Source organism: Sceloporus undulatus, chromosome 5 (genome assembly GCF_019175285.1).
Source record: "Sceloporus undulatus isolate JIND9_A2432 ecotype Alabama chromosome 5, SceUnd_v1.1, whole genome shotgun sequence".
Classification (NCBI taxonomy): Eukaryota; Metazoa; Chordata; class Lepidosauria; order Squamata; family Phrynosomatidae; genus Sceloporus; species Sceloporus undulatus.
In genome coordinates this window covers 169,909,323-169,981,411 of record NC_056526.1, presented here as the reverse complement: position 1 = coordinate 169,981,411, position 72,089 = coordinate 169,909,323, and positions in this window count along the sequence as shown.

Sequence of the window (72,089 nt, the reverse complement as noted above, 5' to 3'; positions counted from 1 at the left end):
AGGAGGCTATGGGGACGGAGGGGGAAGCCTTTTGAAGCCGTGTGGTTGTGGGAAACGGCGGCTTTCGGGGCTCCCTGTCCCCGGTGGGGAGAGCCCACGGGACCGCAGCGCCAGGAGGAGGAGGAGGAGGAGAGCGGCGGGGGGGGGGCCTCCTTTTTGAGGCGTCGCAGCGAGGCGAGTCCCCCGCAAAATGCTGCCCCTGGCGCCCTTTTGGGAAGATTCGCCTCAAGCGGGGGAAGAAGGCCTGCGAAGGATAAGTCGGACTGCGTCCCACACTGGAGAAATAACCCGGTTTGGCCCCGCTTTAACTCTTTTCCTGGCTCAAGGCTATGGAATTGTAGGAGTCGGAGTTTGTTGTGGGGACCTACAGCAAACTCCAACTACCAAAATTTCCGTCGCCTTGAGCCAGGAAAAGAGTTAAAGCGGGGCCAAACTGGGTTATTTCTCCAGTGTGGGACGCAGCCCTTGGAAACGACTCGAAGACACGCAGCAGCAGCATCATTATGACCAGAGGTCTTCGCCTCTGCAAAGGAGGACAAGGCATCGCAAAATGCAGGAGATTGCTTCTGCGGAGGACGTTTTTGGGACTCCTCCCGGACAGGAGGGGAAATGTAGGACGTGTCCGGGAGAAAGGAGGACGTCCGGTCCCCCTGCCCCCCCCCGCAACCTTCCTTCCTCCTCCCTCTCAGTTCTAGGGCTGAGCTGGGAAGGAGTTAAGAGCGCAGTTGCGAAGCGGGGGCGGCCCGGGTTTGCCAGCCACCCAGGAGCCAAGGTTTTGCTAGAGAAGGAGCGCAGAGGGAGGGAAGGAGGAGCCCTGCGCCTGCGCCTCCCTTCTCTTGCAGCACCAGCCCCTGCTCTCTGGGCACGTCTCTCCCCTCCTTGCAGGCGGAGGCAGAAGGGAGGTTGGAGGCAATGGCCAGGTTTCCTTTGGGACAGGAAGGTTCATGCAGGCGGAGCCCGTGTTGGCCATATATCCAACCCAAACATCCAAAATCCACCAAACAGCGATACCTTTATGGGACCAAACAAAAGGCACAATGTAATTTCAAGTTTTCGAAAGTCCGCTGGACTGTTCATCCAACAACATCCAGAATCCACCCAATAGTGATACCTTTATGGGGGAAAGAAACAATATAAATGTTGCAAGCTTTTGGAGTTCCACTCGCTTCCTCATCCTATAACATTCAAAATCCACCCAACAGTGATACCTTTAAGGGGCCAAACAAAAGGCACAATACGCATGTTGCAAGCTTTTGAAGGTCCACTGGCTTCTTTATCAGGCAAGGCGCTAAAAGCTAGACGGGGGGAGGGGGAGACTGAAGATGTAAGCCATAAGCCTGCATGTTGCTGTTTTTGTTCTTAGTTCAGATGACATGGAGGGTATCTCTTGCAGGTGACACCTCCTCCCTCTGGCTTGTGGCAACTGGCAGATTCTCAAAGTTCAGGAGATTTAACATACAATCCTAGCGTTGAAAAGACCACAAGGGCCATCCAGTCCAACCCCATTTTGCCATGCAGGAACTCACAATCAAAGCATCCCCGACAGATGGCCATCCAGCCTCTGTTTAAACACCTCCAAGGAAGGAGACTCCACTGCACTCTGAGGGAGTGTGTTCCACTGTCGAACAGCCCTTACTCTCAGGACGTTTCTCCTAATGTTGAGGTGGAATCTCTTTTGCTGTAGCTTGCAGCCATTGTTCCAGGTCCTAGTCTCTGGAGCAGCAGAAAAGAAGCTTGCTTCATCCTCAATATGACATCCCTTCAAATACTTAAACCGGGCTATTATATCACCTCTTAATCCTTTCTTCTCCCAACTAAACATACCCAGCTCCCTAAGTCTCTCCTCATAAGGCACGGTTTCCAGACCCTTCACCATTTTGGTTGCCCTCCTCTGGACATGCTCCATGTTGTCAACATCCTTTTAGAATTGTGGTGCCCAAAACTAAACACAGTTTACTTCTTCCACGCACACAAACATGCACACAATGCCCTCCCACAATGCAATAGCTTGTCCTTTTCTCATGCCCAAACACTACAGCTTTGTTGGAAAATTTGAAATTTTTACATTACTGCAATTCTAGAAATTGAGAGACTGAAGGATAAAATTATGGAGGGCAGAATTATCTTGAGGGGCACAATGTCCTCCTTTTGGGGGCCTTGATGAGAGTAGAATTATTTGACAACCATTGAACTGCCACAGCTCCATGCTATGAAATTCTGGGGATGGTAGTTTGTTGTGGCACCAGAGCTCTGCTTCATTTTGCAGTGCCTTGTGCTCCTTTGCGATGAAAACATCTGGGAAGAAGGCCCTGCGGCAACTCTTTGTTGTTGTTGTTTCTTCAGAGGTGTTTTTGGGTTTTTTGGCCACAGTCCTCTGAGGCTGAGATGGTGTGACTTGGCTTTACATGGCCAATGCAGGGATTCAAACCCTGGTCTCCAGAATCCTAGTCCGAGGTTCAAACCACAGTTATTGTGCCCCTTCAAGTCATTTCCAACTTATGGCGACCCTATCGCAGGGTTTTCATTATTATTATTATTATTATTATTATTATTATTTGTATTCCCCCTTTTCACAAAGGAATTCAAGCGGATTCCAACAGTATAAATAAAACATAAAACAATTAAAAATTACAATTAAAAAACAAGCAAAGAAGCAAACGTAGTATTAATACCGAAAGAAAACCATGACCACTTACAACCCAAAAACTACAGACCCATCTCTCTATTAAACTGTGATAGCAAATATTTTACTGGAAAACTGGCAGAAAGATTTTTAAAAGTACCAGCATCAATATAAAATATAACATAGTAAAATAAAATAATACACATAAAAAGATTGCTTGGGATAAAAATCTGCCAACTAGAAATGAAAATAATTCTTTTCTGTTACATTTAAGACAGCTTCAATTAAAATAAAAATAGACCTTTATGGGCTCCCGCCCTTAAAATAGAAATAATAAAAGTAGATTAGCGATATCAGATTTTTACCAGACATGACACAAAGTTATGTACTTAACTTTGATCAGTTGTTCTTTAGAAATGTAATAAACATAATTGAACACCATGAAAAGAATATAGATAAAAAACTAGCACTACCTTTTACGCAGAAAGCCTTCGATAAAATAAATTGGAATTTTATGAAAAAAGTTTTAGCTTAAATTGGCTTAAATTATAAGAAATGGATAGACAACATTTACAAATACCAAGAAGCAGCTTTGATTGTGAATAGTGAAACAACAAAAAATTACAAAGTTCAAAAAGGGGTGAGACAGAGATGTCCACTATCGCCATTGTTATTTATAATAACATTAGAAATTCTAAACAATGCTATAAGAACAAACAAAAAAAAATTGAAGAAATTAAAATTCAAAAGATGGAATACAAATTGCGTGCTTTTGCAGACGACCTTATGATCTCCCTGGCAAACCCGATTGAAAATATGAACAAACTGCAAAAAGCATTAAAAGAATACAGCAAAACATTGGGGTTCCAAATTAATGAAGAAAAATCCAAAATGTTGTTAATGAACATATATGAGGAGGAAAGACAAAAGAAAAAAAATTCAACAAAATTTCAAATCAGTAAGGAAGTAAGATATTTAGGAATCAATATTACAACAAAAAATTCAGACCTTTTCAAGAGCAATTATTAGACCAAATGGCAAGAAATTAAAAAAGATCTTGAGAGAAGGGACAAAATAGGTAAACATGGATAGGAAGAATATTAACTATCAAGATGAATATACTGCCCAAAATGATATTCTTATTTCAAAACATACCAAGAATAATAAACGATGCACCATTTAAAATTTGGCACAGAGATATATCAACATTTTTATGGGCAGGGAAAAGAACAGAATTAAATTCAAATACATGCAAGATGAAAAAAACAGAGGAGGATTAGTGTTACCAAAATTAAAGATATATTATTATACAAACTGTATGGATTGGATCACAGATTGGATTAAATTAAAAAAAGAAAGAATGCTACAATTGGAAAGTTCAGGAATAAGATATGGGTGGCATGGTTATGATAAACTAAAAGTAAACAAGGACTTTAACAACCATTTTATTAGACATGTTTTGTTAAGAGTCTGGCTAAAAACAAAACCAAGATGATGCCAAAAAATCCCTAAGTGGGCTTCTTCAAATGAAGCTTTCTTCAAAAGAGTGAGATTAAGTGATAAAAAATTGGTAGCATATGAAGATATAACGGAAAACAACCAAGGTGTGATTAAACTAAAAACACAGGAACAACTATTGGCAATGGGTTACAATTGTACTTGGTTTACTTGTAGACAAATCAGAGAAAGATTTATTATAGACCTAAAAGATATTGGTATTGGAGATGTAGTTTCGGGTTTGGAGAATATTGTTAAATCAGAAGATAATCACAAAATAAGTAAATACTACAAAGTATTATGAAAACTAGAAATGGAAGAAGAACTGATAAAAACTCTAATGGTAAAATGGGCCCAGAACATTGGAAAGAATATATATTTGGAAGAATGGGAAAAGAATTGGACAAAAAGAATAAAATATACTTTGAGTTACAATGTGAGAGAGAACGTTTACAAAATGCAATACAGATGGTACCTAACACCATACAAATTAGCAAAAATGAACAAAAATATAAATAATATATGTTGGAAATGCGAAAAAGAAGTGGGTACATTTTACCATCTATGGTGGGAATGTTGAAATGCAAAAAAAGTTGGAGTAAAATTCATGAAACAATAAAAGAAATACTGAATATAAAACTAGAAAAAGATCCAAAGAGATATTTGTTATGTATAAATGAGGAAGAAGAAATAGAGAGAAGGTATGGAAGATTAATGTTTTGTACGACAACAGCTGCTAGATTACTATATGCCTCTAAATGGAAAGAAAAAACAATTTCTGATCTAAAAAAGATTGGATATCAAAAATGATCGATTTTATGGAAATAAACTAACACAAATACTGCAAAAGAACTCAATAGAGAAATTCAAAAAAGACTGGAATCCTTTTATTTGTTTCCTAGAAAACAAATGGAGACAAAACTGGAAAAATGGTCTGGACTAAAAAAAAATTGTACAATATAGATAGATATAGGTTTGGGAAAAACCAAAATACAACTATGTAAATTTGGCTTAAATTACATAGAAAAAATGTATTCTAAATATGTCAATTTATAGGGAGAAAAGATTATATAAAGTTAATCAAGTAAACTTGGAAAGTAAAGGAAGTTGTGTGTTTGTAAGATGTAACTTTTTAGGGTTTAGATTAGGAATTTATGTTTAGTTAGGTTGTATGTACTGTTTTTTGTATTATGTGTGATATGAATGTTAGAATTTTATGTTTTATAAATAAAAACAATTATTTAAAATTTTTTAAAAATTACAATTAAAAAACCCCAAAACCCCAACCTTCCCCCATCATAAAAACAGTGAACAACTCATAAAAAGAGATTAAACATCAAAAAAAAAATTAAAACTGTCCAATAGGAATACATTGAAATTTTGGGTAGATTAGTGCAAGAAATAAGTCTTCCTCTAGAGGAGGGGGGACGGGGCAATGCTATCAATCAATTTTGGTATCGGTATCAATAGAGGGGGGAGGCAGGTCAAATGGATCTAACCTAGTCTAGAAAGGCCTGCTGGAAATTATCCATCTTAATAGCATTTTAAAAGGCTTCCAAGGTGGTAATATGGTGGATCTCGTCCGGCAGGTCGTTCCAGAGCCTTGGAGCGGATGATGAGAAGGTCCTCTGGGTCACCGCTAAAAGTCTGGTCTTAGGTTGTAGCCGATTCTTCCCAGAGGACCAAAGTGTGTGGGGAGGATTGTATGGAAGTAGGTGTTCCCACAAGTAGTCAGGACCCAAGCCATGTAGCACTTTAAAGGTTAGAACCAACAAGATTTGTTGGCAAGATTTGTTCAGAGGAGGTCTGCCATTGCCTTCCTCTGAGGCTAAGAGCATGTGACTTGCCCAAGGTGATGAGAGCTCAGTGATTTTCACTGCTCTGCTCTGGTGCTACAACAAACTACAATTCCCGGAATTCCAGAGCAGGGAGCTGTGGCATTCAAGGAGGTGTGAAGCTGGATTAATTCTGCCATGTGGATGCAGCCCAAGTGGTGTCCTGTGAGGAATATAAAAGAAACATCAGTATGCAAAGAAGACCACTTCCATTCCACAGTGCCATTATTATTTGGCAGAGAGCTGGACCGGGTGGCCCTTGTGGCCTCTCCATGTTTATTTTTCTCTGGTGCCACAACAAATGAAGGTTGACCAAGTGTTCTCCTTTCCTACATTTCAGCCCCCAGTCCATGAGGAATTCCAAAACACCCTCCATGCTGAGCATGACTAAGAAGCCTGAATCTATATTTCTAAGAGTGTTTTCTAGCTTTTGTTTTTGGGATGCCCTCCATTTTTCCAGTGCCTGGTCCTCCTCTGTGGTTAGGGGGACATCAGGTCACCCTGAAGAAACTACCATTTCCAGGATTCCATAGCATGGAGCCCTGGCAGTTCAAGGGGTGCCAAACCAGATTAGTTCTGCAGTGAGGCTGCAGCCCAAGGAGAATGAATAAGGAGGAGCAGTTTTGTTTGAGGAAAGAAAGAGGGAGGAGGTCTTTTGTTTTGGGTTTTGTTTTCTCCTTCCCTGTTTTTCATTCTTTCTTTTCAATAGCTGTGAAGCGTGAGAGATGAGTGTTCCCTCAGAAAAGCTCCTCTTTTTTTTGGGAAAAAACGTCACATCCCACGTGGTCAACAAGTGACGCCAACAAGGCTGTTTAAGCCAGGATTTTATCCTTTGCCAATCACTCTAAGGCTAAGTGGAGATCTGGTGCCACAACAAATGACCATTCCCTGAATTCCATAGCATGGAGCCATGGCAGTTAAAGTGGCATCAAACCAGATTATTTCTGCAGTGAGGATGCACCCTCAGAAGGAAGAAAAAGCAAAGGAGATGCCTCACCTTCTAGCTGCTTTGTTGTGGATAGAACTGGGCTTGTAGAAAATGTAAATCACATCTATAAACACTACACACACACACACACACACACACACACACACACCTTGTACAGCTGGCCCTCCACATTCATGGGGCCAGTCACACTTACATTTTTTGCACAGAGAGATTTGTATCTGTCAATTGATTCAAAATTGACTTACTACCCCCACTACGTTTTAAGGCAGTGAATCTCTCTGTGGCATTTAAATCTGGTCTGAAGTTCCTATTGGTCACTGTTCTGGTTCAAAACGGAGGTGCCTCCATTTCTTGAATGGTAGCTGTGCGATTCAAATCAGTCCAACAGCTTACTCACACTATCGGAGATGCAGATTGTTGAGGTTCTCAAAAATAGAACCACTAAAGGATTTGATGCCAAATGCGCCAGTTTAAATGGGCTTTTTGGTTGCCCTCCCCTCCCCCCCAAAAAAACTGCAGAGTACAATCAGTGCAGGCCTGAACAACAGGGAAATTTCATGGGTAATTTTATAGTGTGAATGGGGCCCATGTTCTTTATCTTTATCCACAGATTCAAGTATCCAGGGCTTGAAAATATTTTTGAATAGTATAAATTCCAAATCACAAGCCTTAATTTTGTCATTTTGTACAAAGAGCATCATTTCCTTATGCCACTGTATTTAATGGACTTGAGTATCCATACATATTAGTATCCTGGAACCAAACATCAGCGGATACCAATAGCCCACTGCAATTCTTAATAACAACAGATGAGACTGTAATTAAGCCCGCCCCCCATAGAAAAGTACATACAGTGCTTTGGGTCGGCATTTCAGAGTTTAAACTAGGAGTTGGTATTGTTTGACCCTCTTTCAGTGGTCCCCAATCTTTGGTCCCCCAGATGTTTTGGACTTCAGCTCCCAGAATTCCTGATTGTTGGCCAAACAGGATAGAGCTTCTGGGAGCTCAAGTCCAAAACATTTGGAGGATAAAAGTTGGGGAAACACTACTCTAGATGTTGCTGAACTGGAATAGCTGGGAGTTGCAATTGTTTTGTCTACATGGGCCAGTTAAACCAGTCTCCACCTGCCCTCACTGTAACCTATCTACACATTGTTGTTTGTCGTTATTAACTGTCCTCCAGGTGAGCTCAGTTCATGGTGACCCTTTGGATGAGACATCTCCAAGCCCCCCATCCTCCATTGCTCTCCTCAGGTCTTGTAGTGCAGTCTTTAGAAATTATCACACGGGGACGGGGTAAGATTGGGATTACTCCCCCATCCTTATCCCATCTTTGACTGCAATCCTGCAAAAACTTTCAGACTGCAGCACTATTGTCCCGTCACTCAAGTGGCATTGCATTAATGCAAACGTCCATAAATGCAAAATGCTGAGCAACAGTATTTGTGTGATGTCATTTGAAAGTCTTTTGCACAATTGCAGTCAATTGCACTTTCTGGATGGGATAATGTCTGTATAAGCATGAATACGTATGAAAATCTTTTCATGATTGTGCTATGAAAATGGGAAAAGGAAGGGACAAGGACATTTCGTCCCCTGTCTGATAATCTCTTTTGTCTCTTTCTTCTACCTTCAACATTTCCAAGCATTATTACCTGTTCTAATGAATTGTGCCTTCCCACGATGTGTCCAAAGTATGACTGCCTCAATTTGATTATCTTGGCTTCTAGATGTGTTTCAAGTTGGATCTGTTCAAGACCCATTTGTCTTTTTGACTATCCATGGTATCCTCAGCACTCTTCTCAAGCACCACATCTCAAATGAATTGATTTCCTTCTAAGTTGCTTTCTTCACTGTCCAGTTCTTACATCTGTACATAGTGACGGAGAATATCATTCATTCATTCATTCCCCACTCTTCTGCCAGAGCAGCTTACAAACTGTTAATCAGACAGTTTTCTGCCCTCATGGCACAAAAGGAGAAGAGAATGGCAGAGGAAAGGGGATCAAGTCCAGCAGAGACTGCCAGTTACTCTCTCCCTCCAAGGCCAGGGCGGTGGCAGTTGGAATGGAGGAAGGGCCCTTCATCTGTCTCTGGGCTAGGCCTGGTGGTGCCCAGTCTCTCCTTCTGAGGCCAGAGTGATGGCAGTTGGAATAGAGGAAGTGCCTTTCATCTGTTTTATGGCTTGGATGGTTCTAACTTTAGGGCTCAGTTGTATAACTTTACTTTTTAAGATCGTGTATAATTCTTTCATAGCTGCCCTTCCTATTAAATCCCCAATTTGAGTGCAAACATGAAGCCAGTTCCACACCAAATCTGCCCTTGTTATCGAAATGCAATCTATCCCTCACAAGCTATCCCTAACTAGCTTTAAAAACCGCACCTTTTGTTCTAGGTTTTTTGGAAAACCATAGCACTCCATAGTGATACCAGGCAGGTGTCTACACATGCATCCTGCTGTACCACCCAGTGCCACTGCTGCTGGCACAAGTCACTCCCCTCAGGGCACAAGGTGCTCAACCATGTGATCAATGCTGGGCACCTCATTGCTGACCTCACAGACAGCAACTCTTGCCAGCAATGGGCAGCACAGTAGGGTACATGTATGGACAGCTTCCCTGCATTAATACAGAGTATGGAGGTAATGGAGGGGAATATCGGGCAGCCCCAGGGCCAGAATACTCCAGAAGCAGCCTGGAGTATTCTGGTCAGTTTAGATGAGACCTCAGTTTCAGGGATTCCTGGATAAAGTGAATTATCTAAATCCATTTCAGACTGGATTCAAGACAGATTATGGGGCAGACATTCCTTTGATCACCTTGGTGCCAGGAGCTAGACTAGATCGAGGAAGAAGATGATTAGATGGTGGAACAAGATGAGAAAACTGTTTCTGTTGGTTCTGCCTGACCTCTTGGAAGCTTTTGGCACCATCAGTGATGGTGTCCTTATGGATTGACTTGTTGGGATGGTACTTGGAGGCAGTGTTTTACAGTGGCTCCAGGGTGTTTTGGGAGCACTGCTCCCAAAAGATAGTGTTGAGGATTCCCGTTTGACACAGCCATTAGCTGTAGAGTGCCTCAAGGTTCTGTTTTGTTTCCTCTGGCATTTAATATACACACGAGAGCTTTGGAAGAAGTTGTCCAGAGTTTTGGGGCCAGATATATATAGAGCCAGCTTGGTGTAGTGGTTTGTTGGACAATGACCTTGGAGAACAGGGTTCTATTCCAGCTCAGCCATGCAAACTGCTGGGTGACCTTAGGCAAGTGAAAAGCTCTCACCCTCAGGGGAAGGAAATGGCAAACCTCTGAACAAATCTGGCCAAGAAAGAACTGACTTGAAGGCACACAACACACACATCATCAATAGGCTAGAAACACTGAACTCTACTACTTGTTTCTACATAATTCCAAGGAAGTTGTCTCTGTGCTAAACCAATGCTTAGCATCTGTAATGGGCTGGATGAGGGTAATCAAACTGAGGCTTAGATTCCTGGTCAGTTAAAACACAGATCTGGGAACCAGGATTCACCCTGTGCTGGGAGGGATTACAGCCCTCTGAAATTGCAGCTTTGCTGTTTGGGTATACTCCTGGATTCAGGCCTGGAGCATGGAGGACCAGGTTTGAGCACAGAGGACCACACACAGTTAAAGCCAGCTGTGCCCATTCCTGGAGATGTCTGAGCTTGTCATGGTGATACATGCCAGTTACAGTGCACTTGAATTACTGTAATGTACTCTGCGTGGGGCTGCCTTTCAAAGGTGCTGAGAAACTTTATCTGTACCAAGGAGCTGCATACTGAATGTTAACTGGAGCTGTCTACAGGGAGTATGAGAGCCAGCATGGTGTACAGGGTTGAGTGTTAGATTATGCCTGGCTCAGGGGCATCGTCTACCCCTCAGCCCTTTCCAACTTGTCCTGCTCTGGGGTCTCTGGAGCTGGTGACAGTGTACCTTTGGGAGGTCTGGTGCTGATGCAGCTGCCTCCTCATGCTTGGATTGAAGCATGCAGTGGGAGCCAGCATTACACGCACACACACACACACACACACCCATTCCCATGTTTTTTGTTGTTGCGTGCTTTCAAGTTCTTCTGGACTTTTGGAAACCCTAAGGTGACCCTATCCATGGGGGGTTTCTTGGCAAGATTTCTTTGGAAGAAGTTTGCCATTGCCTTCCCATGAGGCTGAGAGTGTGTGACTTGCCCATGGTCACCCAATGGGTTTCATGGCAGAGCAGGGAATCAAACCCAGGCCTCCGTCCAGGGAGACAGCCAAAGGGCCCAGCTTTTATATTTGATGTTTTTAATTTGTCTTTTCTTTTCTACATGGTAATTTTATCTACCCCTCTATTTAATTGTTATTATCTTAAGAGTGTACGCCTTGGGCAGGCTTTTATATACTCCTTAATTTTACCGACTTTGTACAGCGCTGTGTATAATTACAGCGCTCTAGAAATAAAGTTTAATAATAATAATAACACTGTGGGGGGCTAACGAAAAGTCCCCCCCCCCCCCAGCGTCACAGCAACAGCCTGGCAACAGGCTGACAGCCAGTATGGCTGCCTCAGCAAAGCCCATGGGGCAAAAGCCCCACACCAGCAGCTTGAGCTGGAAGGGCTGGAGGAGGAGGCTCAGGCGGTGCCCTCATTGTGGGCAGCAGCCTTTGCTCTGTGGCGATGGAGGAATCTTAAGCTTGCTCCCTCCTCCTCCCCCTCCCACTCTTCCCTCAGCGGAGGAGGAGGAGGTAAAGTTTGCCAGGCTGCGTTTTGGGCACTGCCAGCTCTGTCACTTTCCTCTGCTGCCACCGCTGCCCCCAGGCTCTCTACCCATATGGGTGGCTGCATCCTGTTGTGTAGGGTGGTGAGCTGCTCTTGTTGTTGTTCTGTGCCTTCAAGTTGTTTCTGGCTTATGGGGACCCTAAGGGAAGCCTGTTGCCATGATTTATTTAGAAGTGGTTTTGCCAGTGCCTCCCTCTGAGGCTGAGAGAATGTGACTTGCCTAAAAGCACTCAATGGGTTTCCATGGCCAAGCGGCAATTCAAACCCTGGTTTTCAATTCACAAATCACACTGGGCAAAATTTGCTCTGAGAGAGTTTGCCATTGCCTTCCCCGCAGCTGAGAGAGTGTGACTTGCCCAAGGTTTCATAGCAGAGCAGGGAATCAAACCCAGGTCTCCAGAGTCCTAGTCCAACTTTCAAACCACTACAGCACACTGGTTCCTATTCCTATGTACTAACTACGAAATAATTGCAAACTTTTTTGCTGCTCTTGTGTGTCTTCAAGTTCTTTACAACTTACGGCAAGCCTAAGACAACTTTATGGGGTCTTCTTGGCCAGTTTCTTCAAAGAGGGGTTGGCATTACCATCCTCTGAGGCTGAGAGAGTGTGACCTGCCCAGGGCCACTTACTTGGCCACAAATTGTACATACCCCAGAATGCATCACCCAATATATTGGCAGTCCTTCGCCCCAAAACTTTCTCATTTCCCTCCAACCATTTCATGGCTGGGAGATGGAAATAATTTTTAAAGCAACATTGAAATCTTGTCTATTTTTTTAAAAAGTAAGGTCCAAAACACATTGCAGGAATAACCCATTTTGAGACCACTTTAGCTGCCCTGGCTCAATGCTAGGGAACATGGGAGCTGTACTTTCTTTTGGCCCCAGAACTCTCTGACAGACTCACAAATTACACTTCCCAGGATTCCTTAGCATTGAACCAGGGCAGTTAAACTGGCCTCAAACTTATTTCTGCAGTGTGTTTTCGACCTAAACGGCCCATATGCTGTTACCATTATTCAGTTTTGTAGCTGTTGTTATAAACTGGAAAGACATAGAGTGCAAACTCCTCAATATATTTATCTTCTGAAGTGAGATGTGCTTTTCCAGCTGACTCTCACCTTTAAGGAGGGGGCTGCCAGGAGGATGAGGGAGGGCAGTGCCATAGGGGGGCATCAGGAGGTTTCTTGTGCATTTATATTTATATATTTTGTGAATTTATATTATTGCTTTTAGCTTTTATTTTGTAATGTCACCTATATTTTTCTTGAATGTCCTACATTTTGTGGTTTCTTTCCCTCCATTCTAGTTATGACATCCGGTCTCTCTGCTCAAGGCTCCTCCACTGCTTGGCCTTCTCTCAAGAAAGAGCAGGGTGGTGGCAGCGGAGGATGGAATTAATAGTATTCATATTCATAATTAATAATTAGTCATTAACAATAATTAATTAGCAGTTTTAATAATTGGTTATTAATAATAATTAAATGTTTATTAATTAATCAGATATTTACATTATGATTCATAAAAGTAGCAAAATTACAGTTATGAGGTAGCAACAAAAATAATTTTATGGTTGGGGGTCACAACAATATGAGGAACTGTATTAAAGGGTCACAGCATTAGGAAGGTTGGGAACCACTGCCTTAAACTATAAATGACTTGAAAACACACAACAACAACAACAACAACAACAGGAAGCATACAACTCTATTGCTGAAAAAACCTCCTCTGCCAAGTGGTCTCTTTCAGAGCACAGTTCAAAGTAATGGTTATGACTTGTAAAGTCATACATGGATGGCTTTTTGAAGGATTGTTTCTGTGAGCATGTCCAAGCTCTAATATCAGCAGGAGAGGACCTTCTCTCTATCCTGCTATCTTCTCAGGCATTTCATTGAAATATATGTATATATGTATGTATGTATGTATGTATGTGTATGAGAACCAGCATGGTATAGTAGTTTGAGCACTGGACTACATACCTGGAGAACCGGGTTTGATTTCCAACTTGGCCATGATTTCTGAAAAGTGTGTTTCCAGTACTGACAACTGATGCAAAACTGCATAGTGACTATTTGCAACAACAATAATTGGTGATAATACAAGTATCTACAATAGAGATAGGCAACTTTCAGGTATTTCTGGCCTTCAGGTTCCTTCAGCCTCAGCCACTGAGGGATAATGGGGGCTGTAGGTCAGAGAGCCTGTGTGATGTAGTGGTTTGAGCATTGAATTATGATTCTGGGGATCAGGGTTCTGTTCCCCGCTTGGCCATGGAAACCCACTGGATGATGCTGGACGAGTCACAGAGAAGACCCCATGAAAAGTTCATCTTATGGTCACCATATGTTGGAAACAACTTGGACACAATAACAAGTCAGAAACGCAATCAAAAAGAAGACCATAGTTTCCTGTTGCACTGTGCTTCTGTTTCCTCTTTCCCAAGGAAGCTTCTCTGGTAACTAAGTTAGGGTCACCAGAAGTCAGAACTGACTCAAAGGCATGTAACAACACTGACTAGTAGATATTAATGGCCCCTATTAATTTGTACATTCCACTTTTCAAGCCATGTGAATTGGATAGGGGGCATCTTTATATCTTGTGCACATTTCACAGCTTGATTATGCCCTGTGTGCTTTCTGGCACTTATCTTGACTCTCCCACCATTTATTATTGATTTTTTGATGGGTTTTATGAGTTACTGTGAAAAACATTTTGACAATTTTTGAAATGAACAATGGTGTAGAGATTTTTAAGATAAACCTTTGTGAAATCCTTGTTTCCATGTTTCAAAGAGTAGCTATAAAATCACATGTATTCCTGGATGGAAATAGTTTACTAAGAGGTAAACAGACCGGCCAAAAGGGCATCATCAGGGTGGAATGGGGGCATGGCAGCCACACGACGCATGCTCCGACTCCAACCCTAAGCCACCATCATGCCGCCCACCTGACTGTATGGTGGGTGGCTTGACAGCACTCCTTTGGTGTGGCGTTCAGATGACATATGCCAAAAGGAGTGCTGGAAAGTGCCCTTGCAGCAGCAGTATTTCACCGGTATTTTTGGTGTGGGAAAGCACCAGATCATGCCCACGGCATGCGGTTGCTGCTGGCATGATCCGGCACTGCAAGGGATGGCATCAAGCTGCCGCTTTGGGGCCATCTGTTTTGCCCCAAGTCCTGGAAAAGATGGGCAGGGAAAAGCGGCTCAAACCTGCATTTTCCAGAAGTGGGTTGAACCCGCACCTGTTTTCATTGGCTGCTTCCAAGGCAGCATGAATGTGCATGACATGCACACTGTCACACAAATACATCAACTGCCTGCTACCTAGATGCCATCCCATGGAATAGCCACCCCTTTGACAAGCCACACAGACGCACCTGCAATCCTGTATCAGTACAGGGCATCAGAACATTGGTGTGCCCAATAAAACACTAGGAAAGCACAATCATGCCCCCCTCCTACATGCCCCCATCATCCCTCTTCACCCCATACCCCCTCTTGGACTGTCTGGTTTGTGTATATTGTACTTATATTCATTAGAGGTGTCACACTTTCACTTTTTTGCATTGTCACCCTGACCGCTTGGATACATTGGCTCTGTCCTTTTTTAATGCACACCTGCACCAGTGCATTTATATGCAGCTTTAGGATTAAAGTTAGGATGGATCGCTCCTTTAGGACTGCTCTTGCATCAGGGCATTCATATGCAGGGTCAAAGATGCACATTTTCCACCTTGAGTAGGACTATTGTAGCTTCTTTTTGCTCTGGGTTTTAGCCCTGGAGCATGGCTTCAATCCAGTTTCTGACCATTTTGGAGGCGTGCAGCATCTAAACGGATGGAAACCACTTTATTTGGCCCATCTGTTTCACCCTAAGACTTCATATTATTTGGAGCTGCAAAGCAGAATTTGGTCCATACAAGCTTATGCCACAATACATTTGTTAGTCTTTAGGGTGTCACAGGACTCTTTCTTTCAGTAGATCTAATGGAAACAGTTTCCTCAGAATTATATAACAAGGACTTTTTTGCCTTGGAAAAAACATTAAGATTCTAGTGTTTGGTTTATGTTTCATTTGACATCTGCATATTTTTATTTAACAACTTGCTGACAAAGAAGTTTTCAAAATGTTTAAAACATCATTCATTATTTTGAACTGCTTGATCTGAATTAATCCTCTAGGTAGGTATCTTCTATGATGTAAGGGAAGGATTAAGACTGGCTTAGTCTGAATTAAGTGGAATGGAGTTCAACTGGCATGAGCAACACCAAGACCATTTTTCTGCCTGAGGCAGAGCAGCAAATAGCACCCCGCCCAAAATGTATACAACTCAAGGCAAGGCCAGATTGGCTGGGACCCTGGATAAGTTACAAAAACAAGAACTTTCTGCACATGTATGGCCTATGCCAGAAGTGACAGCTTAGAAAATCAATAAATAAAAGTACAAAAACAACAGCAAAAAACAAAATCTTCAATCATGAAATCATTTTCAAGCCTCCAATTTCATTGATCCCTGATCTCACAGATTTGTATTCAGTTACTCAAGCACACAAAATATTGACAATAATGGGAACACTGGGATATTTAGGAAGCGACTATGAAAAAAAAATGAAACCAAGTAGGTCTTCAAGGTTGGGTCCCTAACCTGGAGCAAATGCAACAATGGAATCACTGATAACCCAGTTCTCACTTCGGGGCAAGTAGGCAAGTTATTTTGTACCTGAAATTTATAACCCAAAGACCATGTCTCTCCCTCACTAGCAGTAAAAGTGCAATCATAATAATGTATTAATTCCCAGACTGAAATATCCCGGCCTCAGGATCTCAGGATTTCCCCCCTCCTCAGTAATGTCTCCAAAGCCCCCTTTGCTTTAGAACTGAAGTTGCAGTGGTTTATTGGTTGGCATTATTTTGTTTAATTTATTGTTATTTTAACTAGTTATTGTGGTTTTAAATTAGATATGTTGTTTAATAACTTTTTAAGGGGGGAGGGAAATATATTGTTTTTATGCTGTATGTTATTTTAATGTTGTAAACTGCCCGGATTGGTTCGCCACAGGGCAGTATATAAATAAAAATTTATTATTATTATTATTATTATTATTATTAATTAACTATGAATTTGCTGCCTTTTCATGATACTCAAAAGCAGCTGCCTTGAGGTGGCTGTTTAACCCTGGCATGAAGCCCTTTCCATCTTTCTCTGCGTGTATGTGGATACAGTATAGTCATTTAATTAGTAGAATCACTATCACAAAATGAAAAAATCAGTGAGCAATTGAGCAAGGTTAAAGCGCCACATTAGTCCCCTGCACCAGCAGACACCGGAAGGCCATATCTCCTCACCCACCCCAAAAAATTCTACTTCCAAACACTGAGAGAGATTTTCACTATGTTTCAGGGACTTCCTGAGCCACTTTCGGCCCAGGAGAAAACTTTTTTAACAGCAGGAAGGCAACTGACATCCTGTTCCCTTCTGCTGTCAAACTGGCCCAAGGGATTGTAAAATGCAGTGGAAATGCACCCCACAAGCCCTAGAGGACATTTTGGGGCAAAATAAAATTCTGTCAAATTTTGCAGAAATTGTTTTTTACCTCTGGAGGTCAAGAGGGCCTCTAAACATGGTGGAAATACCCTTCATGTCACCTAGGGCATATTTGGAGTCACCTTGTAGCAAAATAATAATAATAATAATAATAAAAGACTTCTGGGAGCCACAAAAATGTCTATATGATGCCACATGCAGGCCATATTCTCTTTGGATCCACCATATAACATCTTTGGAGGGCTTTAAGAAGGCAATAAAAATGGATCTCTTCTGGCAGGCATTCCCAAATTGACCTCCTCGGAATGTTCACTCTCCAGTTGGGAATTGATGTTTTTAATGGTATTTTAAGGTGGGAGGGAGATAGGGAATTGGATTTTATATGTTTTCCTATGCTTTTACTTGTGTTTTATTTTTATTGTTCTTATGTTTGTTGTTACTTGCCTCGATCCAATACAGGGAGAGGCGGGATACAAATAAATAATAATAATAATAATAATAATAATAATAATATTTGGCCCACTCCTAGTATAACGTATAAAACGTCTGTCTTCTTCAGATAGGAGATCCCCTGGTTTAATATTTCATAAAATATCTGAATATCACTAGATGTTTTCAGCACACAACTCCTATCCACCCCAACTAACAAAGCAAATGGTGAAGAATTAGATTTGTGGCTCAAGCACATGTGGAAGGCCACAGTTGTCCAGCTATAATCTTAAAGCAATAGCATGCATGTTGAGAGAAAAAAGAAAAAAAAGGCTTGTTGTACTGGATCAAACAAACTCACTCTGTCTGAAATGCTTACAGGAAGTTAAGCTGAAAAGCTGACAGAATGAGAGAAGGCTAGGCAACACATCTTTCCACAGTGATATGAAAAATAGGGGAGAAAGGCAGTGTATGATTTGGCTGCAACTGAAAGCCAAGTGCAGCATAGTACGAGGTCCAGAAACAACATTATCAGTGGCACCTTCGCAATCCATGTACTTTCCCTACAACCATAGCCTGATAATGCTGAAAAATAATGTATGAGACTCCAGGAGGAATATTTTGTCAGTTTAATGATGAAATCTGGTGGCACTAAATGTAATCAGAGCACACCTATTGGTATTTCCAGTACTAAAGCTGACTTGTGCAAATACATCATTACAGCAGCAAAAAAAGAAAAAGAAAAAAGAAAGGGTCATTCCTTTGGTACTTTAAGGTTGGGCAGCCTTCAAGGCTTCAAGCTGTTTCTAAATTTTTAGTGACCCGAAGATGAACTTATCATGGGGTTTTCTGGGGCTGGGAATATGTGAAATGCCCAGTGTGTTTTCTTGGCCAAGCTCAAACCTTGATCCCCAGAGTCATAGCCCAATGCTCAAACAATTATACCACCCTGCCCTCTAACCTGCATCCCCCTTTATCCCTCAGTGTTGTCTCTGGTGGCTGGAGCAGAAGGAACCTGAAGGCCCAAAATATCTGAAGGTTGTCCATCTCTATTGTAGATGATTGCGTTATCACCAGTTATTGCTGTTACAAATGGTCACCATACACGTTTGCATCAGTTGCCAATACTGAAGACACACTTTTCTGAAATGCTTGCAAGCTGATTTTCAAATGTCTTTCTACTGAGGAGGCCTTGAAAACATTTCCACACCAATCACATTGGGCTGATTCTTACCAGTGTTCTTCTAAAAGTCTGAGACTTTATCTGTACTTCATCAGGTTTCATTGAATGCCACCCATTTCTTTTGGTTTTATACATTTTACATACCTGCCAACTACAAACAATACTTCATGCTTCTGATAAAATATGACCACAACCTTTTATGCCATAATAAATACATTGGGTTTGTGCCATAAGTCTGTTCTGGCCCTGATTTTAAAAGGGATGGAAGGAATAGTTAAAGGGGTGGGGGAAGGGAAATGGTTGAAAAAATGTTTCTTTCATTCCAGAAGCCTTGACAAGAATAATTTTGGACTAAGAATCTTCACAGTTCATGATTTATTCTGTATCAAATTTACAAGATACAACATTCTCGACACATAAATATAATGCACTTGTATTCTCTGCTCTTTCCTCTGCTCTGGGAACATAGCAACATGAAATACAACATGAGATTTATACATTGTATAAATTAAACATCCAGATTTTTAAACCACCATGTACATGGTTTTTTTTTTAAAAAAAAAATCCTTTAGCGTTTTAATATATGGAATTGTTCAATATATTTTTAATTTGTTCTCTGAATTTAATGTGGAATTGTTTTATCTTACTGAAATCCTGTTGCTTACTCCCATTTAGAGTAGACTGACTGAATCGATTGTTCAATGGTGAATAGGTTAATCCAGCTGATTCTGTATTCTGCTCTGTGTGGAAGCAACCAACAGGATTCTGACCATTGTTTATATTGTTTTATCAGTTTGCTCTCCTGAGATCTCATGATAAAAGCATGGGATAAAATAAAATAGAATAATTAGCCTGGATGAACAACAACAGAAACGTTTTCTTCTTGTTTGGGATTGTTTTCAGATGACCTTCTCTGGAAAGATTGGTTCCATAAGTGGCTCAGACTGCATCCAAGGGCAACACAGTGTGCCCACCCGAGGCTAGAGCTGAGGCTTATACAGTGGGCCCTTGGTATACGCGGGGGATCCGTTCCGGACCTCCCCCCGCGTATACCAAAATCCGTGTATGCTCAAGTCCCAATTGTTCCCAATGGTGGCGCGCGTGCACGTGCGCCACCATTGGGAACAAAAGCTCCCTGGCCTCCCCTCCTCCCTTCCCACCCTTGCTTCCCTCCTCCCTGCCTCCCTCCCCTCCCTCTTACTTACCTTCAAGGCCTCCGTTTGCCGCCACTGCCGCAGGAAAAGCCGGGTGGTGGTGGAGGCGGCGGCAGCAGAGGCCAAGCCCCGGCCTCCTCGCTGCTGCCGGAGAAGAGACCGATGGCGGTGCTGGAGGCCTCTTGGCCCTGAAACAGCACCGCCACCGGACCTTCCTGTGGCGGCGGTTAGGAGAGGCACAGCCGCCACGCCGGAGGCCTTTAAGGCCTCCAGCACCAGCATCTGGCCTCCGCCGCCACGGAAGGGGCGAATACCGGTGCTGGGAGGCCAGTAGCCTCGAAGAGGCCGGATGCCGGTGCGGAGGCCTTGAAGCCTCTGGCGCTGCTGCCCTCTACGCCTCCTCTTCGCCGCCTCCACGCATTTCCTTGCGAAAAGGAGGCATGGAGGCAGCAGTGCCAGGGCCTTCAAGGTCCTCCAGCACCGTATCGGCCCTTCCGCAGCGCGGAGGCCTTGAGGAGGCTGGATGCCAGCGCTGGAGGCTTTGAAGGCCTCTGGCTCTGCTGCCCTATTGCCTCCTCTTTGCCACCTCCACGCCATTTCCTTGCAAAAAGAGGGCGTGGAGGAGCAGCAGTGCCAGAGGCCTTCAAGGCCTCCAGCGCCGGTATCCGGCCCTTCCGCAGCGGTGGAGGACCTGAGGAGCTGGATGCTGGCGCTGGAGGCCTTGAAGGCCTCCGGCCGGCGGCTGTGCTTCCTCACCGCTGCCGCAGGAAAGGTCCGGTGGCGGTGCTGTTCGGGGCCAAGAGGCCCCACGCACCGCCACGGGTCTTCTCCAGCAGCGGAGAGAGCCTGGGGCTTGGCCTCTGCTGCCATTGCCACCACCCGCTTTCCAGTGACGGGAGAGGTGGAAGCGCGGCAGCGCGAACGGAGGCCTTCAGGTAAGTAAGGGGAGGGGAGGGAGGGAGAGGAGGAATCGAGGGAGGGAAGGGAAGAGAGGAAGGAGGAGAAGGAAGTTGTCCCTAATGGCGGTGTGCGTGCAAGCGCGCCACCATTGGGGAAACTTCCTGATTTGCCATCCATGTATGGTCAAATCCCGGATGGCAAATCCGCGTATAAGAAGGGCCGACTGTATTTATATCTGATATCCTACCCTTGTGAGGGTACTTTACGATCCTACACAAATGGATTGAGTGGAATTGACAAAACAAGCAATTTCAGTAGATGGTCTTTTCTTCTGGTGAATAAAAACAAAACAGTGATTGGATGTATGATAATCTCAAAATGGTGGATGGGAAGTTGAATGAAACATGGGAAGGGGTTAGGTAAGAAGTTTGCATCTTACTCGCTTTTGCTTTGTCTGCAATGTAAAGGATTGTGGGGATCCTGGGAGGAAGATGGAGCAATCAGCAACCTATTAGCCCTTATCTTGGTATTACCTGGAACCTTCATAGTCTCCAAGTCAAGTGCCCTTCCCATCGGAAAGTTTTCCTGGTATTCCAAGGTCATTGAGACTTTGTAAGAAATGCCTGGCTTCTGATATGAAAATATGGAAACAGGGAAACCCCATGTACAATGTATGGGGGTTTTGGTATGCTAACAATGATCAGATCTAATAGGCAATTAAAAATAACCTACAAGTCCTGATTGGGGCTCACACTTCTGCACTTTTGCAGGGTATGTTCCCTGAAGTAGGCAGAACATAAATCTATCAGGCATGAGAATCATCCGGTTGTTGGTATTTTATTTATCACGGAGCTTTTTGGGGATTTTCCGGCTAAGTTCCGGTGACTGCACTTCAACAATGCACATTCTGTTGTAAAGTGAATGTGTTATCATATGCCATTCCTTTCTATGGGAGCTCCTTGCAAGGTGTTCCGCGTGATTCCAAAGTAACCCCTCATTTTTGTAAAGTGACTTCACAAAATCGCTTCCAGGCTCACTTCAATTGCACTGCGAATTGATCTGGTGTGGAAAACCACTCTGATGTCACCCCCTTGGCCCCTGCATTCTGCTCCTCCTTCATGCCCTCTCCTCTCTTGCCAACCAGCCAATCCCATCATCCCCTGCGTTCCCTGTGTCCTCCTAGACCCCGATCTGCTCCTTCCTTCAGCCTGCCACCACCAATCCCATCATCCCCTGCCTTCTCCTAGACCCCGATCTGCTCCCCTCCTTCAGCCTGCCACCCAATCCCATCATCCCCTGCCTTCTCTAGACCCCGATGAAGGATGACAGCTAGAGGGGGCGGGAAGGAGGGCAGTCCAGAGCCCCATGAGCAGTGCAAGGGTGCCAATTCGAATCATTGAACACCTCAAAGTATGCTCTGCGTGGTAATACAATGTGCACTCACTCTGCTTTGTTGAATCCGCCTCATGTTACTTGCTTGGAATCGAACTGACTTTGCTTCCTCCCCAATTGGAAGGGAAACATAAAGGCAACCAGTGTGTGTAAAACATCACATTTTAACCTTATTCCACATTGCTAGACAAGAGTGACTCTGGATCTGGTTGAAAAAAAATCACGCCTTGCATTGCTAGAACAGGGTGACAGCAGATTTGAGCTGCAAACCCCCCCCCACACACACACACCGTGTGGATAAGGTCCTATTTTGCCTAGGGTTTATAGGAGTTGCAGTTGAGTCTAAATCATATCAGGAGCACAACATAATTTCCCCCAATATATATCAGCCATGACAGGAGACAGACAATTTGTTCTCCTGCCAGAACTCAGTTTGGGCTCAAAAACTATATTTTTGTTTGTATTATGTCTCTCTGATGGAACAAAGTTGTTAGGAATATAAAACTGCTCTTAGGAGATGGGGGAAAGTCAGTTTTATCTACCAAAAGAACTTGCAAGGCCTGTGGGGAAAGGTGCTGTAAGCGTTATAGCTGGAGCTAACTGTATCAGCACTGTGCCTGCCTCAACAAGGTTCTCCTCTCATTCTTTGGAAACTGGAGGTTAGATTTTGTTCAGTTTTTAAACCAGTTTCATAATCACACAGGAATGGTGGAAAGATATCACAGAGGGGGAGGAAATACGAAATAAAACGCCTTGGGCTTGGAAACGAAATCATTGTTATGTCTACTGATAATTCTTGTTCAAGACATCTGATAGTCCTTGGTCCTAAGATGACTGTTGCTGGCATAGGGTCTATAGAAACATTAAAGGGTGCTCAAAACATGGCTTATTTCATCCTGGACTAGAAGTGCCAGTGTGGGTGCCACTGTCCATCCTTTGGCCTATGAGGGAGATAATAAGGCTGGCCACGCTCCATCAGGGGTAGCCTGAACAAGAGGCTCCTTCCCCCACCTGTCATCTTCCTGGCCTATGAGGGAGTAAATAGGGGCCCAGCTCCATCAGGCTAGCCTGAAGAAAGAGCGCGCCCTCCCTCCATAACTGTCATCTTCCGGCCTATGATGGAGAGAATAGTGCTGCTCAGCTTCATCAGGGCTAGCCTGAAGAAGAAGAGGGCTCTTCTCCGGTCCATCTGCCTTGGTCCAGCCTCAGAGGGAGAGAAGAACTGCTGGACCTGATCCCCTCCCCCCCTCACCATTCCCTTTCCTTTGTGTCTGTCTTTTAGATTGTAAGCCTGAGGGCAGGGAGCCGTCTATTATCCCTCTGTTGTAACGCGCCGGATTCCCAATGATTGGGCGGCATATAAATAAATCCTATTATTATTATTATATCCTCATCCTTTCATCATCATCATCATCTCATCTCATCATTATTATTCAGTGTCTTTATTAATGACTTAGTGACAGTATTGGGACAAGTTATCAAATTTGAAATGACACCCAACTAGGAGGAGTAGCTAATCCCCAAAGGACAGGATCAAAATTCAAATGACCTGACAATAGACTAGAAAGCTGGGCCTAGCTAACAAAATGAAAATCAACCGGACAAATGTAAGGCCCCTGCTGTCGACATTTAAAGTCCTCCATGGACTGGCCCCTCCTCCTTACTTATTAGACCTTCTTTTTCCTCACCTTCCCACTCGGGCCCTCCATTCTGGTAGTCAAGGGCTGCTGTCCCAGCCCAGGATTTCCTCTGCCCCATCTCGGATTGCCCTTTTAACTACACTGCCCTCCACTCCTGGAACCTCTCCCCTGTGAACAAGAGCCATCACTTCTTTAACCAGCTTCAAAACGGAGTTGAAGACCACTCCTGTTCAGGCAGCGTTCCCAGGCATTGCATAATTGTCACTTGCTATTTGATGTTTTTGTTGCCTGTTTTATTTAATCATTTCCTATATGCTATGTATTTTATTGTATTATCCTACTAGGAGGACCCTTCCCCCCACCATCCTCTTTGTGTCGTGTCTTTTAGATTGTAGCTGAGGGGAGGGAACCGTCCAATAAAAAGATTGTATGTACAGCGCTGTGTAAAATTTACGCTTTATAAATAAAGGTTAAATAATAATATAATAATAATAATCTAATAATAATATGAAATGCACAGAATAGGACACTTGGCGAATGGACTACATATAAGGCATCTGGGAGTCCAAGTAGACCACAAGTTGAACTGAATCAACAGTGCGATGCAGCAGCTAAAAAGGCCAATGCAATTTTAGGCTGCATCAATAGAAGTACAGTGTCTAGATCAAGGGAATAAGTGCCACTTTATTCTGCTTTAGTCGCCTACCTGGAATACTGTGTCCAGTTCTGGGCACCACAATTCAAAAAGGACATTGAGAAACTGGACCTTATCCAAAGGAGCACGACCAAAAATGTGAAGGGGTCTGGAACCATTCCTCTGAGGAATGACTTGGGAGCTGGGGAAGTTTAGCCTGGAGAAGAGAAGGTTAGATGTGATATGATAGCCTGTTAAATATTTGAAGGGATGTCATATTGAGGAGGAGGCAAGCTTGTTTTCTGCTGCTCCAGAGACCAGGACCTGGAGCAAAAGATGCAAGCTACAGGAAAAGAGATTCCACCTCAACATTAGGAGGAACTTCCTGACAGTAGGGCTGTTCGCCAGTGGAACCACTTCCTTGGATGTGGTGGGTCTCCTTCTGGAGTCTTTAAGCAGAGGCTGGATGCATCTGTCGGGGATGCTTTGTTGAGATTTCTTGCAAGGCAGGGGGTGGACTGGATGGCCCTTGCGGTCTCTTCCAACTCTACGATTCTATGACATCTTGATTAAACAGCATATCTTAGTAAATATTTAGCACATTTCTAACTTAACGCTCTACTAATGTGTCACCCCAGGCAATTTACAGTGAAACTTCAAATACAATAAAACAACTACAGACTTGTGTGCACATTTCAGGAACAACAAGTCTGCAATACTGGCAGACATCTGGAACAACCAGGCATTTTAACTCAGAACATCACAGCTCTCTGATATGTCCCTGTTTGGTACTGGGGTGCCATCTCTTTTGAATTTGACCAAAGAGGAGGCTTTCTGGACCAAAGAGTTAAGAGCACAAGGCTTCAGCTAGAGGGTAATACCATTCTCCACTGAAGAACGTTGACAACAACATTTTCTATCTACTTTGGATGGAGCTCAGTTTCATCTTTAGCTACTGAAGAAGGAAGCTGAAATGTTTTGCTAATTGTGTGTGTGTGTGTGTGTGTGTGTGTGTGTGTGTATTGTTTCTGTCTTTTAATCATTCAATACATATAAAGAGAATGGAAACAATGGTTCCAGCATGTCTAACCAAACATACTGTGAATGCTAGGCAATTTCTCAAAGTCAACAGCTTCTCTAACGAATTTAATCTCATTGAGAGCCCATAATAATATAATAATAATAATATAAAATAATAATAATTTACTATAATACATTTATTTCTAGCCCGCCCATCATAAAGAATCCGGGCGGGGTTACAACAATAAATACAACAAATTACAATGAGTAAAAAATCAAACCCTGACCTACCTAGAATATGTGGCCAATGTTATTATCTCTCCAATACAGAAGGAAGAGTTATCAATACATGCCTATGTAAGAGGTCCCCAGAGCTATGTAACCCCAAGGAAATTAACTGTAATCTTTAACTGATGAGGAGCACGCTTGTTTTCTGCAGCTCCAGAGTTAGAAACATGGAGCAATGGATGGAAACTGCAAGAAAAGATATGCCACCTCAAGAATAGAAAAACTTTCTGACGCTGTTTGACAGTGGCACACATCCCTCAGAGTGTGGAGGAGTCTCCTTCTTTGGAGGTTTTTAAACAGAGGTTGGATGTTCAGCTGTTGGGGGTGTTTTGATTGTGAGTTTCCTGCATGACAGGGTGTGTTGGACTGGGGTGCCCTTGTGGTCTCTTCTGACTGTATGATTCTATACTTATGTCCACAAATGTGAATAGAGTGGGACCTGCAGTTCAGGTCCTGACTATAAAGAATGGCACTGATTTTAAGACTAGTAAATTTAAATACACCAAAGTTACAATAAATCAAGAAGAAAACCATTATTCTGCACATTGTTCAAGTGTAAAAGGAACCAGCACAGTATCGTGATCGATTTGTGGACTAGGCACTTTACTGCATTGGCCCTGAAAAGGGCCTGTCATCCAAAACGGACGTTCTGGGGTGGCTCGGTGGCAGGGAATGGGTTTTACGCACAGTGTGGAATTGCTGCCGCTGGCCAATATTCTTATCCATTCCCGATGCTCCAAAGGGGGTTGATTTTCGGGTACAACTTGAGAAGCGTTCCTGGAAAATCGCCCCTGGGGAACCATGTCCGGAACAAGGGGAGATGCTCGGTGGTGGTGGCAGGTGTTTCCCGCTGTGCAGTAAAATCCGTTCCCCACACCAAGCGTACTCAGAAGTTTTGTTTTGGAATGCTACACGGCCCATTCCAGGGCCCATGTAGTAAAGTTCTAGGACTTTGGAAGACCAGGGCTGAGCGTTGGAAACCCACTGGGGACCTTGGAGAAGTCATATTCCTGGCCTCAGGGGAAGCAATGGCAATCTCCTCTGAACAGATCTTGCTAAGAAACACCCATGATAGTTTGCCTTAAGGTTTGAAGTGGGAAATGACTTGAAGGCAAAAAAACAACAATGCAATTCAAATGTATATGATTTTTGTTGTTTTCCTTCACTTTGACAATAGCATGCAGACTGGCATTTGCTAAAATGTTTGTTCTTATCATAACACGATTGTCTCAACATATTAGACAGTTTGCTGAGAAGTCTTGTCTCCAGCATTGAAAAGGCCCTTTTTTGTCAGGGTCCCACAGTTGTTGGCAAATGAATGCCTTTTCTGTTTGTGAAGCAAAGAAAACTCTCTTTCTCACCTCCGTCTTTAATTTTCGTCCAGCATTCAGCTGCACGGCATTATCACATCCGCCCACCACTGAGACCATATCTCCCTGTGTTGGCATCCCTTCAATGGCTCCCCTCCCTTTCGCATTCCGTATAAGCTCCTGCTATCGACGTTTTAAGCCCTCCATGCGCTGCGCCCCTCCTTACTTATCAGACCTTATTCTCCTCACCTTCCCACTCAGGCCCTCCGTTTCTGGTAGTCAAGATCTGCTGTCCCAGCCCAGGATTCCTCTACCCCATCTCAGATTCGCTGCCCTCACTCATGGAACCTTCTTCCCCGAGAGCAAGAGCCATCCCTTCTTTAACCAGCTTCAAACGGAGTTGAAGACCATCCTGTTCAGGGCAGCGTTCCCAGGCATTGCATAATTGTCACTTGCTATTTGATGTTTTTGTTGCCTGTTTTATTAATCATTTCCTGTATTGCTATGTATTTATATGTATATCCTACTAGAGAGGACCCTTCCCACCACCATCCCTTGTGTCGTGTCTTTTTAGATTGTAAGCCTGAGGGCAGGGAACCGTCCATTAAAAAGATTGTATGTACACGCTGTGTAAATTTACAGCGCTTTATAAATAAAGGTTAATAATAAAGGTTAATAACACAGGAAAGACTATTGATTACTCTTTGGGGTTTTTTTAAAAGTGAAAATAGCCAAAACAATGCTCCTGATGTTTGAAATTTCATATAACAAGACAATATCTATTGTAGTTTTGTACAGTCATGCAGTTTGCATGAAAATCCTTTTTAGAACTTCAATAATTTTGATCAAGAGCAACTGGAAATATTTCAGTATTTTCCAAGTGAGGAGGAAAATGCTGCAGTTTCGTATGTTGCAGACAAGGATTCCCCTCCCTGTTGTAAACCATGCAAAAGTATAGATTTCAGCACCAAGTTCTGTTTCATGTTCAGTCTGGGGAGGTATGAATTGTACATTCCATAAAGTGAAGGGGGGGGAGAAAGGTGATACTGTACTGTATATTTTTCTACCATCATTTCTTTTCACTTTACACACTTCTCCACCTCAGCTTCTACTTCTGTCTCTATTCCTTTTGCCCATTGTGCCAGCACATTTCCTATAGCAGCTGGGGTCACAATAATGGAATTCATTTCATTTCCTTGCAGTGAACAGTACTATTATAGTTGTATTTCCTTACTTGTGTTTTATTCTAGAACCTGAACACCAACCTATCTCTTTGTAGATAGGGCAGTTCAGTTTTCTAAGCTATACATCAAAATACACAGCTTTCTTTCGTTTTTCCCCCTTTCTATGTATGGTGTTGTGGGCCAGCATAAGGGATGGTCCTTATGCTTGTTGTATAGAGGTCCAAATAAGTGGGATGAAAGAAGGAAGCTTGGCTATAGAAAAGCATCATGGGAGCAGCAGTCCCCCAACATTTGGAGAGCCATAATGCAAAATCATGGGAGATTTACTCTCATATTTGAAGGGCCACAAGGCTCCCACACTTGATATAAATTGATTTAAGTAAGCCATTTCAAGAGCTATTTTGTTTGTGGAGTAGGATAAAAATGTAATACATACATACAGTGGAGCTTATTCTATTTTGGATGCTATTTCACAAGGAAATCTTCCTGAGGATGAATCTGCATTACAGAAATAATGCAGTTTGACACCACTTTAACTGTGATGGCTCAATGCTATGAAATTCTGGGACTGGTAGTTTTGCAAGATATTCAGCCTTCTCTGTCAGATAATTCTGGTGCGACAACCAACTACAGATCCCAGGATTCCATAACACTGAGCCATGGCAATTAAAGTGGTGTCAAACTGGATTATTTATCTCGTGCAAATTCACTGTAAGATTGGATTTTATTTTTAAATGCAACCAACTCCATAAACAACAGACGGCAGATCAATTCACAAAGAGTGTATTCTCATAATATATTATATATTACCAATGCCTTGTGCAGACATGACAGCTCTGGAAGTTTCTATTTTATTTTTATTACCCAAACAAACCTTATACTGTTTACATAATGTTCTCTTTGGGTTAGCAAGTCCAGTTCTCAAGTTGCTAGGTAGCTTTTGCATTACACTGACACTTCATTTCTTCTCTTGCTAATGCCTTATATAGTCCTATCTACCACCAAAGACAAGTTAGTCCCACATTAGGGACAGCCGTTCCAGAGGAATTATTTTGCTGTTGTTGAGCTGCTTCTGCAGATTGCTTCTCTTTCATTTAATCCTTCATTTTCAAATCATATGGAGGCATTCTTGCTTAATTAACAATAGACACAAAATTTCGTTGAATCTGGGACAGTTCTGACTACAATAGTGTTTGGATGAGTGCATACGCTTTTATCTGTTTACTGGTATACCTTAGTTAAAGAAGTAGATATGTTCTTGGCATTATTCCTTTAGCAGAAAATTTGGTAACAGAGGAGTTTATCACATGGGAGGAATTTCTCTTAATTTCGAATGAAAAAAAAGTGGGGCCAGAACGCATTGACGTGAATTCGCTAGTTCAGAAAATTTATGTGAATTCGAATTACGTTTGAACTGACTTCCCATTGCCTGAAAATAGCTTGCCATTGCCTGAAATTGCATGTGGTAGTCCATCACGCAATAATGTGAAGCCCCATGACTGCATTCGGATTGCCATTGGATTATACTTCCAATTTCTCTTGTCTGATAAACTCCAGAGAGAAAAAATAACATGGAATTTAACCAGGCACCATAAAATAGACAAGTAGTCCAACATATTCCAGTAAACCTTTTCTCTAAAACTGTAGATATGCACATGTGAAATGGAAAAGAAAGAAAGAAAGAAAGAAAGAAAGAAAGAAAGAAAGAAAGCCAAATCAAATAAGCCTTGCATTAGTAAACAAAACCATTTCAAACTTTCTAGAGACCATGTGAAATCTTATTAGAAATTTATCTAGGGCATTTTTTTCTCTTTCACCCACCTCCACGTCTCTTATGGTTGCTGTTTTGGTCGTCAAATTTATAGATCTATGCTTTAAAAAAACATGCTACAGAGAGCTGGTTAGATTTTTCTGCTTTCTCCTTTTCTCTCTCTTTTTTGTTTTCCTGCATACTCAATAAAGAATTCTGAAGGCAGCTGCCCTTTACCTTGCCTATTGTAGACAGGCATATACAGTAGGATTAGCTAGAGCAGAATCCCAATTTTTCCCAGCTCAAGCTTTATTGCTTTGTTTACCGTAGACATGCTACTGCAACCCAACACTGAAGGCCTGTATTTTTTCCAACTCTGCTTCACCCTTCTCCCAGTGCCAATGCTACCAAAAAATTCTGGCAGCTAGACAGAGGACAAGGACAAAAAGGGTGAGTGTGCAGGACAAAAAGGATTTTGTAAAAAGGGGCTTCTATTTTGAAGGTTTGTTAACTAAGGGACTGTACAGACCATCACTTTTAGCTCCAGATCAGGGCCACGGCATCCACATACCACAGCCTTGATCTCATCTTTCTGTGGTGCAAAAGGAGCTGCAAAAAGCATCTCCTTTCTGCACTGCAGAAAGGGTGCCATTGGCACTGCATCATGTACACATAGCTCCAGAGGAGCACCATGATGCTGCCCACTGTGTGGTGCGATGCATGGTGTCATGCTGCCTTGGGGGTGGAATCAGGACATGCGTCGTGTGGATGCCCCACTCTGACTCTGCCCCCAGGTAGACAAAGATGCTGGCTTGTACACTCTATTAGACATTAGTTTCTCTTATATATCATCGTTCATCCAATGTATGAAAAGCAGCATATTTGGTTCTCCTCCTTCCCAACTTTGTCTGAATTCCCAGCATTTTATTCTTTGCCGTTAGATATTCAGCTAGGTCTTAATAATCTTTACAATAACTACTCATAGGCAACCCATGGGACAAGCATTTTTAGCAGACTTGACTATCTTTAATAGCAGAGATGGAGAACATGTGGCCCTCCAGATGTTATTGGAGTGCAATATCCCTGAGTGCTGTGATTGTGTAATACAATAAAATTTATATACAGTCCCTTGGTATTAGCTTTGCTAGTTACGGATGATGGGATTTGCATCAGCATTTGGAGGTTCACATGTTCTCCATTCTGCTTAGGGAAGGAGGATACTTAGACAGCATCTATACTGTAGAAATAATGCAGTTTGACACCACTTTAAAGGATGTACCTCCATCCTACAGCACCTGGGATTTATAGTTTTGTGAAGCACCAGCACTCTTTGGCAGAGAAGGTATTGTAAAAGTTCAGATCACAGGATTCCATAGGATAGGAATAAAGCACTGAAAATGAACTCTAACTGCATTATTTTTATGGTGTAGATGCACCCTTGGATTAAAGACCACTTCACAGATTGTGGTAACCTCCATTTGTCACAAAGTGTTTGTCTCATACTGAACTACAGACAGTCATGTCCTATTGAGGAGTGTGTGTGTGTTTGTGTATGTATACACACACACACACACACACACACACACAGAGAGAGAGAGAGGGGGGGCTTGTTTACATTATAGTTTGTGCATTTAAGTATATAAACATGAACTGTGAATTTCTTACTAAAGACTGTCAACTGTGAAGTAATGGTTAGTTCATGGATCATGCCATCATAAGATTAACAAAAAGTATTAATTCAGTTGTGTTTCTATCATAAAGATATTCATGAAGAAGTGTTGCATATTCTGGTCAATAACCCCCACTCAACCCTTGCAATCTTTGCATAGTACCTTGTAATGGAAAAATAAATGCTAGAATAGTTAGCTCTCAATCTGTTCCTATAAAAAGTCAAATATTTACAAAGCAACACACTGAACCTTGAAGGTTATTGTGGAGTCTAAAAGGTTTTAATGAATATAACTGCTTTGGAACGTGCCTATCACAATGCTTTGGGTACGGTTCAAACATCTGGTCTATCTACATGCTAGTAAAAGAAGTTCAGGTCTGTCAACATAGATCTGTGTTTCTGGGTCTGACTGGAAGTTCCCCTTTCTCCTAATTCAAGGTGAAAGAGGTAACAGAATTCCCAAATCCAGGGCCTGGTTTACACACAAGCAAAATAAGATATGTTGTAGGGCATCAGATTATTTATTTATTTATTTATTTATTTATTTATGGTATTTATTTATGGTATTTATACCCCGCCCTTCAGCCCTAAAGGCTATCAGAGCGGCTTACAATTATTATTTTTAATTAGACGGTTCCCTGCCCTCAGGCTTACAATCTAAAAGACACGACACAAAAGGAGAAGGGAATGGAGGTGGGAAAGGGGATGAGGTCCAGTGGTTCTTCCCTCCCTCTGAGGCCTGGACCAAGGCAGATGGACTGGAGGGGGGGGGGCTCTTCTTCAGGCTAGCCCTGATGGAGCTGGGCCTGCTTGTTCACTCAGTTATGGAGGGAAGAGTCTCTTCCTTCAGTCCAGATTATGAGGGATCTTGAAATACCAAAGATTACCAAAATATTATAATGCTATAGGTACTCTTAATTTTGACTAATGTTGGAAGATACATACTCTCCAACAGTCCTAATTTGGCTGGGGCAGTGCTCATAGTCTTCTGGTATCTCACCTTTTCAGCTTCTTTTGGTGTCCCTGTTTCTCTTTCCTCCTCTCACTTTTCTCCTTTGTCCTCTGCTTATGTTGGTGCAAACTGAATTCAAACTACAAAATTAGTCTGTACTCAACTCAGCAAAGGGGAGTACAGGTGAGAGTGGAATCTTGCCCTTTTCTAGTAGGTTCAAGCAAAATCAAACTGTTGCTGACATCCTTAGCTTGTGTCTTCTTTTGCCATCCTTCCCTTCCCAGTAGGCTTGGGAAAAAGCAAACTGCTGCAGCCACTCTTCTCTTGGGTGTTCTTAGGTGTCATCTTGACTATAATCTGATGTAGTTTGGCTACACATGCTCTGTAATATTAGAGATATAAACACGCCTTTTTAAGAGCAATCCCCCCCATCCTCACAATGGTTTCAGTTAATTGCTGTGTTATGTTTTTTCTTACTTTTCCTTGTTCTGTCTGTTTGTGTGTGTGTTAAAAAAAACCTATTATTGACAAATGCATCCTCCACATTGTTTCTCACCAAGTTATCAAATGTGAAAAACTCCTGTCAAAATGTATTTAAAATAGCCTTTAATTGGTAAAAACAAAACAAATAAAAAAAAACCTCACTGCACCTAGGATGAACAAATGAGCTGGGAGGGCAATTTTTGCTTGAGAGTTTTGGTGCCTGTCTATACAAAATCCTAAGAAACTCACACTACAAATCCCAGGATTTCATAGGATGGAGTTATGATAAATAAAGGCCCCATTCTCACTGCCGCATTTGTCCTGAGTAGATCCGGTCAAGATTCGCTCAATTAGTACCGAATCTCCCCAGAAACAAGTTGCTACTAACCTTTGCCCTGATCGAAGGGCTCCTGTGCAATTTACCCCACTGATGTTCACATTGCCAGAAGGAGTGCTTCAAGATGGAGCCTCCTTGTTGTCAATCAAATTCACTTCCGCTGTCACCAATGGTGACATGTCATGCAGCCATTCGCCAAAGGCATGGATGCTTTCCCATCTCCTTTTTTAAAAAAAAAATGTAGTGGCAACGTTTGCATATTCTGTCAACTTGTCAAATTTAGAAACCTCCAGATGTGTGTGTGTGTTGTGTACCTTCGGCTCATTTCATGTTATGGCGACCCTATCTTGGGGTTCTCTTGGCAAGATTGGTTCCGAGGAGATTTGCCATTGCCTTCTCCTGAGGCTGAGAGAGTGTGACTCCTAATCCTCTTGCCCTGCCTCCGTTTTCCACTCCAAAATGCCATCTCCCCTCCTCTTTGGATCCTCTTGCCCTGCCTCCGTTTTCCACCAGAAAATGCCATTTCTCTTTCCCTCCTTTTTGGATCTTCTTGCCCTGCCTCCATTTTCCACCCCAAAATGCCATCTGTCCTTCCCTCCTCTTTGGATCTTCTTGCCCTGCCTCCATTTTAAACCCAAAATGCCATCTGTCCTTCCCTCCTCATTGGCGGCTCTTGCACAAGCATTTGCATATTCTGTCACAGATACAGAAATAAAAAAAAATGTCGCTTGCAAAGCAAGATGCCATTTGCAAAGCAACTGGTGCGAGAGGGGAGGCATGTTTCACCCACTGCCCACCCTCTAACCTTGATCCTTTTCCTGAACTTGACCCAATCAAGTTTTCTGGAAAGAAATGGGAAATACCTTGCTTTCTGAAAACCCACACTGAGGGGGATTTGCCCTGGATCGAGTGTGCAAAACCCTTATCCCGGTGTGTAAAAAACAGCACCAGTGGGAACTTCTCACTTTTAATCCGGTTTGCAATTTGGTGCAAAAGGTAGTCTGAATGACCCCAAAGTAAATGAAACTGAGGTAACAGGACAGAACAGATACACTCAAATAAATCTGGATCAAAAGTGCACCGTAGCCAATCTATACCCATAGAACAGTAAAGAGCACAGAACAACATATGGTTTGCTAGGTGTTTAAACTCCAAAAATCTCAGTCTTTCTTAAAGACCTAGGAAAACATGAAAACATTTTCAGCCTGACCTAAATAACAACCTAGGCACCAGGTGGCATGTCCTCTGGGGCTGAGGAATCAGCAAAGAAAAGGCCCTTTCCCAAAGTACCAAGTGCCTTCAAACTAGACTCCTGCACACATGACTGAATACATTTTAAGTCATCCTCACCTCATGTTATTATGGACTGCTGAGTCAAGCTTATTTGGACTCTCAGACCTTTTTGCACTACATGATTAGAGTACAGTTGGCCCTTCTTATACACGGATTTTTATACACGGATTCAAGCATACACAGTTTGAAAATGTTCCAAAAAAGTATAAATTTACCTTGATGTTCCATTTTTATTAGGGACACCATTTTGCTATGTCATTATATTTAATGGGACTTGAGCATACACGGATTTTGTTATACACGGGGGATCTTGGAACCAAACCCCAGCGTATAACAAGGGTCCACTGTACTATGTTTCCACTTAGAAGCATCCTATGGAATCCCAAGATTTCTACTTTGGTGAGGTACTAGAGCTCTTTGGCTGACAATGGTAAATGCCCTTTTATAACTGCATATCTCAAGATTACATAGGATCAAAGTATCAGTTGCTTGGTGAAACCCAAAAATACCCCCCCCCAAGGAGGGGGGGAGAAAGAAAAGAAATACCCTCCATTAAAAAAATAAATCCATGCAACAAAAACAACAGAAAGAGAAAGACCGCAAAATGAAGCCTAATGAGGACTAAGTATGTCTGTTAGGCATGAGATGTAGAGTGATAGCTGGGAAAGCCCAATCACACTGTTCAAATCTTCCAGAGTAATATTGGTGTGCTTAGGCAAAACAATAGTATTTTTAAAATTAGTCTTTCAAGGACTTGTTCCTCCCTGAAATTTTTGCCACATGAAAATATTTCCTAAATAACATGTTCAGTCTGTGCAGAAAGACTTTCCCAAAGACTCCGCAGTCTTTTAAATCTTCTGTTACTGTATTGTAAGTAGAAGCCAATTTACTCTGTTTGAATCAAATTACCTTCCGTTCAGTATGGTATACAGTAAAAAGTGTCCACCCAAACAAATATGCAACGAGATCTGGCCAATGTGATTTCCAAACAAGGGAGCTTGGAGTTTAATTCCTCTCCATCCTCACTGCTTCACTCCTTCCTCCATGTCAAATTGAGAATGCAATTCCATATGTTTAGCTGTTGCCAAGAGCAATAGACAAGCAGCCAGCTTCCATCTGCCCAAAAGACTTCAGAGGAAAGCTAGGTAATATCACTCCAGAAATTGCCAGGAATCATAAGATTGGTGAAAAGGCTTAGCAGTGACATGGAAGAAAATTGGTTGAGTAAGAATGCTGGAAATATGATGATAGAAAATGAGGAAGGGTAGCAAAGATCGCATACTTATTAGGGTATCTACTTACATATAGCTTCCAGGGAGGATATGCATCACAAAAAAGGGGAGGACAAAAGACAGAATAGGTTTTGTACTGCATAAAATTTGCAGACAATGACTTTTTATTCAGGAAGCTTTCAACAATTGACTCTCTTGAGAAAAGAGGGCTTAATGGTTTGGTGCTATATTTTTAATATTTTATTTTTTGTGTGTTTTATTTTATTAATAGCATTTTAATGTTATAATTTGTTTCGCTGTGCTTGAGAAATATAGCATTCTATTTTGTTTTTACTCTCTGATGGTTTTTATCTGTTTTTGTCTGAACCCATTTGCATCTTGTTGGCAATGCTTTTTGTCCCAGTCCTGGGAGAAAGGCAGAATGAATGAATGAATTAGCAAATTGGGCTAGATGAAACTTTAGAAACACTTACTACAATTTAAATAGATATGTATTTTTATGTGCCTTCAAGCCAATCCTGGTTTATGGTGACCCTGTCCTAGGAGTTTTTATTTAGCGAGATTTACTTAGAGGAAATTTAGAGGAAAATTGCCATTGCTTTCCTGTAAAGCTAAGAGAGTGTGGCTTGTCCAAAGTCATCCAGTGGGTTTCCATGGCTGAGTAGGGTTTTGAACCCTGATGTCCCAGAGTCCCAGTCCAACTCAAAGCACTACTCCATGTTGGCTCTCAAAAGTACAATATACCTCACTACAGTGTGGAAGACTGTGACTGGGCAAACCATGTCTCTCTTCCTTCTGAACTCCAGGTACAAAATGCTGATGGATACCTTTAAGGATAATAGTCTTCCTTCTTAGGAATTATTCACACATTGTTGTTTTTAGCATGTCTATGTGAATAATCTCACTCATGCATTCCAGGTTTGAAATTCAAGCTATGGAACTGCATCTATGCAAGTTTGGTTGCTGACACATGTCAGCACTTGAATAAAGATGGAGTCAATGATGCAAATGTATTCAAAGCACGCTCAAGGCATACTGAGTTTTATCCTGGTTTATCCCAGGTCTATTCACACAGCCAAGAATCCAAATAGTTTAGAAAAACTCAGAAAAAATCCAACATCGGTTACCCCAGGTTAAAAGGGGGGGGGGGGGGGGGGGTGGCAGCAATTGGATGCATTTGAAATGCATGTGAACAACAAAGATTCAACCCAGATTCCACCTGGCTTATTTTCATCATCTGAATAACCTCTTTAGACTTCAGTATCTGGGACATGTTGCAAGATACTTTGCTGATACAGTGGCTCATATCTGCTCCTTTAAAATAACTTTTTGCTTCCCATTGCATGAATATAAGAATAATATCTTTTTAGTTTCCCTTCTGCAGTTATTTTTCAAGCATGCTATAAGTTGCTGAGGTGAGATTAAAAAACAAATTCTTCTCCCAACCAGAGATTGCTCTGGCCATGATCAGGCCATGATTGTGCCACAGCCCGCTTCCAAAGCAGGCCAATGCCATGGTCCCAAGCCAGCCACCACCAGGAGCTGGATTTCATCAGCTCCTTTTTGCAGCAGCTTCAGGCCGCCTTTGGTGGCATGGCTTCTGGCCATTTTGGGGGCATGCATCATGTAAATGCCGTGGCCCCAAAGCATCTGGGAGCCACTTCTTTTGAACCATGTATTTTGGGCCTTAGTCAAACCTTCATGGTTACAAAAATAAATAAATAAATAAATAAATATAAAAACAATAAATTCCAAATAATTATTTTATCTATTTATTTATGGGATTTATATCCTGCCTTTCTCCCAATGGGATACAAGACAGCTTGAAGAATTTAAAAATATAAAACTAAAACATTACAAAAGTAAAAAAAGTACTAGCATGAAAACATAAGTTAAAAACAGCAGAATTAAAACCATGTTACAAGTAAAAACCATTAACGCACTAAAACAGCATACCACTCAAAGCAAATTTCACCCATCAAAAGCCTGCCTAAATAAAAATGTCTTCAGTTGTCAGCAAAAAGAGAGCAGGGAGGTGGCCATAACCTGAAGTCGTGTAGAAAGGAGTTCCACAGCCTGGGAGCAGCCATGGAGAAGGCTGTCTCCTGAATCTTCACCAACCATGCCTGTGAAAGTGGTGGTACTGAGAGAAAACCCTGCCCTGCCAATCTTAGCACTTGGGCAGGCTTGTATAGGGAGATATGGTCCTTCAGATTGTCTGGACCCAAGCCATTTAGGCTTTAAAGGTGAAAACCACCACCTTGAATTCTGCCAGGAAACGACTGTTAGCCAGTGCAGTCATTTCAGCAGGGGAGTCACATGAACCCTGCAGCCAGCTCCAGTCACCAACTTGGCCACAACATTTTGGACCTGCTGAAGCCGCAGCCAAAACCTGGGCATCCAGGAGCACACCCTACCTGTGAACCTTAGATTTCAGGGGAAGTGTAACCCTATGCAACACAGGCAGAGACCCTATTCCCTGATCTTCCTTCCAACTAACCAGGAGTACCTCTGTCTTGTCTTGATTAAGTCTGAATTTGTTCACCCTCACTGGCTTAGCACCAAAACAGCTTCCTTGGATTCAGTAGGTTTCCATGGCTCACAGAGGATGTGAATTCTGGGCTCTCAGGGTCCTAGTCCAATACTGGAGCCGCTACCCCTGTAGGACCATACTTGGCACAACTTAAAGACTAAAATGCAGTCAGAGCATCTGTCAACTACAGTTGGCCCTCCACATTTGTGGCTTTGACTTTTGCGGATTTGATTATTTGCTGTTTTGATTAGTATGTTCTCTCTAGGAATCTCCTCCAGCACAAATCTGCGAGACGTTGACTATAGAGTTGTGCTGGAGAACCTATAAGTTACTGGAGAAAACACTTCTCTAGGCATTTGTAGGTCCTCCAGCATGATTCTATGATCAATATCTGGCAGATAATGATCATAGAGTTGCACTGCAGGGCCTAGAGAGGTGTTCTCTTAGGTAAAAAGAATAGTGTTTTTTTATTTGCAATTTTCCCACTTTCACAGGGGTCCCACACCTCACAGGGGCCCCCAGAGAATGTGGAGGGGGCACTGTAAATCGTGCTGATTCTTCCAAAACAGAAACTACAATGCAAATGCAGCTCAAAAATTCTGGAAAATATATTTAACATTTATTTCTATTTTAGTCCTGACTCTAAGCTTCTAGCTCAAGACTCCTGTTCTGCTCATGTTGTAAGCAGCCTTGCTATGGTGTGATTTCTATGCTAATTTTCACACCTGAGGAACAATGGATGAATTCTCAGCCCTGGATTCACAGAGCAGAAGAGCACATAGTCAACAAGCATTCAAGTATCAGCAGTTGAAAAGGTGGGGTAGAATGGTAGGAAGAGATAATTTTAATGCTCTTTGAACATTTTTAATGAGCAATGAGAATTCTGGGTTAAAATGCCAAGGGAAAAATGGAAAGGCACTGGAGACTTTTTGAAACATATTCCCCACATACATATATACATACATACATACATTTCCCATATATATATATATACACAAGTTCATATATTTTATGCCATAAGTTTTTAAATCATGATTGTGAACCTAGCATTGTCATCTCTCTGCTGTTCTTACTTGCCAAGTTGCCTGGATTGGCCCTTGGAGTTCAGGCAGCTGAATCCTAGGGGGAATTTTCTCAGGGCAATGATAGAGTTTTGTATAGAATACAGAGTTTTGTATAGAGTTTTAAATACATTTTAAATTTTAATGTGTAATGTTTTTCAATTTAAAAATCATTTAATTGTTTTTAAACTTTGTATGTACATTTAAAAACTTGTATTGTTTCTAACTTGTACTGTTTTAACTTTTTGTTAGCCACCTTGAGTCCCTATATTGAGAAGAAGATGGGATATAAATTAATAAAATCATCATCATCATCCCTCCATGGATCCTGACTTGGTGGAGGGTTTGGTCTTGAATGGTTTGGTGACAGGCTTTGGCTTGAGAGGCATGTGGCTTGTAGCTTGCTGAGTATATAGCAGTTGTGGCAATTTTGCACCTCCAGAGGTGTTGTCCTTACATTGCTCACCAATGGCAATGCTACTACCTAAGACTGCTGAGAGCTGTAATCCAATGAGACCTGCAAGGCTACATAACCCATTCCCATTCTACAGCCTGCATTAGCTGTTGGCCTTCCAACCTTGGCTAAATTCTCCCCGTCTGTGTATGTTGCTACTGCCACACTGCAGAATTAATGCCGTTTGATACCATTTTAAATGTCATGGCACCATCCTATGAAATTCTGGGATTTGCAGTTTGTTGTGGTATCAGGGCTCTCTGACAGAGAAGGCTAAATATTTCACAAAACTACAAATCCCAGATTTCCATAGCACTGAGCAGTTAAAGCAACATCAAACTGCATTAATGCTGCAGTGTAAATGCAGTCTGAAGTCTACTACTGTTTGTGATTGGAACAGCATGCAAAAGAGCAGCAACAGCCATGTAAAACTGCCCATCACAATCCCCCAGACAGTACATGGTCATTGTGTCTATGCGTGTGTTTGTGTGTTTATTGGGCAAATCACATTTGCTCAATGACAAGATATTGTAACCAAAATCCTGGCAACAATATAACATTTTCCAAATGCATGGGGCTGAACCTTTTGAAAAACTACTTGGACAGGATTACCACTCTCTCAGTCAGCATAATTTTTGAGAACTCCCGGAGAACAGGAGAAGTCCCAGCAGACTGGAGGAGGACAAATGTTGTCCCCATCTTCAAAAAGGGAAAAAAAGATGATCCCAACAATTATCATCCAGTTAGTTTGACATCTATACCTGGAAAGATTCTAGAGCAAATAATTAAACAGAGAGTCTGTGATCATCTAGAAAGCAATTCCATAATCACAAAAAGTCAACATGTTTTTCAGAGAAACAAGTCATGCCAGACAAATCTTATCTCTTTTATTGATAAAATTACTAGCTTGGTAGATGAAGGGAATGTGTGGACATAGTATATTGTCCAGGAAAGCAACCAAATTTCTGATAAAGCCAGCCTAGTTCTCAAACAAACAAACCCCCAGATAGCAGAGTCACTGTAAGCAACACGGTCTTGGAGATTCAGGGCAGTATCAGCAGAAGGATTACGAAAAGAGTTGTCAAACAGTCCGACACTGAAGGTATCAGATAGGCAGGACGATAAGGCAGTCCAAGGTCAAGGTTTCCGGATAATCGAGATAGTCAGCAGTCTAAGAAGCAAAGATTTGTTCCAAGAATCGTGGGAAAGGCGGTATAGAAATAAAATTTCAATCAATCAATCAAGAAGCCACAAGAGCCAGAATCTTTCCTACAGGAAGGTCAGATAATCACTGGCAAAGAGGCACACATGCTCCAGCTGCCTAAATAGGTAGGCAGCAGGCATTCAGGTGTGTCTGATTACAAACACGTTTCTGATAAAGCCTCAGTGATCTTTGAAGGCCCTCTCTTTCAGCTTGATGCTCTCTGAAGGTAGGCACACTTCCCAGATTCTCCTCTATGTCCACAGCCTTGGCCCCAGGCAGACATGGCTTCTGAACTTCTGGAGGAGCCACAGACTCTGCTCTAGCAGAGCTATGGCCAGCCTCAGGCTCCCCAATTACAGGTTCAGGTTCCAGGGGCTCTGACTCATCCTCTGAGTTCTCTGAGTCATCCTCCTGACTGGGCATGACATATATCTTGATTTCAGTAAGGCTTTTGACAAGGTTCCCCATGATATTCTTGCAAACAAGCTAGTGAAATGTGGGATAGACAAGGTAACTGTTACATGGATTTGTAATTGGTTGACTGGCTGAACCCAAAGGGTGCTCAATAATGGTTTCTTTAAATCCTGGAGAGAAGTGACCAGTGGGGTCCCACAGGGTTCTGTCCTGGACCCAGGGCTATTCAACATCTTTATCAATGACTTGGGCGCAGGACTGACCGTCCAAAAAGGACGATCTCCTCCAGACCACAGGACTTCCCCACAGACCAAAAAGAACCTGCGAAAAGTGGGTTCTTCTTGGATTGTCATAATGGCGCTGCGACGTGCGGAAGGCACGAGGGCCCCTCGCACGTGACAAGGGCATCCGCTATGTAACGATGGTGACGCCCATCTATACAGGGTGCCGCGATTTTAACGCCCTCATCACATGCAAGGGGCAAGAGGCGTCTAGAAGCACCTCCCCTCGCACGTGACGAGGACGTCCTTTCGTGGCCATCTGGACCAGGCCTTGGATGACAGAATTGGGGGCATACTTATCAAATTTGCAAATGACACCAAATTAGGAGGAATAGCTAATGCCCCAGAGGACAGGATAAATATTCAAAATGACCTGAATAGACTAGAAAGCTGGGCCAAAGCTAACAAAATGAAATTCAACAGGGAAAAATGTAAGCTATTGCACTTAGGGCGGAGAAATGAAATGCACGGATATAGGATGGGGGACACCTGGCTGAATGAGACTACATGTGAAAGGGATCTAGGAGTCCAAGTAGACCACAAGTTCAACATGAGTCAACAGTGCGATGAGGCACCAACAAAGGCCAATGCAATTTTAGGCTGCATCAATAAAAGTATAGTGTCTAGATCAAGAGAAGTAATAGTGCCACTCTATTCTGCTTTAGTCAGAGCCCACTTGGAATATTGTGTCCAGTTCTGGGCATCACATTTCAAAAAGGATTTTGAGAAACTGGAGCGGGTCCAAAGGGCGGCGACTAAAATGGTGAATGGTCTGGAAATCATGTCCTGTGAGGAACGATTTAGGGAGCAGGGGATGTTTAGCCTGGAGAAGAGAAGGTTATGATAGCTCTGTTTAAAAACTTGAAAGGATGTCATATTGAGGAGGGAGCAAGCTTGTTTTCTGATGCTCCAGAGAACAGGACCCGGAACAATGGATACAAGCTACAGAAAAAGAGATTCCACCTCAACATTAGGAGGAACTTCCTGACAATAAGGGCTGTCTGACAGTAGAACACACTGCCTTGGAGAATGGTGGAGTCTCTTTCCTTGGAGGTCTTTAAACAGATGATGGATGGCCATCTGTTGGGGATTCTTTGACTGAGATTTCTTGCATGGCAGGGGGTTGGACTGGATGGTCTCTTCCAACTCTATAATTCTATGAGCCTGGATGTGCAGATTCTGGGAGTTATATTCCAAAAAGTAATTTTGTCCAACTCTTTTGGGGCGAAGAGATATGCAAGGAATGTGCATGAATTAGGCTTTCACTGTGCTCCTGACACTTTGGGAGAGTTTTGCAGTCACATTACTTCTTTGGCTTTGATGGAATTGTTACATAACTTTTTTCACCTTAGAAGGGCTATGCATGAAACATTAAGTAAGAAGAGTTCAGTGAACTGGTGTTAAGGCATGAATATTTAACAGAGAAGGGAGCATAGTATGTCCCTGTCACATGGAATGGTTAAATTGGGGACATCCTATCACGAATATGATTTTGCTGACGCATTAGTTGTAAACATTTCACTGATGTATCTTTATGATATGTGCCTCACAAATTATTTTTAATATTTTTTCTGCTCAATCACTATGCAGCCACATAATCAAATGTGAATTTTTAAATATAATTGCACCTCTGCTGGTTTGTTATACAACTAAGGGTTCTATGTGGCTTAGTATTAAAATACTAAAATATCACTAGAAAGTAGGGGAAATCACAGGTTGTTTTTCTTCCAATTATTCTGGAATGTTTCAGATTAAATATGCTTCTGAAGTACATTTCACGCATTTTCTTTTTTTTTTTTTTAAGGAATGCTAAAACAGTTAAATATTTCATATGTTAATTTTGAAAGTTAGGTTATTTTAAGATCCAAAGTACAAGGACAAACATTGTGCCTCCTACTGAATATAAGAATGGTTTTCTGTGCTCCTTCCAATCTATTTTTTCTCAAAGGAAATCCTATAACCAGATTCATTGATATGCCAGCTTTAGAATATTGAGAAAAGCAACACTACTCTGGCAAATTTTCTATAATAATAAAAGTGAATGCTTGTGTGTCTGAAGCAGGTTAACCCTGCAGTTTTCTTCCAGAAACTTTGTTCAAGGCATAATATTGAACATATACATACTAAAGGCAACAAGCTACTTAGAGTCCCATTTTTAGCAGAAAAATTAAGATATAAAAAAGGGATTGGTTGATTGACTTTGATTGATTGATTGATTGATTGACTGATGATTGAATTCTAGTTCCCAATAGAATCTAAATCCAGGCATACTCATTACAGAATAATATTTAATTCCACTTGGCTACTTGAATTCCCATTGTCATATAATTGGTAATTCTCCTTTCCAGCTTGCCTAAAATAATGCCATCTGTACTGTAAACTAAAGGTTTTTTTAAAAGATCAACCTCTTAAAATCACTCTTTCTTCACTGTCCCATGTTTCGTATTTGCACATCTCTCTTCTATATGATGCTGGTGGCAAAAGTTTGGCACTGTATATCTTCCATTAAATGTTTGACTTTTTAAAAACACTGTGAGCTCATTGATGTCTGCTAGAACATGCTGCTTGCTTTCCCAAACTTTGTTTATTTCCCTTAAGATCGCTCCATCTGTTGTACTCAGCTGCTCAGCAAAATTTTCCATGTTTTACAGTTTTAACCCTGGCGATCATTATATTTTCCCTCTGTCTTTCCAACTTTAATGTAATGGCTATAGTTCAGACAGCATTTAGTACAAACAGAAAAGTAAGAGCCATCTATTACAGAATTTACTGAAATATGGTCTCCCCCTTTTAAAAATATTCTTGCCCTGTACTTTTGCAAATGAATCTGTTTTGCTTTCTTGCCTTCCTCTTTCAAACCTAGAGGATCAAGTTTAAGGGCATGCTGAAGGCCAAGATTCTATTTGAAGCTGGTGGAGCAATAACGGTTTGCCAGCATACCTACATTAGAGAGGGAAGACAAAGGCAGGCAGCCTGGCAGTGGTGCTAGAAAGCTTTCTTGGCACAACCCTGTGGCTTGTCAGTGGCTGTTTGAATTATGTAGCAGAAATGCATTCAGGTGCTATCCAGAAATCGTTGAACTACTGAGCAAAACTATTGCATAAGGAGGTACTAGATACCACCTTAATGTCAGGAGAAGCATATCTGCAAGTGTAACCTCTCTATATCCTATCTTAAAGCTTCAAGGGAATTCCATCCTAATATCCCACCTCGCGTTACATCACTTTTAAGTACTTCACGTTGGCTGGTTCATGCCTTTAGGTAAGACTCAACCAGTTTTGTTGTAGTTTGAAGTCATATGAGAGGTGCTTGCTTCATGGAATAGCTCCTTCCTCTGACTGTTATCCAGCAGCAATCATTTCATCAGACTAGAAGACAGACTAAGATGGGTAGCAGGATTACTCCATTGAGTATGGAGAGAGATTAGGGACACATCCACATTACAGAATTATTGCTATTATTACTTTTTAATATTCCATCCTATGGATTCCCGGGGTTTGTAGTTTAGTGAGGCACTGGAGCACTCTGGCTGAGAATTCTAGATGTCATGGCAGTTAAAGTGGAATGATAGCACTATAATTCTGTAGTGTGAATGGGCCCCACACTGTTCTGTTAGGTTCCTCACTCCCACAACTATCCCCTTCCAGCAGCCATTTCAGTAGGTCTAGTGACAGACTACTTTGTTTGACATCTCCTCTCTCTGCACTGTTTCCACTTGGATTGTTCCTCATACGCATCACATACTTTTAAGATCTGGAGTCTCAATGGCCTTCTTTTTCTCCCACAAGTGTGTCAGTCTAAAACACTGTGAATAGGACTGTTTTGTTTTTATTGATCTAATCTAACCTGTTCTGACAGTATTTTCAACTGCTTTAAACAGAAAATGTACATTTTCTTGGAATGAATTAATGTGAGGGTGTGGCTCATTAATGGCAGGCAGGTTGTTATTAATTTTGCTTACTTATCCATACCTTCAGGGAAAGGGCAAATTACTTGTCCTGTCTATTACCACTGAATCATCCTTAAATATGACTCTTACAAACACAATGTGTACTTAGAAGTGCCCATTATGAATTCAGTGTAACTTACTCCCAAGTGAATATGCCTAGGATAGTTTGCAGGTCACCTTTGTTATATGTGGGAGAGCTGTACAATAACTGACTTAATATTTCTTAGTACTTGATCATTTAGTACACTTCTGATTGAAAATTCCAGATGAGGCACCACTGCACAGGAGTCTTGGAGGCCCAATTTTGTCAGATCATTTCAGGGGGAGAGGGGCTCAGCTTCTCCTTGCCTATTCAGGGTGGGGGGGCTCTAGCCCTCTCTGGCCACCATGGTCCAGGCACTGTAGACTTTTGGTAGTTGTAAGATAATAAGTTCAAATCACTTTTTAAAGAGGAGCCTTATTGGGAGTGGTTGATACTAAGACAGAGAAGAACACTGTGATTGGGAGGAGGCTGGGAAGGATAAAACTGGGTCTGTCTCCACCATTAGTCTGCTTGCTTAGCCAGTTCAGACTATTTCTCCACCCTGTAAAAAACTGCAAGAGCATTTGGAGTGTGGTTTTGTTTCGTTAAAAAGGTAAAGGTAGCCCCTTGACATGAACGTCTAGTCATAACCAACTGTAGGGGTGGTGCTCATCTCCATTTCTAAGCCAAAGAGCCAGCATTGTCTGAGGTTGCTCTGGTGGTCATGTGGCCAGCATGACTCCACCGAACACTGTTACCTTCCCACTGAGAAGTGGTACCTATTTATCTACTTGCATTTGCATGCTTTTGAACTGCTAGGCTGGCAGAAGCTAGGACTAATGTATCTGAAATCATCAAATTACAACTGTGACTTGGCTGTTCCCTGTGACTTGAAAATGCATATACAACATATGTTTTATATGAGTGCTGGTTAACATGCATCAAGATGTGCTACTTGAAATGTATGACTCAAAAGGCTATGGCATACAAATAGAATAGAATTTGCAATGACAGTTTCAAAGTAAGAGTTTAATAGGATAACCACAGGATGAAACCTCAGAAAGCATAACCAGTGCTTTTGGGGCTGGGGTGTGTGTGCATGGCTAATAATTGTAGCATTCCTCCATTGCTAGTTCTTTTGTCACACTGTTTTCTTAGCTCGACTAAGTATGATCACAGTTATTAGCAACAAAAGTGTCACATATAAAAATAATAATCACTGGTAACAATGGATTTGTATTGTGGCAAGCGTTTCTCAAAATCCTTTCATTAAGGACATTATCAACCATTTCTGAAACATTAGAGCAGTGGTTCCCAACCTGTGCTCTATGGAGCCCTTAGGACTTCGTGATTGGGAAAAGATTGGGAACCCCTGCACTGGACAAGCTATTGCTACCCATGTAAACAGATAAAGGAGTTCAGTAAAAATAAACAAATCCCTACTTTCTATTTCAGCTGTTTATTCATGGTAAGAACATTTCAGTGACTCATTTACATAGAACAGGAGTGGGAATTATGCGACCATAGGCCCCAGGACCTCTGGAACACCCCTGAACCCCCAGAAATTTTAAAAGAAAAAAAAATAGCTTCAACATACTTTTTTTCAGCCAAAAGTTATTCAAGGAGGCCAGGTATCTGAATATGGAAACAGCACTTTACCTCCTATGTGTTGTTTGGCAGAACACACCAAATAGTGCAAAAAAAGTCAAAACTTTTTGGGGGTGGTTGTGAACTAAGAGTGATTTCTTTTCATTAAAAATGTTACTTCTGGGTGCTGCTAGGTGTACCACTGCTACCCATAATTGCAGGAGCCAAAAATGACCTCTGACCCCTGCATGATGACCATCTCTGCTATGGAGTGTTTTATGTGTTCAGATCACTTCATATACATTGTCTTAGTCATGTTTTTAGCAGTCTGTTAAGTGATGCCCTGTAGGTATTTGCATGTACCATATTACAGTCTTGCACACACTTCTTCAGTTCATCAGTACAGAGCCATGGAATCATGGGGGTCATTCACACTTATTTTTTTTGAACAAAGAGATTTGCATTTCTGCACCGATTCAGAACTGATTCAGAATTGGTTCAGTGTTCCCACTATGTTTACTGCAATCAAATCTCTGGGGCCATTCAGACTACCTTTTGTACCGAATTGTAATCTGGATTAAAAGTCGGAAGTTCCCATTGGCACCGGTTTAAACATATCAGAATTAGGGTCTTTCGCACCCGATCCAGGGCAAATCCCCCTTAGAGTGGTTTTCTGAAAGTGGATTATTTCCCATATCTTTTTGGAAAACCCATTTCTTCCCTGCTGCCGGCAAATGTGAACTTGGCCCCAGTCATGATCGGATCAAGTTCAGGGGAGGGATTTAGGTCAAAGGGAGGGCAGAGGCAGAACATGCCTCCCTTATCACAGGCAGTTTTCCCTCTCTCTTTATCTCTCTCTTTTTGTAATTTTGTTTTTGACAGATAATGGGAAGGCTTGTTCTACAGGTTGATACATATTGATAGAACGTGTCTGCTTGTGCTACATTTCCCTTTCACGGCACCTCACTTTGCAAGTGGCATTTTAAAAAAATTATTTGTATGTGTGTCTGTGAGACAGAATATGTGATACTTGTTTTTCCTTTTAAATTTGGCTAATGTGTGAATGATTTTGCTACATATGTATATGTGTATGTAAGGCTTCTGGGGTGGCAATTGGAGGGAAAGCAAAGAAAGAGGATGCAGGAAGTCCTTCTGAGGTGGAGTATTTTATTATTATTATTATTATTATTATTATTATTATTATTCTTCTTGTGACAGATTATGCACATGCTTTGGGCTGGAAGGGAAGGGAAGAAGATGGCATGACATGGTGGGGGGGGAGGCAAGGGCTTCAGAGGTGGCATTGGGCAGGAAGGGAAGAGGTTCCAAAGAGGAGGAAATGCTGGGCTGGAAGCGAAGGGGAAGCTAGAGGCTGGCATTCAGAGGGGAGGCTGTGGAAACCCATGACTTTTGGGGAGTCACAGTCTCTCAGCCTCAGGGGAAAGACAATGGCAAATCTCCTCAAAATCACTTTTGCCAAGAAAACCCCAGGATGGGATTGTTTTAGGGTTGCCATAATCTGTAATGACCCAAATACACACAACACACACACACACCTGGAGGCTTTTAAATTTGACAAGTTGACAGAATATGCGCACACTACTACCAGTGTTTTTTTAAAAAAAGGAGGGGGGAAAGCATCCATTTAGTTGGCCAGTGGTTGTAGGATATGTCATCTTTGACGAAAGAGGAAGTGAATTTGATTGACAACAAAGGAGGCTCCATTTTAAAGTGGCACTGCAAATGTGAACTTCAGAGGAGCAAATTGCACCGATCAAGGTAAAGGGTAGTACGAATTTCTTTCCAGGCAGATTTGGTATGGTGGCAACCGGAATTGTCCAGTTCTATCCAGCGCAAATGGGCTAGTGAGAATGGGACCTCTCTGTGCCATTTTAACCCTGTTGCCATTCAGATTTGCCACCATATCAATTTAAAATGGAGGCATTCGAGAGTGATGTAGCATGATCTCAATCAATTTGATAGCATGGCCACACTATCAAACATGTGGACCATTGTGGCTCTTAAAAAGAACTGCTAAGGGGTCCAGTGCCAAATGCACCAGTTTAAGTGGGCTTTTCAGCCACCACCACCCTCAAACTGTACTGAATGCAGTTGGGGTGCTGTTAGGGCAAGTATGAACTTCACAAAAATAAACCAGTCCCACACTGGTTTATTTCCGAAGTGTGAATGGGCCCCATAGTTTCCTGAAAATCCATGAATGGAGAACAGAATGAATTGAGTTAAGCTACGAGAACCCAAATCAAGCTACCAGGACAAAGCACTGAACCTTTTAGATTAGTAAGCACGCTTATGTTATCTGTCAGCCCTCTCAGGCTTCCTATCTGTTCCATCACAATTTAACTGTAGGGAAACTGATTTCCCTGGCAATAAGATATTATTGTGAGCAATGTGTGCATGCATATCTGCATTTTTTTACTGGCTGCAGTTTTTTTACTTCTGTGAGATAAGAAATGCTTGCACTTCAAAATTTGCCACTACACCACCAGATGTATGGGGCTTGATTTATCTGGAGAATTAAATTTGGACTTTGCAGCAAAATTTGGTACCAAAGTTGCCTTACTAAACCAGTTGTCAACTTTCTGCCAAAGGCCTAACAACCTTTAACACTGTCAGCTTTTGGTATTTTAAGTGCACTGTTAAAAGAGGAAATCCTCGTGCGTCATGTCAGTTATGCTTGCTTAACATGATCTGGCTTTTTGTCCAACAAAGCACACAATTTTTCCCCTTGTTGCATTAAACTTTTCTGAAATGTCTTCGTATCACATTATGTAGTGCAACCAAGTGTAAAGCAACCTCTTGACACTTGCTTTAGTTTTGTCAAGTTCTGTTTGCAAATTCAAAAGGACCTGACATAAATAGCTGTCAACGCTTCCTTATTACAGTGACACACTCCACCACAAGAGTTTGGGTACACGGAAAGTACTAAAATCTTATCTCTGAAGTGATTGCAATAGTTTTGCTCTCTTACTGTCCCCTGTTTAGTTTGCCCAGGAAATCTAATCATGTCACTCAAAACACAACTGCACAGTTGCCAAAACAAGACAGCTGGGAAGGATAATACCATCTATTTGCTTTGCAGCCCTGACCGAAGAGAATCAGAATACATGGTAAGACTTACATGGGCCAACAGTGTCTTTTTTCCCCTTTTCATCACAGCAAATCAACAATGGATGAAACTGACAAAGCCAGGAGAAGAGAGGAAAAATATTAATGGGTGAAGAGAATAAAATTGTTGTTGTTGTATGCCTTCAAGCTGTTTCCGACTTGTGGCCATCCCAAGATGAACCTATCATGGGGTTTTCTTTGCAAGATTTAATTGTTTGATCTGTATGCCAATTTGAAATCCTACTTGCCCAAGGCCACCCAGTGGGTTTCCATGGCTAAACCGGGATTCAAACCTTGGTCTCCAGAGTCTTAGTCCAGTTCTAAAATCACTCCGTTACACTGACTGTAGATGCAGGCAAAACACTGGGAAGCTACAGTGGTGGATCTAGGCACACTGGAATAAGCATTGCATCACTTCCCACCATCATTTCCAGCCTATTTTCAGCCAGAGGTTTTCTTTGTTGTATTGGCGGGTGGGATTTGAGTTCTGGGGGATGGAGAAGGTAAACTGCCACATTTTCAGGCACTTTGAGGGCATTTGGAAAGTTTTGGGGTGAAAATTGTCCCCAATTGGTTGGATTTTTAAAAAATAAATTGGAGACAGAGAGGTTCTGTTAACTTTGGTGGTAGGGGGTCTCCAGGTGGACTTTGGGAAATGAAAAAAGGCTTCATGAGGTCTACAGGCCACACTCCCCCACTATTAAAAGGTGTTTGCAGGTTCCATAAGGCAACTTTTATTATTCAGTATCAAAATTGTCCCATGTTTGCACTACCTTTCTGTGGGTGGTGGAACTATATGTTCCAGTGAGATAAGAGACTGTGCAGATAGTAGCATTGCTATGGATAAAGTCTCCCACATCAGAGAGGTTTTTGCAAAGGAGTCAGACTAAATGTGTTAAACAGCTATTGAACAGCAACAGAAGTGTGTGTGTGTGTGTGGGGGGGGGTGACAGTGGTGGAGGATCTACTGGAGCCTATGGCAATAACACTGTTGCTAACGTTTCTTTGTACAGTACAGAATGAGAAACTGGTAAACCACTCCTGAGCACCTTTAACCTTGAAATGCCTGTGATGATGAGACAAATACAAAATGAAGCAAGAGATAGTCTAGAAGATGAGACTCCCAGATACTCAACCAAAAAGTGGGGAACAGCAGAGACACGGACAAGTAATGTTATGTCTAATGACATAACTCAAGCTGAAAGAATGTTCAGATGCTGATATGCTCAGAGGTGAAAGATGAAAGGAAAGATGTACAATACATATAATAAGAACATGCAATTTGAGAATCTTCAGTCAGAGAAAGCAAGAGATGGAACACATAACAGCAATACTCGTATGGATACTGGAAACATTGTAAAGAAGAAGTACTAGGGATTAGATTGTAAATATACTTTGGATAATAGAATAAACCAAAGACATTCTGAAGAATATAAACTTGTGCTTTATATATTATAGGAAAGACTTTGATTGTGTTGATAATGAGAAACTATGGCTCACTCTAAAAGAAATGTGTGTACCACTACACCTGATAGTCCTGATATCACATATACTCTGGACAAGAGGGTACTGTCAGGATATTATCTAGAGAAACAGGATCAGACAAGGCTCTATCTTATCACCCTATCTTTTTAATTTATATGCAGAATTTATAATACAAAAAAATGGGATTAAACTCAGGGGAAGGAGGTGTGAAAACTGGGGGAAGAACTTCAACAACTTAAGGTAAAAATATTACTGGCACAAAGTAGCAAAGGCTTGGAACAATTAGTGCTGAAAGTTAAAGAAGAAAGTCCAAAAGCAGGACTGCAGTTGAATTAAAAAAAAATTAGAAATAATGGCTACAGATGACTTTCTTAACTTCAAAGTGGGAAATGAACTACAGTAAGCCCTCCGTTTTTGCGGGGATCTGTCTAGACCCTTCCCCCGTAAAAATGGGTGCGTGCCCCATTCTAACCCCCTCCATTTGCTCCTCATGAGTAACTGAGGATTGTGCATCTGAAATCCATGCAAACGGAGGAGCAAGTGTAGTTAAATAGTTAAAGATTTTATATACTCAACTTACTATCAAAATGGAGGCTGTAGTCAAGAAATCAGAAGAAGGCTAAGACTTAGAAAGGCAGTTATGAAGGAAATAAATAAGGTTTTCATTCTGGTCCATAGAATCACACATGCATAGAATTTCTGATTTCTATGTAAGGTTGTGAAAATTGGACAGTGAAGAAAGCTGACAGGATGAGAATCTATTCATTTGAAATGGGTCAATGGAAAAAGATGATAATGCTGAGAAAAGCAAAAGACAGTAGGGCAAGAGGTGAATAGACTCAATCAATGAAGCCACAATTTGTAGGAGCTGAGTAGGGCAATTGATGACAGGATGTCTTGGAAATTTCTCATTCACAGAGTCACCATAAGTCAAAATTAACTTCATGGCAATTAATAATTGAAGAACAATTCAGAAATGGGAGACTCCTGATGGCATAATCCGGGGGGGGGGGGCAAGAGAAAAGGTATTTCCTCAACAATCGCTTGGGACTCTTTCAGGTTACACAGTTATAGTGCTATACTGCACCTTAACAGCTATGGCAACATAGTATGGAATTATGGGATTTGCAGTTTAGGGAGGGACATTTAGAATTCTCAGTCAGAGAGCTCCAATGGCTCACCAAATTACAAGTCCCAGGATTCCATATGATGGTGCCATGGTAATTCAACTAGAATATAGAGCTATAATTGTGCAGTGTCAAAGGACCCCAGGTGAGGTTCCCACCAGGGTGGTTTGGAGAGAGATCATGCTTACCCTTTTCCAATGAAGAAATGTGCAGTAGACCAAACAAGAATACAGTGCCAAGTACCAAGCGTTCCCTTCCATATGCCCAGGCTGAAATCCTACAAGGCAATCGTGCTCACTAGTGTTTGGCCAATAGTAGCAATACTTGAGCAAAGCATCTGGCATTTTCCAATAGAACACTTACCACAAATTTCCCACTATAGTTATAAAGGATAATAGGACACAATTCTTTCTACATGTTGTTTCTCTGGCTCTGAAAAAGATGGTTGCCCTTAGCAGTTCCTTGGGTGAAAATGGAGCAGCCACCTCTATTTTCTCTATGCTTCACTGTGGCTGTCCTGGTGACAGTTCTCATGGAAGATATCTGTAGTGCGTAGGTGGCTTTGTAGCAGGATACCGATAAGAATATGTCTATTTTCTATGTTCTGCCAGTGTTATCAACAAGCGTTTTGGACAACTCAGTTAATCACAATGCTGGAAAGTGACAAGTAATTTATGTAGGGCATCCCAAGTGAATGCCAGTCAAACCTTTGCCTCATCCTCCACAGTATTTTGGTTTTTGAGTATGCCAGATACTAATGCTTGGAAAGCTACTTTTAAAAAGAAATCATTTACTTCAACAGTGGCTGATAGTTCCCACATCAGTAGGTTGGTGAATTCTCTCTGGGTTTCAGTCTGAACATTAATGGAACTCCAAGGTACTGAACCTGATTTCCCCCAGATATATTCAGGATCTTTGCTAGGGAAGTGACTAGCTTCCTCTACTCTATTTTCCCTCTTAATCTTTATTAAGAACAGTATGCATTATATTATAACGTGTGTTTCTTTTCCTTTATCCCCCCCTTTTTTAAAGAAAAATAAATTCATCAATAAAATTGAGAAATTTTACATTTTACAGATCCTCCCAAAATGGCCCCAAACTATTTCTGTCCTCCAAGAAGTAAAGGGGAAAAAATAAATATGTGTAAGGGACTTTGGTGTTGGGGGAGGAGACCCTGCAGCAACAACAGCAGCCCAGCAGCATAGGTGATTGCCTGGGCACCTGTGGGTGGAGGACCCTTTAAAACGCCTTCCCAGAGTTCCCTCAGAGACTTTGGTGTTGGGGGAGGAGACCCTGCAGCAACAACAGCAGAGGTGATTGCCTGGGCACTTGGAGGCCCTTTACATCCAGGGCCAAGCCCAGGCCCCAGCTGAGCAGCGTGGGTGGAGAAGGCATAAAGCCACCGGCACCCTCCCTCACAACCCTTCAGCGGAGGCAGCGAGAGAAAGGAGAGGCAAGGGCCCTTTAACACTCAGGGCAAACTCGGGACTAGTTACTGTAAACCTCTCCTCATTTGATGACTATTGGATGGTTATTTTCTCTCCTGTATAGAATATGAATAGAGAGTTTTATAAATCCCTTAGTAGTTTGTCCCCTCCAAACCAACATTTGAAAGAATGCAAGGTACAGTCAAGGATAACCCAGTTTTTTACTAAGAGGGATCACAAATTACTAGATAAGGAAGCCAAATTTAAAACAAAATCCAATTTAATTGAAATGGAAGAAAAAACCTTGCAAAATAAAATGCCAATATTGGACTGGTCATTAGATAATATAGGCTCACTGAAACCTATATCTAGAGATCTCTCCCTTCCAAATCTTGCAATGGAGATAGCAAATGCAGAACTAATTAAATCCCCTGATATGCTTAAGACTGATAATCTATTCTCTTCTGGATTTACTAATCATGATATTATTACAGTAAAACAACCAGCTGAACTTGAAATGGATTGGATGAATCTTAAAACCAAGCCTGATAATAAGCGTAGCTTACAGAGGCCTTTAAGTGAAAATGAAGCAGCAGGTCACTTTATGCTTACATTACTGGATGACTTAACAACAGTTAAAAAATTCCTAGCTGAATGTAATAACCTGTTGACCACATTGGTAAATTTACATTTGCATTCACAAATGAATTCTGTGGCCACCAAGGAGCGAAACATGCCACCTGGGATTGATAAAGCTAGTACACCCCAAAAAATATCTGTCACATTATGTGATGAAAATAACTCAAGGAAGGGACTTAAGCGAAAGAGCCAAAATGAGAAAGTACTAGAAAATCCTAGGAAAATTTATAAAGCATATTTACCCTTAAATCCCCCAGATTCTAGAATATGTGTAAGAACAAAAAAATATCCCATCCCATTGACCAAGACTTTGAGGGTGTTGCTATCCCTCTCTCCCTCAGGGTGCATCTACACTGTAGAAATAAAACAGTTTGACACCATTTTGAGTGCTGTAACTCCATCCTATGGAATCTTAGGATTTCCCTTCTCTGCTAAAAAGAGTTTGGTGCCTCACAAAAGTACAGATCTCATGATTTCATAAGATGGAGTCATGGCAATTAAAGTGGTATCAAAATGCATTATTTCACTGGTTTAGAAATCTCTTTTTATATTTGAGGATTTATTATGCAGAAATGTCACTAAAGGTGGGTGGTTGCTTTAAAAAATATATCTTGCAGCAATTTTTTTCCCATTGCTGCTGCTGAAAAAAATAAACTGTTGGTCACATCACTTTCACACACTGTGAAAAATGTCACAGTGGTTGACAATGATTTCAACAGGGAGTTCCAATATGTCAAGACACACTTTCTTGTCAACAAAGAGAAAATGTGCTCTTTGCATATCAACTTACTACATAGAAATAAAGAATGTTTAGTAAAAGTAATGTTTAGCTAAAGAAATATTATTCCCAAAATAACATGTTACAGGTGTTGATGGAGTGGTTGTCACATTATCCCATATTGCCCCAGATACACAGTAACATACAAATCAATCATTTGAAAGGTTTCAAGATGCCAAACCGCCGGAAAAGCCTCCACAGAGAATGGTTCCATTCCCCTTCCAGTCATCCTCTACACACTGAGTGATAAAATAGCATCAGAAATGATCTGAAAGTGGCATGCTTACCTCACTTATTTCCATCAATCCCTCCACCCATGTTAATCATACATGACTCAAAATATGTGAAGAGGGTTTATTTAGCCTATTGAGCTTAGCCTACTGGGTTTTGTGGGCAATTTGTATTCACAGAAGTTGGAAGAGACCACAAGGACCATTTCAGTCCAACCCCCTGCCAAACAACAATACAGAGTCTAATCACTCCTGACAGATAACCATCCAGCCTTTGTTTAAAAATCTCCAAAGAAAGAGACTCCACCATGTCCAAGGCAGCATGTTTCATTGTTAGACAGCTCTTACCATCTGGAAGTTCTTTCTAATGATTAGGTGGAATCTCCTTTGTTGTAGGTTGAATCCATTGTTCTGCATCCTGTTCTCTGGAGCAGCAGAAAGCAAGCTTACTCCATCCTCAATATGAGTTCCTTTCAAATATTTAAACATGGATCATGTCACAACTTAACCTTCTCTTCTTCAGACTAAACATATTTCTTCAGACTAAACATACCCAGCTCCCCAAGCCACTCCTCATAGGACATGGTTTCCAAAACTGTCACCATTTTGGTTGCCCTCCTCCAGCTTTTTGGCATCCTTCTTGAATTGTGGTGCCCAGAAGTATTAGAGGTGAGGTCTGACCAGAGCAGAAAAGAGTGGTAGTGTTACAGGTGCACTATTACTTCTGAGGCATTTTACTCACTTCTAAAATCAGATGTTTTGGTTTGGCTGTAGTGTGTGTGTTTAAGGAGGGGGACTGCTGAGGTATAATTCTTCTCTGGGGAAAAGAAACATGGTAGTTGTCACTATCTTTTTCAAAAATATTTTTTCTGAGATACTTTGGGAATTTGGGGAGTTGGAAATAGCTGCCTTCTTATTCTCAAGTGGACCTGGTGAAAAATCAGAAAAATGATTTGGAGAAACAAAGTTGGAGAAGTAGGATGACTTCTTGAAACCATTTATCTTCTTATTGCCTGGTCTCTTTACTCAATGTCTGGTCAAATCATTAGCATTCCCCTACCCTAATTTGCACACTCTCAAACCCCTTCAACCCAACTTCTTCCACAGCTATGCCTTATAGGGGAGAAAAAAGTGTCATTAAGGGGGTCTTTCACACTACACAGCACTATGATGCCATTTCAACTACTATGGTTTCATCCTGTGGAGTCCTGGGGTTTTAAGTTTAGGGAAGGCTATTCAGAATCCTCAATCAGATAGTGGTAATTCCTCACTAACTACAAAACCCAGGATTTCATAAGATGCAGCCACAGCAGTTAATAACTGTGTATAGCTGGCTCTTTATATCATGGATTTTTTTTTATCCATGGATTCAAGCATCCATGGATTGAAAATATTCTTTAAAATATAAATATAAATCCCCATAAAACAAACCTTGATTTTTGCCATTTTATATAAGGGACATCTTTTTACTACACCATTGTATTTAACGGGACTTCAGCATCCACAGATTTTGGTATCCACAGGGGGTCCTGTAACCAAACCCAGGGGATACCAAGGACCCACTGTAGTGTGAAAGAGCCCATAGTCATCAGTTATTTTTTATCAGCTCACAAAGGAACAAGTTATATACTAGAATACACAGAATGAGACTCATTCCCTTTGGGAATGTTTTGGAAGCTTAATTTTTTCTTCATCCCTTCCTTTTATTGCATATTGAAGGAACCAAAAGATACATACAATCTAATACTGACATAAACATGATAAGCATAGGCACAAGCATCACAATTTTCTTTTTTAAAAAATCAGTGAGCAGTTATAGATCAACCTCTTACTTGCATATGTAAACTAAGTGGGTAATAGTCAAAACATGTCAACACATGAAATAAAACACATTATTGGTAATGGTTTTTGAATAATAAATGAAATTTAAGTTGATCAAAGTGTACATTTATTTCGTGCTTGTGAATTTACAGTTATGACTTCTATATGTCATCATTCTCCAGTCACCCTCCAGGTGTGTTGGACCACAGCTCACTGCTGATTGGAGATGCTGGGGGGGGGTGTCTTATGGGCTTAAGAAAAGAACTACTTTATTTTGCTATTCAACACATTAGACTTGATTCATATTTTATTTTGGTTGTACAGCCACAGTATATATGTTTATATAATCTGTATGATTATAATAACAAAATCAGGATGAACTTCTCTTATATACTGACCCTTTTCAAAGAAAGCCAGGTTTAAATTCATGAGGTGTAAAACCAATAAATATAAGATGGTGCTTGGAGGATGAACCAAATTCAGTTACTGGAGCTTGGGATCCCCAAGTGGCCATGCTGGCTATGGGATTATGGGAGTTATAGCTCCCCCACCCCAAAATGTATCCAAGCTATGGACAAGTAATCATGGGGCCCATACAGACTGGCCAAAATAAAGCTGCTTCAAGTCACTTTGGAGGTATGCTTTGGAGGTATCCTTAGAACTGGAGTGTGGCTTTGGCGTGGCTTCTGGACTCTTAGGACACATGCATCATTTAAACAGCATACCTCCAAAGTGACTTGAAGCAGCTTTATTTTGGCCTGCCTGTACAGGGCCATGGGAGACTTTTTTTAATCTATCAACTCTCCCTCTGGTGTGTTGCTTTTAGTCACTATGACATCTGTGGACTTCTTTGTTAACTGTTAATTGTCTTTAAGTCAATGGTGACTCTGTGCATCAGAGAATTCCAGATTGCCCTATCTTCAACAGCACTGTTCCATTGCCGGCCCATGGTCATGTCCTCCCTGACTGAATCTACTGTACCTGTCTGTGGTGTAGTCTTCCTCTTTTTTTGCTGCCTTCTACTTTACCATGGATTATTGTCTTTTCTAGTGAGTTCTGTCTTCTCATTATATAGCCAAACTACACCAACCTCAGTTTAGTCATCCTCATTTCATCAACAGCAGTATACTGTTGTCTGCATGATTGCTGGTCTTTCTTCCTCCAGTTTTCATGCCTTGATTCTCTACATCTAGTCCTGCTTTTCATTTGATGTTTTCAGCACTCTTTGTTTAGAGCAAGTAAGAGAGAGCAGCTGGGAGATGACTTTAAAAACACACACACCTTTTTCTTGCAAGTGGAAACACATTTCTGTAATGTGTTCATTTGATGGCCAACCTACCTTTGGCAAAGAGTACCTGCTATCCAAATGTTGAGAAAATGGGTGTCTGCATGGACAGAAGCAGCTAGGTGTTTTGCAAAAGCAATTAGGTGGGATAAGGCAACTTAGGTGCAGTACAGACCGCTATAAAGTGGTGTATATTAGGGTTAGGGAGCACGCATCATCTACATGCTCCCTAACCATAATATGTACCACCAGCGGCATAATGGTGGCGCCCTGTGTACACGGGCACCACCATTATGATGTCATTGCTGTGCCGTGTCCAAATGGTGCCTAACAGCGGCCTAACAGCAGCGCTGGAAGGAGCTCTGAAATGGAGCTCCTTCTTGAGGAGCACCTCATTCCCACAGCCACAAAACGGCTGCGGGAACAAAGCTGGGGGAAAGGGGCCAAGTGGCCCCTTTCTCTCCTGGCAGCAGCTCCCTGGGGTGTCCTGGGGCATGAAGCCCAAGGACACCCCTTTTTGGGACCAGGGAGAAGCAGCATTTTGCTGCTTCTCCCTGGTCCCAAAAAGCACTGGATTGGGGCCTTTGGGCTGCTGCTGTGGCTGCCCTGGCCCCAAAATGTGGCGCAAAGGGGCCGTCTGTATCCCACCTTTTTCTCCTTTTTTAAAATGCAGGAAAAATGGATGTAATTTCACACATAATCACTTCAGTGAGGGGTGCTTGAGTGTCAAGAACACTGCTGTTGTGAGTTGTGGCACCTTAGGAATGAGAAAACCTGGAAATTGGAAACCTACAAATTTTGTTGACAAGGGCCTTCTGGAGAGAGGACCTTTTCTGGGAATGTGGAAACCTTTATATTTGGACTATAACTCCCAGCATGGTTAATGGGAGTTGTAAGAGCTGGAGCCGCCAACAGTAACCTTTATCCACGCTCTGTTTTTTCTGAGGCATTTACTTCCAAGTAATATTTGCTAGATGCTATTATTATTGCTGCTCCTGTTGTTGTTATTATTGCTGTTGAGGCTGTTAACTTTAGGTTCCCTGCCAATATCTGTCTTGTGCTGTAATGTTTATGAAGGCATTTCATTGCTTGACTGGAAATAGTATTTACCAGCTGTTTCTACTCTTGCATTGTATCTGCTATTTTTCAGAGGTTTTAAGATTGTCTGTCTCTCCCCACCACCCTCTCCATTTTTACATGTATACACCTTGTGTTATGTCTAGAAATTTCTGCATTGTTTGTGGGTAAGAAACTGTTGGAGCCTGGCCATTAGCATGGCCAGGGGAAATAAGGGGCAGGAGTCCTAACAGTTGTGGAGAAAAGGGAATTTCAGAAGGCTTTGCTTGCATGCCAATCAACACCTGATGAAATTTCCTCTCTCATTTTGTTTGTTTATATGCTGCCTTTCTCCCAGAAATGAACCCAAGGTGGCTCGCAGATAAAATTTTAATTGTCTTGCTCAAACAGTATATAATTACATAAAATATACAAAAGTTAAAAACATAACTAGAATACACACTGTATAAAAGCCTCCCTGACAACAGTCATTTACTATGCAACTATTAAAGGCACAGGGGCCTTTTCCCTTATTTCATCTGCCAACCTTACTAGTCACAATCATTGAGTTTGCCCATGCAGAGGAGAAATGTTCAAGGCTTCTTGAGGGTTGTGGTCGTCGCCTTCCTTCCTTCCTTCCCTTTCTACAGTTTTTCTGAGCTCCTTTCTACAGTGGTAGAAGAACATGAGACTGCTCATGTTTTCAGATCTTCTGGGGTAGCCCTTCTCTTTATCCCTCCACTTTCTTCTAGTGGGAACATGGGAGAAGACCTTCTCAGTGGCTGTTCCCAAGCTCTGGAACTCCTTTCCTGGAGAGGCTAGACTGGCTCTCTCCTTACAATTTTCCCATAAATATGTGAAGATTTTTTTATTATTATAGCAGGCCTTTGAGAAATGAATTTTTAGGGGAAACAGACCTGTATAATGTGCAGTACTTTTATTTGGTATATTTGTGTTTACCACTGGAATCTTGTTGGGGTCTTACATTTTCATAAATAAATTTACATGCAATATCCATATCCAGTAGCAGGCTGCTATTACAATACTATGTAGCAGAGCTGGCAAAGTGTCCAATGCTAAAATATTATATTATTTCTGACATCACCCAGAACTGGAATGTAGATCCCAAGATCTGGTATGTGTTTCCCAAGACCTTGAAGATCATCAACTGCCAATGTAGCAAACCTACTAGCTATAGAATGTCTGCTAGGTGATCTTCCAATCCCACCTTCAAATTCTCTAATGAAGGAGCATACAGTGCTTTCTGAGACAACCTGCTCCACTGGTAAATAGTTCATACTTTAGGATGTTCTTGCTATCACTGAGTCAGACAAGACTACAAAACATATTAGAAATTGAGGAATGGACCAATGTACCACAGTCATATATTCACAACTGAATCATCATGAACAAGATGGAATGTTTTGCTACAAGACTTCATGAAGATGCCAGTATTGATACTCACTGTAGTGTGAATATGCATGAGGAAATTGGTGAGCTGTGCATCTGTTGATTCTCAGATGTCATGCTGTGGCACAGAGTGTACAGCTTAAACAGAATCTACAGGGTTACAGGTACCTCAGCAAAGTTCAGCATTATTCTCTTGTCAAGTGTCTGACAGCTTAATTCCTAAGAACGATGACTCTTCTAAGTATAAAATTACAATTTTCACAGTTTTTGTAACCCAATCTGGCAGCACATATTTCTATATTTATATTAGTGTTGCAGTGTTTCATTGATTATTTGGATTGGTTAATCAATTTTTAAAAAAATTAATTGCCCTAGCTAATTGGGTAAATAGACCTCCCATCTCTCTCCATCTATAATCTATTGATCATCATTCTGTTGAAAATCATATATATATATATATATATATATATATATATATATATAATTATCTTTAAAAGTTCAGATGCAAAGCATCAAATAAGGCTATAATCCTTTTAGTTTACATAAAAGAAAATGCCTCTTCTAAGATGATGCCCATTATGCCACCTGTAAAAGTAGATCTCTTATTGCAGAAAAAATGGGAATGCTGTACAATCTATAGTGTTATTTAACCTACTAAACTACATATGATAATAAGCATACCTTCCAGAACCAGGACACATGTGGCAAAACAACATCAAAATGTGGTCAAGATGACAAATATTACTAATGGAGAAACATACAGTAGCTGCAGCAGTTTGCTTTTGCCTAAGCTTACAGGAGAAGGCAAAATTCTGCTCTCTCTTCTCCTGTTCCCACTGCTGAGTCAATTAAATGCAGCTTGCTTTTGCACTTTGAACTCAGTTTGCAGCAACGGAAGTAAACTGAGAAAAAAAAGGAGAAAGTAAAAGGGGAAGAGAGAAAGTGGAATATTTGAAAAGCAGCTGAAAGGTATGGGGGAGAGGTGTGGCAGAGTGTTAATTGGCACTGTCCCTGTCAAATCAGGACAGTTGCTAAGTATGCATCAGTTAAATAATTCAATGTTATATGATATAGTGCATTCTTTGTTTGCTGTTGAAAGATATCCCCTCTCAAAGCAGCTCTTACCTGAAAGGTCGTCCAGCCTATGTCTGATTTATATTTAAAGGTAATCATAACAGGACTTGAAAAATGAAGTCATGAAATTGCCCATCAAACCTAGATACCCTAGGCTGACACAATACAGGCCATATGTGTCCAGAAGGGCCACTTGGCAACACTGCACCATCCCACTGGCCTGTCCCCCTCAGTGTTGCCACTGCCACAGCCATTGCTGCTGCAGCAGCTCTTCCTGTAAGCACCTGGCCATCACCATCACTTCTGTTGAGGTCAGAAAAAGGTACCCATATGATCAATGTGAAGGGAGTAGAGCGACCCCCTTCCTTGTTGTTCACATGGTGGGGTGGCCTGTTCTGATTTCAGCAGAAGCCATAGCGATAGCCAGGCTCTCACAGGGAGCTGCTTGGCTGGTGAGGCAGCAACGGCAGCAGCACCAAGGAGGATGGGCCAGTGGGATGATGCAGTGGATGTGTAAATGTGTGGACAGCTGGGTTGTTCTGCATGCACCCCAATCCAACTGCCTAACATTCAACATACCTGAGCTCACTCCAGAGTTTCCTGGAAACTCCAGAATAAACAGCATTTTCTGTTAAACTAGATCAGCGGTTCCCAAACTGTGCCCTTTAAGACATTTTGGACTTCAGCTTCCAGAATCCCAGACTACTGGCCAACATGGCTGATGCTTTGGAAACTGAAGTCCAAAATCTCTTAAAGGGCACAGTTTGAGGACCACTGAACTAGATTAACATTTTAAAGAAATGGATTTGCTTTGTGCGTTGTGATGACTCATTGCACTAGATATGAGGCAAGTTTGTGTTTTTGGCCAAGGTAGACAAGCCCTAAGAACAGGGGGAAATGGGATTGCAAAGAGAAAACATATGCATCTGAGTAGCAGCCTGGATAGGAATCTAAGGGGTTAAATAGACCAGCAATAAACACCGACATTGGGGTGGAGTGGGGGCATGGCAATCTCACACCCTAACTCTGGCCCAATGTTGGTGTCACAGCACCCGCCCTATCAGACAGCGGGTGATGTCATGCCATTTCTTTGGTGCAGAGTTTAGACACACTGCACCAAAGAAACCCTCAAAAGCTGCCGCTGTGGAGATAAGGGCACTTTTTTGCTGGCACTAAAAGGAGTGGCATTTTGTCATTTTTTTTTAGAAATGGCAAAGCGCAAGATCAGGGCCGCAGCGTGTGGTTGCTACTGCCCCAATCCAGTGAGGAAAGGGACAGAGGGACACTGCTCCAAAGCGGAGGTCTGATTTGCCCCAAAGTTCCCAAATATCAGGCTTCCTTATTAAGACAATTCTGTGTAAATGACAGCAAACATTTACAACATTGCATGCGTGCATACAAGCCCCATAAGCAAAACAGTGATCTTTTTTGTTTCTTTGTTTTGATGATGCATTTGTTCTTCAACTTTTTTTGTAAACATGTAAATGACGACCTTTATCAATGCAGCCTATACATATATGGGTATGAGAGCCAGTATGGTGTAATGCGAGTTTATCAAACAGGGGAAATTTCTCTTAAATTTGAATGAAAAGAAAGTGGGGCCAGAATACATTCACTTAAAGTCGCTAGTTTAGCGCAATTATATGAATGCACATTGCGTTCAAACTGGCTTCCCATTGCCCAAAAATAGCATGTCATTGCCTGAATTTGTATGTGGCAGTCTATCAGGCAATAACGTGAAACCACATGATTGTGTTTGGACTGACTTCCCATTGCCTGAATTTGCATGTAGTGGGTTATCATGCAATAACATTAAATCCCATGATTGCGTTCAGATTGCCATTGGATTATACTTCCAATTTCCCTTGTCTGATAAACTCCATGGTTTGAGCATTGGACTATGACTGGAGATCAGGGTTTGATCGCCTGTTCTGCCATGGAAACCCACTGGGTGATCTTGAGTGAACCACACATTCTCAGCCCCAGAAAACCCCATGATTGGTTTGCTTTAGGGTCACCATAAGTCAGAAATGATTTGAAAACACAAAACAACAACAAATACATGGGTATGCTTGTCTTTCTTTGTATGTATGCAGTTGTTCATATGTTGGCTTACAATTCTCAGCATTCCTCACCATTGGTTATATTGTCTTGGGCTGTTGTGTCTTGCCATACAACAATATCTCAAGGGCTGCATGTTTCACATATTTGGTGTGGGGTGTGTTTATAGACAGCAACACACACACACACACACACACACACACACACACACACACACCTAAACATCCTAGATCCAAGGTTTTAGACAAATTGTCCCATTTCTTATTTCCCTCTAAGTGTCTCACCATGAGAAAAGAGAAATCAAATACTTCTTCCTTGCATCCAGCAGGAAGGACTGCATGAGGAAATATAGCCTGCACTTGACTTTCCAATTGAATGTGGTAGTAGATTTATGTATTTTCTGATAGCACTGCCAGTCAACCATGGCAAGAAGTGAATGCTGCCTTTCTGTGCAAAATGTCAAAGTTACTTTTCTTTGTCAAAATGGAATGTTGCACCCAAGCTTGGAAATAAAGCCACTGATGAAGCTTACAATGTGTCTTCAGGCACTACACCCCATCATACAGGTGTATTTCCATTAAATTGCCTCAATATTAGACAGACCTTGGTTAAGTCAAACTTCATTTGTGTTCAAGACAAGCGTGATGTATGTTTACTGGTGGATATGAGAGTAGGGTTGCCATAACTGTCTACCTCCAAACCGGGACAAATGTAAAAAATGTAGGACAAATGTAGGACAAAATTTACCCCCAAATGTGGGACATATTTTGTGAATGGAGTACACGAACAACTAAAAAACAAAAAATTAATAAATTCAAAAAGCATTAATATAAATGGAGGACATTTTGACATTCTTCCTGGATAGAAGTTTGGGATGTAGCTTTGTGTGGTGGACTAGGACTCTGGCGACCAGGGTTCACTTCCCTGCCCATGGGTGACCTCAAGCTCAAGCAAGTCACACTCTCTCAGCCTCCTCAGCAGAAAGCCATGGCAAACCGCCAATGAACAAACCTTGCCAAGCAAACCCCAGGATAGGTTTGCTTTAGGGTCTCCATATGGTGGAAAATAACTTGAAGGTAAACAATAACAAAGAATAACTGAGTACTGTACCTTTAAGTGCAGTGGAGGGTCCAGCATGGTGTAGTGGCCTTGGACAATGGGAGACTAGGGTTCAAATCCCAGCTCGGCCATGGAAACCCACTGGGTGACTTTGGGTAGCAAGTCACACTCTCTCAGCCTCCCAGGTGAAGCTAAAGGCAACCCCCCCCCTGAAGAAACTTGCCAAGGAAATTCTGCAGGTTCACCATAAATCAGAAAGGAGCTGAGGTCAAACAACAACAGCAGCAGCAGAGGAGGAAGAAGAGGAGAGAAGAAAAGTGAAGGAGAAGGAGAAAGAAGAAAAGGAGGAGAAAGAAGAAGAATAGGAAAAAGAAGATAAAAATAAGAGGAAGAGAAGGAAGAGGGGAAGAAAAAAAGGAGGAAGAAGAAAATGAGGCATGGCAAGCAGCAATGGAGGCCCCCAACCCCCCCAAAGCAGCGGAGAGGCCTAGAAGGCCTCTCTCCACCAGCCACCTCATCTTGCCGCCTTGCTCTTGCACACCCGGCACACACGCTCAACCCAGGTCTAAATGGAGGAGCAGAGGTTCAAGCTCCTCTTCTTCTTGAGGCTGGCCAATTGGGGGCAGAAAGACCACAGGCCCACCCCCTGCCAGCACTCACAGGCTCCTGTGCTCGCCCTCGCCATTAGGCAAGGACGAGAGTGAGCCCAGAGCCCCAGCCACCCGGGACAATCAGGGAAGTGGGATGGGACCGTGCCACTTCCTTAAAAACCGGGAAAGTCCCGCCTTTTCCCAGGATATGGCAACCCTATGTGGGAGAATGTTATCAAATCCACCCCACTGACTGAATCTGACTTGATGCTTCTGCCAACAAAGTTCCAGCCTTTGCCTGGTACACTGGTGCATCGGGTTACGAAATTAATTCGTTCCGCCATTCCTTTCGTAACCCGAAAATTTCGTAACCCGAAAAGGCTTTCCGTTAGCACTGGAAAGCCTATAGCTGCACTTTGCAGCATTTGAATTTCGTGCCAAAATGAATTTCGTAACCCGAAAAATATTTCGTAACCCGAAACAGTTTTTGCCAATCCAACTTTTTCGTATCCCGGAAATTTCGTAACCCGATCATTTCGTATCCCGAGGCACCAGTGTATATGGGACATAACTGGTGGCAATGCTCCCTTCCCATGGAAATTTGATCTTACTTCTCTGCAGCTGCTTATGCCTTAACAAAAACCCTATGAAGTTCATGGGGTCACCATAAGTCAGCAAGTGACTCATAAGTACACACATACATAATCTGATCTTTTAGGGCCAAAACCCCAGGACATTTTGATTAGAAAGGACTATGACATCACCTCCCTCCCCCCCCCCCGCCTTGCCCTTCAAAACCTATCACAGCACCACCAGCACCATGTTTTCCTTTTATTTTATCCTAACAACAACCCTGTGAAGTTGTTTAAGACAGCTCAATAGTTGTAATTATTTATTTATTTGCTAGCCTGTCTTGAGTTCCTCTCTGAGTTTAGTTTCCAGTGCTGTAACGATTTGAAGTGCTAGGAGGGTTGACTACTAGAGATGTTCACATTATGAATTACCTCCTGCAGATGTTCCTGTTGCAATACTCTCAGTAGCTGTCAGAAAACTGGATTGTTGTGAACAAACTCTATTGTAACCCTAAACCATGGCATGACTGCACAAAAGAACCACTGGCCCTCAAAAAGATTTGCTCCTGACAGAGCTTAAAAACAGCTAAAACTGTTTTGTTGACATGCACCTGCCTTATTTTTGTACTCTTCACATGGGAATAACTATGGGGACAGTCATGCTGAGATCCTACACTCCAAAGGTTACCATTTACATAATGTTATCCCCGCTGCACCACTGCTATCCCAACTGCACAGATGGAAAACTCTTTTAGACAAAAATTCTGTGTTATCTTTAATGACCTTTTCCTTGCAACTGTAGAGCTTGGAAAGTTTGCTTATTTGGACTGTAACTCCCAGAATCCTTCAGATAACATAACCATTGGTCATGCTGGCTGGGGGATTGTAGGAGTTGTAGGCCCAGTCTCTGAGCAACTGCAATAATATATGGAACCAATAAATAGTGTACCCAAGACAAAGATGTTATAACAGAGGCACGCTTAGCTGCACATAAGTACCACTGGAATCAGTTGGATTTTTCCCTTAGTTACATGCAGACTTCTCTTCCTACAGGCAGACAAGTAGGATACTAGAGACACAAACATAGGAGATTATCAGATGGGGGAAAGGATGGCCTTGTCCCATTCTTATGGTGTGATCATGAAAAGATTTTCATACAATGTTGCACTTATCCTGTCAGTGTCCCAGTGTCCCAATGTCATATGAAAGATTTTCATACGACATTGCACTTATTCTGTTATTGTCCCAGTATTGAAGTGGAATTGTCCTGTCATTTTGTATTAATGGGAGTTTGCATTAATACAATTCCACTTCAATGATAGCATAACGACAGGATAAGTGTGACATCTATGAAATATTTTCATGTAATTGCAATCAGGACAAGATGAGGATGGGAGAGTGTTCCTGTCCCTGTCCCATCCCTGTCTGATAATCTCCATATTCTATAACATACAAACAGATTCTTGTAACTAATCCAAAACCATGGATGGTTCTTCACTCTGCAGATATCATAATAATCTCATCAACATATATCTATCATAGTACACTACAAACATGACAGCCAGTGTGGTGTACATGAGTGTTGGACTAGGACTCTGGAGACCAGGATTTGAATCCCAGTTTGGCCATATAAACCCACTGGGTGACGTTGGCCAGGTCACAGTCTCTCAGCCTCAGAGGAGGGCAATGGCAAACCCCTTCTGAAGAAATTTACCAAGAAAACCCCATGATAGGTTCACCTTAGAGTTTCTGCAAGTTGGAAACAACTTGAAGGTGCAAAACAACAACAAAACACCACAAACACACACTCCTCCCTATCAGCTGTTTATACCTACAGGTTTTGATAACCCAAAGGGAGATCCAGTTTTCAAACTCAAATTTCTTAGGAGTCTCTCATTAACTTTCCTCTTTTTCCCAGCACCTTCACTCTCCTTAACATATTTCTTCACAAGCATGCACTGGATGATTGAAGCTTCCTCATTGAGTTCTGTTAAGAGTTTGTGTAGCAACAACTGTTTCCTAGCAATGTGCAACATTCATGGCAGGGCCCATGTTATTCATCCCAGTCATCTCCATGCTGCCCTCTTATTTCTCCTGGCACTACCTTACAGATCTTGGGACTACTTTGCAATGCAGCACCTGGACTCTCAAAACTGTCACCTCTGAAACAAAATAGCTATCAATCAATAAGTTGTTCCAGAATAGCAAAATAACAAACGTATACCTTCCAGCTGTTGCAATTTGGCAGGGACATTCCTGATTAATCCTATCATCCCACCTTTTCAATGCTCTTAAAATGTCCCAGCTTCTCTCTTGTGGTCCTCCTTTCCTCCTTTGTCATCACCTTTCTTCAACTGCTGCAAAATGAGTTCAAAGGTGAAAGTAGTTTGAACTCAGTGGCTGGAGAGAAGAGGAGGGGACAAAATGTTGCCTTCTCGGTAATCTCAGGCAGAGGTAAACTGCTGCAGTCTCTTGTAGGGCACATTTGCTCTGTAGAAATAATGCAGTTTGACATCATTTTAATTGCCATGGCTCCAGCCTGCACTATCCAGGGATTTGTAATTTCGTGAGGCACCAGCATTCTTTGGCAGAGAGGGTGAAATACTTAGTAAAGCAACAAATCTTAGAATACATAGGATGGTGCTATAGCACTTAAAGTGGTGTCAGACTGCATTATTTCTACACCCCTAACTTGTGTGTTCTTCCTCATTACTAACATTTGCCGTCTTGACCACACTCCGATTTCCTTGCCACATGTGTCCTGCTTTTTATCTGTGAAATGATGGAGAGGATTTTGTAGCAATGAGTAGTTTTGTAGAAGGCGGGAAGGCTAAAACACACTCCAAGGAGAAAAGATTAGTCTTCTCATTTTCTTCACAGAGACCAATGCACTGCCCTTTACTTTTCTCTTCATGGTTTTAGTTGAAGATGCTAATGCATGTTGCAAACACATTCAGTTATTCGGTGAACTCTAAGTCTCTTTCCTCTACTTAATGAAAATCAAAACATCACACACATGATGGGAGAGGGAGCAGAGGAAATTTTAAATTAATGTAGTGTGCAGTCCAGCTAAGGTCTCTGGCTGTAAAGGGCAGAACACTATTAAGGGAAATGAAAGGCCAACAATATTCAGTGTTTTTATTACACTGTTCCTATGTGGCCAAAACACATTGCAAGTATTATCATAGGGTCAAGCTAGATGTTAAGCGGATTGCATTTTCCCATTTTCCCCTCCCCAGATCTCATGGATAGGTGCTTCAGTAATCAAAACTTGCAAATCAAGGCTATGCTTACCTTCCAGTGGCCAATAACAAAACACAGCACAGTAATGGGTGGCTAAGATATATATATATATGAACAAGCAAATTTCTTTTATTACTTCTGGAAGCACTCTGTGAAATGTCCAAACTGCATGCATTGTATTACGTTGTTGTTGTTGTTGTTAAAATATTTGTACTCCATGCTAAATCAAAAAGATTTCAGGATGGCTTACAAGTAAAATTAAAACAAACAGGTTAAAACAGCTTAAAACAATAAAAATAACTTAAACTAAAAACATATTTAACATAATTAGCTATTTAAAAGACAGTTAAAAGGTTAAAACAGCTTAAAATTATAGAGGGAAAGGCATAGGAAAGAAAGAAAAAATAGATAGAACTCACACTACATCTCTGATCTTTGAACCAATCACAGAAGGCATCTAATTAGTACAAAAAAGCAGGAGATCTTACTCAAGGATCTCCATCGCATAATGACCTGCATAGTCCAGGGATGATAAACATGGGGACATCCAGATCCTAAAGCACTGCCATTCCTATCATGCCTCATCACTGGCTATGCAGGTTTAGGCTGATGGGAGTTGCAGTCCAACACCATTTGGAGTGCCATATATTCCCTACCTCTACTTTTGTCTTATATTTTATACTAGCTCTGTTGGCAGTATTAGACTCCCCCCCTTCCCGGTTTGATACATTAAGCTATACCTTACATTACACTGTATTTTATACATACAGAGTTCCTGACATGCTGAAAAGTGTCTGTCACAGCACAAGTTTTTCACAACTCCCGTAGATTGCAAATTAGTTTGCTTTGTTTTGTGACTGATAATTGGGAGGTAAACCCAATGTTTGCAAGTTTGTTTGGTCAGGCATGAAGCTCTGTTGGAATCAGCTTCCACTGACATACTCTCTGTAACGTATAGTATGACCTGGGATTCAAACACCCCTGCTTTCTCCAGATTCTTGTTCAACCAGGAGATAACAATTCCAGAAGGAAACTACTCTGTGCTTTGCACAATGCATTCATGTGAGCAAAGTAATACTGACACACTATAAACAAGTATGTTTCCAAACTCAGAAATATGAATTTCTACACCATATCATCACTCCTAAAAATGAATTGGTTCTTGACTGTGACCTTGTGAGACACTCTGCACTTATTTTGTGAAGTCTAAAAGCACTTGTTCCTGGATAATAGTAGTTCCTACAGAATTGGTCTCAGGTGTTCTAAAGAAAAAGATGAAACAGAGGAAGAGATTGACATTTTTCTGTTGATCACATCTTAAAAAATTCTGTATATTTGCCAAAAAGTATTTTCAGACCTAGAGTTTGGAAAGGTTCCCCCCTCCCCCCCCCCTTTTTTTTTTTCACTGTAGCTCCCAGGATTTCTCAGCCTTTCTGGAAAGGCTGTTGTCAAAAAAAATCTAGGTTTGGAAAGTTTGGAAAGTTGTTGTCAAAAAAATCTAGTTTTTCTAAGCTTTGGACTCAACA